The 72,089-nt window shown below is 35.0% G+C and overlaps 2 protein-coding genes across 2 annotated transcripts; one reads left to right on the top strand and one right to left on the bottom strand.

Annotated features, from left to right (window-relative positions):
- Window positions 1–30,767: 30,767 nt before the first annotated feature.
- LOC139864481 (lysine-specific demethylase JMJ28-like) lies at window positions 30,768–41,905 on the top strand. The gene is made up of 16 exons (XM_071853066.1): window positions 30,768–31,197; window positions 32,003–32,157; window positions 32,379–32,481; window positions 32,628–32,928; window positions 33,192–33,252; window positions 33,345–34,290; window positions 34,403–34,687; window positions 34,786–34,858; window positions 34,970–35,055; window positions 35,429–35,548; window positions 35,631–35,675; window positions 36,647–36,742; window positions 36,907–36,964; window positions 38,480–38,543; window positions 39,005–39,076; window positions 41,803–41,905. Exons 1-16 carry the CDS (start codon window positions 30,811–30,813, stop codon window positions 41,903–41,905), a joined length of 2,955 nt encoding a protein of 984 aa, XP_071709167.1. The 5' UTR covers window positions 30,768–30,810.
- A 2,915-nt stretch (window positions 41,906–44,820) lies between these two features.
- On the bottom strand, window positions 44,821–55,649 carry LOC139864480 (uncharacterized). Its single transcript, XM_071853065.1, has 10 exons — window positions 55,450–55,649; window positions 54,514–54,699; window positions 53,430–53,576; window positions 52,961–53,332; window positions 50,546–52,558; window positions 50,249–50,421; window positions 46,233–46,388; window positions 45,921–46,155; window positions 45,514–45,821; window positions 44,821–45,193 (listed from the first exon to the last, which is right to left on the bottom strand). The coding sequence occupies exons 1-10, from the start codon at window positions 55,621–55,623 to the stop codon at window positions 44,896–44,898; spliced, it is 4,062 nt and encodes a 1,353-aa protein (XP_071709166.1). The 5' UTR covers window positions 55,624–55,649; the 3' UTR covers window positions 44,821–44,895.
- Window positions 55,650–72,089: the final 16,440 nt, after the last annotated feature.

The following is a 72,089-nucleotide window of genomic DNA, read 5'->3' as shown; positions in this document are numbered from 1 at the left end:
CAATTTGCATCTATTTGTTTAACCTAACAATCTTCCCTTTAGATGTAATCCCGCTGCCCCCGCAATGCAATGTGCGAAAGGCAACCTTAGATGGATTTCAAGGTCAGAGGATAACCTTTCGTGCAATTTGTAGTCCACAAGAGTCGAACTCCTGACCTCTAACAAAGAGTGTCAGACAACTACCACTTGAACTACAATACAAGGTTGTGTCGCTATGAATTGAGTACCAAATACCTTTCTAAGACAAACCATATGGTCTAATTTATAAATGTCACGATGCTACGTCTTTTAAAACATACTCCGTACATGAGAAGTATAACAACTATATATAAATTTCATCGTTGGTCCCCCAAATTTTATACACAAAATCATATTGAGATCTAAAGTTTAAATCGATTATGGTTGGTCCCAGATTTAACTGAGTTTTGAAACCATCTAGTTAACTTTAACATGTTATATTTATAAACTATCATAAAAAGCCAATAAAGCCCTCATGAAAAAAAAAACTCGAGATTGGATGGACAAAACTAAATTTCGACCGACCATGCAAATGGGAAACGGGTAAAGCAAGCATATGGGGAGTCATAAGAGACCATAGCGTTGATTTATTATTAGGTTATGTTAAACCCATTGAGACAACGAGAAGTACTATCGCTGAATTTGAAGCACATAAACGAGGCCTTGAGTTGGTTCTTGAAAATGGGTACACTGATTGTTTATGGCTCAAAGGAGATAATAAGAGGTTGGTAGAGATAGTAGCCCATAATAAGGATGTTAAACGTGTTGAACTACAAAAAGTTGTTAGTTCTTTGAGTTTGATAATCCATAGTTCATAAAATGTCTCGTAACACGTGTTTATAGACAAGGTAATAGACTCGCGGATAAATTTATAAAAATCGGACATGAGTTGAAAGAGTCTCAAATTTGGGTTGATCCTCCTAGTGAAGAAGTTATGAAAATTTTGAATGAAGATTCAAATGGTAAGGTTGTTATTCTTAAGAGATAGATAATTTATTATTGTACAATTTATAGTAAGTGACAAAATTTTATCACAACTTATTAACATTCATTATGCTAAAAGTTAGTGAAAGGTATATTCTAGCTCAGATTCACGTATGTGTTTGTGTATCAATTGTAACCGTGAGGCGTGTATGTATATAAATGTGTATGTATGTATTTTTTGATGGTGATGCATGTAGGTTCTGATAAGAAATAGTGATTATCATTCAATATAGTGTCAAGATTACATGAAGGATGAATGTGATTACAAAGGTAAGGTCGAGAGCAATTGTTAAGTGTGTGAAAGTTAAAGTGTGGGTTAAAGTGAATTATGAAGGCTTAGTTCTAACTGTGAAGGAATGATGTCTATTTATACCCCATAAACATCATGTACATAAATGGGCTTAAATGACACAATTTGCATCTATTTTTTTAACCTAACAATCTTCCCTTTAGATGTGATTTGTTCTTCTATCTCTGTCTTTGAACTTCTGATGAAGACTTGTTAGAAAGCTTGTTGTTGGTGCTTTCATATTGAAAACTTGAAATGTAGAGATTTCTTTTGAAAATCTCATAATCTTTGATACTTTGATGATGTGTTATTGAGAAATCGTTGAATTTGTAGTATTTATTGAGAAATTTCTTCTTTTGAAAAATTCTTTGTTGTTGGCTATTGATGTAGTTGATGGCTATGTCTTGATCACAAAGCACACTGATCGGTGTCGAAGGGCCAATAAAAAATGATCTAATTACTCTAACTTAGCTAGGGTAAATAGGATTCGTTCCTCGGGAAATAGTGGTTAAAAGCAAGCAATTTTCAGGATTTGGTTGTTTGTTTAACTAAAGCACGTTTACTAATTAAGAAGATTAAACAAGAAAACTTAAGCTTTAATGAGTTGAAGCAAAAAGCATAAGTAAAATATTAAAAATGCAAAGTTGTTATCAATGGATTAAAAACCTTTATCCCTTCCAAATCCCAATTAAGTATCATTCATTCATACAAACATGTGTGCGTTCAAGTTATTATCTAAATCACATAGAAATGAACTCTTGGATTCGTCAAAGTAATTATTTTGGGCACGACTATGTAACCTAAGCACTTGTCTTTATCCCTAATCTAAATTAACACTAAGTGGATCAAGCACAATTATTAAATCACAATAATACGTCTTGCAATAATCAAAATCAACCAACTTGCATTAAACAATCTCTTGAATGGTTTGCAAAATCATAAATCAAAGGAGTTTATCATTGTAATATTACAAACCACAAACATAATTGAATGAATAAACAATACATTTCGTTTACTTTCCGTAAATTAATTTTTAAGTCCGTTATATAATTATAACATCTTCCGTTAATACGCGTTTTTAAAATATCTCGTTTAGGTAATTCACGCACCCGCTTTTAAACTTGAGGGACTAATGTTGCCAAGAGGGCAAAGTGGTGACTAGTGAACTAGTCAAACCCACCTCCCACCATTCATTCACCTCCCATCTTCATCTTAATTCTTCCACTTTTCTCTCAAACCCCAACTACAAAGATTCATCATCCATTTTCGATCTAGCAAGACAACATCAAAACAAATTACATATTTGGAATCCGTGCAACTTCCTCTTCGATTCCATACCAATTTCATCTCGTTTGGGTAACTTTCTAAAAATACTAAATTTCTTGTTCTTGATACTTAAAATTGTGTTAATTAGTGTCTATGGCTCAAGTCTAACATGAATATGTGAATCATATGCTTGATCTTGTTATTTTGAGTAACTAGCATGAACTTGAAATGGGTGTGCTTGATTTTGAGTTTTGGATGCTTATATGTTGTTAGATGTTAAAAGTGCATGTATTAAATGTGTTACTAGCATCACCAGCTTCAATTTGGTATGTAGGTTGACATGGAAAAGCTTTATAAACATAATTGTTAAATTTGTGATTTTGAGTTAGGGATTGATAGAAGTAAAATGAACTTTTGATGCATTTAATGCTTTGAAATGTTGTTTGTAAGTGTTTAGTTGTATTTTATGTGTAATTACCTAAGAAACAGCGTATCACATATGTGCATTTATTTCTCGAATCATCAAAGTGCATTTATGAACTTGCAAGCATTTATGGTGAACATTTAATGAACTTTCAATTTGGATTTGATTATTATAAATGATGATTTTTGATTGATGAAATGTGTTTTGTTGTATTCCTCGTCAAATTACCTTTCCAACGATATAAGATACATGTCTTGAATGTTTACGGTTCGTTATTTGTGCTTGAATGAAATTTGGTTTGGGACTTAGACTTTTGAAATTAGCCAGGCACCAGCTCCAGTTGATTACCGCGGCGCGGCCATCCTATGTGTAGCGACCCGACCAAATCATGTTTGACGGCGCCGACTACTTAGGTCCCGTTACGTGGTCATAAGTCTTTAACATGACGTTTGACCAAAATATGTCGCATTCATTTCATAAGTAAAAGAATGTTTCAAGTTTACAAATGTAGTTCAAAAGACTAGTTACATTACAATGTTTAACGTACGAATGAAACCTATGCGACACAATTTAAAGTAGTCAAAAGACGCTCCAACTATGCATGTATACACGACATCCAAGCAAGTATCAAAAAGAGTGCAGAAGCATGTATCAAGTAGCGCTCAAGGACATGAGAAAACATATAGAAAACTGTCAACGAAAACGTTGGTGAAATCATAGGTGTTTTAGTAAACGTTGCATTTAAACCACAAGATTTAATATAATATGATTATCAAAATCATTTGCATTCCAAAGTTGTTATTTGTTTCGCGAGCACCCAATTATCAAACTTAACTGCTTTGCACCCTTTGCGTAGTGTTAGAACATACACTAGACCCGAAAATATATTTCATCCGCTAACGGTAGCGAACCGTCCGAATGAGGCTCGTCAAGCCCATGTGTTCACATAATATAAGTTCACGTTTACACCCTGAAAGTGTAACTAATGATAATTGAATTGAGGATTTTTGATCAAACCTGTACGTGGAATGTTCGTTTCCGTACTTGTGTTCAAAGTGTAAAAGTATGATACGTATATGTTTCTCATCCCATAGTTTAAAGCATAAAAGTTGTTTGAAAGATGGGACTATGATCTCACCTTGTGTACACGAGTAATAAGTACTTCAACAAGTAACGTGGGCAAAGAACAATGCTAGTCTTGACCTAAACAAATAGGTCGTATCAATAACGGTAAACGCGATAGGTCAAAGATGTTCAATTAGTCCTATGGCTCGTTACGACTCGATTATGTAGCATGTGAATCAAATTGTCTAAGTTTCATGTAAGATACAAGTATAGAAACAAGTTAGAAAGATTGCATAATCATTTGGTTAAGTTTGACAAAAAGTCAAACTTTGGTCGGGTCAAAGTCAACGAACAAGTCAACACGTTCGGGTCGGGTCCCGAACTATTTTTCTGTGTTAGTTATTCATATATAAGCATGTTAGAACAAGTTTCATGTGAATCGGAGGTCCATAGCATGCCACACATTTTTTGTATATTGGACAAGGTGGTCAGAAGCTGGACATGCCTTATGTCGCGCCGCGACAAAGGCTGGCCGCGCCGCGGCATTACACGCGAGCTCGTACCTGGCCAGTTTCAGTTTTCTAAGTCTCAAATCAAAACTCTTTCAAGCATAAATCACAAACCGCAAACACTTAGAACTCGTATCTTATATCGTTAGAAAGGTAATTTGACAAAGAACACAACTAAATATATTTCACCAACCAAAAACATTATTTACAATAACCGACTTTTCAAATCAAATGATCAATCAATGCACACATTTAATCCTTCAAATTTTACAAGTGCACATTTATGATTCAGGCATTTAATACATACATAAAACACGCCGTTTTGTAGATAATCAAGCATACAATACAACTAACTACTTACTAACAATAATTCATGGCATTCAATACATCAAAAGTTCATTTCAAGTTCATCAAACCCTAACCCAAATTCACCAAAATCACTAATCAAGTTTATGAAGTTTTCTAAAACAACCTACACATCAAATTGAAGCTAGTGATGTTAGGAACACATTTAATACATGCATTTATAACATTTAACAACATTTAAGCAACCAAATCATCAATCAAACACACCAAACTTTCAAGTTCATGCTAGTTATCAAAAATAACAAGATCGAACATATAAATCATATATTCATGTTAGACTTGAGCCATAGACACTAATTAACAACTTTATAAGTTAAAAACATCAAGAACACAAAATCTAGTGATTTTAGAAAGTTACCCAAATGAGATGTAATCGGTATGGAATCGAAGAGGAAGTTGCAAGGAGTTCAAATATGTAATTTGTTTTGATTGAAGCTTTCTTGAACGAATTTAGATGATGATTCTTGGAGATGGAGTTTTAGAGATAGTTTGAAAGTGTTAAAAGAAAAGAAAAAAGAAATTGATAAAGTGAATGGAGGAGATGGAGTGTTGACCTTTGACCTAGTCAAAGGTTTGGCACTTTGGCAAGTTTGGTCCCTCTAGTTTCATTCGGGTGCGGGAATTACCTAAACGAGATATTTTTAAAACGCGTATTAACGAGGGATGTCATAAACATATAACGGAATTTAAATAGTTAAACGGAAAAGTAAACGGAAAAAGGTGGGATGTTACATTACCTAATCCTTAAAAGAAATTTCGTCCCGAAATTTAAGTAGGCGTAGTAGTCGTTGTTTCTTGCTCGGAATCTTGCATTTCCGGAACCGGGAAAAGATGAGGGTATTTCTTTTGCATTTGATCTTATCTTTCCCAAGTAAACTCGGGTCCCCTTTTGGCGTTCCAATGGACTTTGACAATCAGGATTCGGCTTTTTTTCAACGTCTTGACGGAGGTGTCCACGATTTCAACCGGTTCCTCCACAAAATGAAGTTTGTCATTAATAGTAAGTTCTTCGAGAGGAATGACGATATCGGGTTCGGCAAGGCACTTTTTCAAGTTAGATACATGGAAGGTAGGATGTACGGAGCTCAATTGAGGTGGAAGATCTAAACGATAAGCAACGGTTCCAATACGCTCCAAGATTTCGAAAGGACCAATATACCACGGATTTAGCTTCCCGCGTTTCCCAAAACGGATTACACCTTTCCAAGGTGCGACTTTTAACATTACTCGATCACCGACTTGAAATTCGAGGTCGTTGCGTCTTTTGTCGGTGTAGCAATTTTGACGACTCCGGGTCGTCCGAAGCCTATCTCGGATTTATACGATCTTCTCGGTGGTTTCATGAATGAGTTCGGGTCTGGTGATTTGCACGTCGCCCACCTCGGCCCAACAAAGAGGTGAACGACATTTTCGACCATATAAAGCTTCAAAAGGTGCGGCTTTTATACTCGCGTGATAACTATTGTTGTAAGAGAACTCGCGAGAGGCAAGTGCTTGTCCCAAGCTTTTCCAAAATCAACAACGCAAGCTCGTAACATGTCCTCCAAGGTTTGAATTGTTCGTTTGCTTTGCCCATCGGTTTGGGGATGATATGCGATGCTCATGTCTAAACGCGTTCCCAACGCTTCTTGCAAGGTACGCCAAAATCTAGAAACAAAACAGCCATCTCGGTCAGAGATAATCGATAAAGGTACACCGTGTCGGGCTACGATCTCCTTGATGTAAAGTTGTGCAAGTTTCTCCATTTTGTCGGTCTCCTTCATGGCGAGAAAGTGTGCGGATTTGGTGAGACGGTCAACAATAACCCAAATGGTATCATAACCGCCCCTTATCTTTCGTAGCTTGGTGATGAAGTCCATCGTTATTCTTTCCCACTTTCATTGCGGGATTTCTGGTTGTTGAAGTAACCCGGACGGTCTTTGTTGTTCAGCTTTGACTTTGGAACATGTCAAACACTTGGCAACATAAGTAGCTACGTCCCTTTTGATGTTCGGCCACCAATATTGTTCTTTAAGGTCGTGGTACATCTTATTGGCACCGGGGTGAATCGAGTATCGTGACTTATGGGCTTCATCTAAAATAAGGTTTCGTAGGTCCCCATATCTAGGCACCCAAATCCTTTCGGCGTAATATCGGAGTCCGGTCTCCCTAATTTCGAATCGAGAGACGAGAATGTTCAAGAGCTCGTGTGAAACGTTTTCATCCTTGAGAGCCTCATCTTGGGCTACCCAAATTTGGCTATTAAGGTTGGTGTGGATGGTGATGTTTAAGGCTCGGACACGAAGAGGCACCGCTCTTTCTTTTCGACTTAATTCATCGGCTACTACATTTGCCTTTCCGGGATGGTAACGAAGCTCGCAATCGTAATCGTTTAAGGTTTCAATCCACCTTCGTTGTCTCATGTTTAGTTGCTTTTGATCGAAGATGTGTTGGAGACTTTTGTGATCGGTAAAGATAGTACTCTTGGTTCCATAAAGATAGTGTCTCCACATTTTAAGTGCAAAGACAACGACTCCGAGTTCGAGATCATGTGTCATGTAGTTTCGTTCATGAATTTTGAGTTGTCGAGAAGCATAAGAAATGACTTTCGTTTGTTGCATCAACACACACCCAAAACCATGTTTCGAGGCATCGCAATACATAACAAAATCATCGTTGCCTTCGGAAAGTGACAAGATAGGAGCGATGGTTAGCTTTGTTTTCAAGATTTGAAATGCGGATTCTTGTTCGGTTGCCCAAACGAATTTTCTTCCCTTATGAGTTAATGCAGTTAGAGGACGAGCGATCAAAGAGAAATCTTTGATGAATCTACGATAGTATCCAGCGAGACCCAAGAATTGACGAATGTGAGTAGGAGTAGTAGGAGTCTCCCATTTACTAATGGCTTCGATTTTTGATGGATCGACTTTAATACCTTGGTCACTTACAACATGACCAAGAAATTGAACTTCCTTCAACCAAAATTCACACTTGGAGAATTTGGCATAGAGTCGTTCTTGTCTTAAAAGTTCAAGCACAAGTCGGAGGTGTTCCTCGTGTTCTTCTTCGCTTTTAGAATAAACCAAAATATCATCGATGAACACGATAACGAATTTGTCAAGATACGGTTTGCACACGCGGTTCATAAGATCCATGAACACCGCCGGTGTGTTAGTGAGACCAAACGGCATGACAAGGAATTCATAACTACCATAACGAGTTCGGAAAGTGGTTTTGGAGACATCTTCCCCCTTAACCCTTAATTGATGATAACCCGAGCGGAGATCGATTTTCGAATATACACAAGACCCTTGTAGTTGATCAAAGAGGTCATCGATGCGAGGAAGAGGATATCGGTTCTTAACCGTCAATTTGTTTAGTTCCCAATAATCAATGCACATTCGTAGGGATCCGTCTTTCTTTTTAACAAACAAAATTGGAGCGCCCCAAGGTGAATGGCTAGGTTGGATAAAACCACGATCAAGTAGTTCTTGGATTTGACTTTGCGATTCTTGCATCTCGGATGGAGCGAGTCTATATGGTGCACGTGCTACGGGTGCGGCTCCCGGAATAAGATCGATTTGGAATTCAACCGGTCGATGAGGTGGAAGACCCGGCAATTCATCGAGAAATACATCGGAATAGTCACTAACAATTGGCACATCATCGATGTGCTTCTCATCGGACTCGACTTTCTTAACATGAGCAAGGATCGCAAAACAACCCTTACGGAGTAGTTTTCTAACTTTAATGCATGAAACGAGGTTGAGTCCGGTGCAACTCTTATCGCCATAGACGATCAAAGGTTCGCCGTTCTCGATAGGAATCTAGATTGCGTTAAGATCACAAAGGATGTGAGATTTCATTTTGGCTAGCCAATTCATACCGATTATTACATCGAAGCTTCCTAGTTCCATGGGTATCAAGTCAATTTCAAACTCATTACCCAAAATGTTTAACGTACACCCCCGGTAATATGTGTCGGCACTCAATAGTTCCCGTTGGCCACTTCAATGGTATAAGTGGTATCTAGTGGAAGTGGTGGAGTGCTAAAAGAATGAGTCAAAGTCTTGGATACAAAACTCTTATCGGCACCTGAATCGAATAAACAAGTAACATAAGTGTTGTTGAGGAGAAACGTACCCGTGACTAATTCATTGTCATCTCGAGCTTCCTCGGTGTTGATGTTGAAAGCTCGGTCGCGTGTGTTGGGGTTGGCTTTCTTCTTCGGACATGCATTTCTAAAATGACCCATTTGGCCACATTCATAACAAGTACCCGGTTTTGGTGCATTGGGCACTTTTTGAGCAACGGGGGCGGCACTTCTACAATCGTTGGCCACATGACCACCCCTTTGACACTGGTGATAAAAGAGATTGCTACATTCACCATAGTGGTGTTTGTGGCATTTGTTGCAAAAGGGTTTATTTTCGCCATAGCTTTTCTTGGCATCAGAGGTGAAGGGCTTTTTGGTGAAGTTGTTGTTGTAGTTGTTACTTGATTGGGGGGCTTCCCATTTTCTTTTGTTTCCTCCCTCCTCAGCCTTAGGTGCCAGAACTACAATTTCGTCAACCGTTTCGATCAATTGGCAGGCCATGTTTAAGGCTTGTTGTAGGTTAGCGGGTTTGGATGACATCACTCCTTGTTTGATGCTCTTTGGAAGACCATCCATACAGATTTCAACCCTTTGAGATTCGGGGTTTACGAGGTTGGGACACATCAAGGATAGCTCGGCGAATCGTTGATTGTAGGCCTTGAGATCGTTTCCGACCGCCTTTAAAGTTCTTAGCTCTTGTTCGAGGTTTCGGGTTTCTTCACGAGGGAAAAATTCGACGATCAACATTTCCCTTAAATCGGCCCAAGAGAGGGCGTGAGCTTCATCGGTACCCACCGATTGTACATACGTGTTCCACCACGTGAGGGCGATACCGGCAAAGGTGTAGGTGGAATATTTGACTTTATCTTGATCCCGACAACCGCTTATGCTAAAAACGGCTTCCGTTTGCTCAAACCATCGGGTGAGCATAACCGGTCCCCCGGTCCCATCAAAAGTATGAGGTTTGCACCCCATGAAAGCTTTATAGGAGCACCCTTCGCTTGAGTTACCGGCCCCCTGATTGTTGTTGTTGTGGTTGTTGTTATTGTTGTTGTTGGAGGAGTGACCGGCCATGGCCGCATCCACGCCGGTGGCTATCATTCGTTGTAGAGCTTGTTCAGGAGTCTCATGGCATGGCACACGACGAGGAGGCATTGTTCCTTCAATTCTTTATGCCATAATGTCGGAACGTTCATATGAGTCACCGTAATATAATCCCGGAAATTATATCACCCTAATTCACATGTGCATTCGACTTATTTCACTAAGGCAAGGTGGCGTGTCAATTAAATTAAACAACGTGAGGTTAAGATGAAATAAGAGTAGATATGAGTAGAAACGTTCGAGTATAAATGCACAAGTAGTTAAGTAATTCCTACTTCAAGTCCATATGCCGATTGTAGTCTAGATTCACTAATGTACCCTACGACTCGGGGTTGACACCAATGAACTCTAATTCCCTACAACCAACACTCTGATACCATCTATAGCGACCCGACTAAATCATGTTTGACGGCGCCGACTACTTAGGTCCCGTTACGTGGTCATAAGTCTTTAACATGACGTTTGACCAAAATATGTCGCATTCATTTCATAAGTAAAAGGATGTTTCAAGTTTACAAATGTAGTTCAAAAGACTAGTTACATTACAATGTTTAACGTACGAATGAAACCTATGCGACACAATTCAAAGTAGTCAAAAGACGCTCCAACTATGCATGTATACACGACATCCAAGCAAGTATCAAAAAGAGTGCGGAAGCATGTATCAAGTAGCGCTCAAGGACCTGAGAAAACATATAGAAAACTGTCAACGAAAACGTTGGTGAAATCATAGGTGTTTTAGTAAACGTTGCATTTGAATCACAAGATTTAATATAATATGATTATCAAAATCATTTTCATTCCAAAGTTGTTATTTGTTTCGCGGGCACCCAATTATCAAACTTAACTGTTTTGCACCCTTTGCGTAGTGTTAGAACATACACTAGACCCGAAAATATATTTCATCCGCTAACGGTAGCGAACCGTCTGAATGAGGCTCGTCAAGCCCATGTGATCACATAATATAAGTTCACGTTTACACCCTGTAAGTGTAACTAATGATAATTGAATTGAGGATTTTTGTTCAAACCCGTACGTGGAATGTTCGTTTCCGTACTTGTGTTCAAAGTGTAAAAGTATGATACGTATATGTTTCTCATCCCATAGTTTAAAGCATAAAAGTTATTTGAAAGATGGGACTATGATCTCACCTTGTGTACACGAGTAATAAGTACTTCAACAAGTAACGTGTGCAAAGAACAATGCTAGTCTTGACCTAAACAAATAGGTCGTATCAATAATGGTAAACGCGATAGGTCAAAGATGTTCAATTAGTCCTATGGCTCGTTACGACTCGATTATGTAGCATGTGAATCAAATTGTCCAAGTTTCATGCAAGATACAAGTATAGAAACAAGTTAGAAAGATTGCATAATCATTTGGTTAAGTTTGACAAAAAGTCAAACTTTGGTCGGGTCAAAGTCAACGAAAAAGTCAACACATTCGGGTCGGGTCCCGAACTATTTTTCTGTGTTAGTTATTCATATATAAGCATGTTAGAACAAGTTTCATGTGAATCGGAGGTCCATAGCATGCCACACATTTTTCGTATATTGGACAAGGTGGTCAGAAGCTGGACACGCCTTATGTCGCGCCGCAACAAAGGCTGGTCGCGCCGCGGCATTACACGCGAGCTCGTACCTGGCTAGTTTCAGTTTTCTAAGTCTCAAATCAAAACTCTTTCAAGCATAAATCACAAACCGCAAACACTTAGAACTCGTATCTTATATCGTTAGAAAGGTAATTTGACAAAGAACACAACTAAATACATTTCACCAACCAAAAATATTATTTGCAATAACCGACTTTTCAAATCAAATGATCAATCAATGCATACATTTAATGCTTCAAATTTTACAAGTGCACATTTATGATTCGGGCATTTAATGCATACATAAAACACGCCATTTTGTAGATAATCAAGCATACAATACAACTAACTACTTACTAACAATAATTCATGGCATTCAATACATCAAAAGTTTATTTCAAGTTCATCAAACCCTAACCCAGTTTCACCAAAATCACTAATCAAGTTTATGAAGTTTTCTAAAACAACCTACACATCAAATTGAAGCTAGTTGTAATGACCCGGAATTTTCTGACCAAATTATACTTATGAGATTAATATTTACATAAATTAAACCATACCAACATGATAAGCAATCCAAATTGTTGAGACTTGTGTTTTTGAAAAGAGTTTTACACAACGTTTGACCGTCCAATATGACCGATGATATCACGAACTATATAACATACGATAATTATACGTTTGTGTATATATATGTATTTATATATATTTAACATGATCTAAGGATGGTTTAACATCTCATTATGTACTAATGACAATGAGTTATAAGTATATTTTGAAACTACTAACTTAAGTTTTCAAAACGATAACTATACGTAACATTCTTTGATATATATACTTATAATCTATAATGCTTATACATGTATCGTATATATAATGTATTTAATCACTTTTTAAGGACTTAAATACATAAAACAATATAAGTATATTCACAAAAGATAGCTATATTTGAATTCTCGTTCCGTTTCTTCAAGATTTCTATACGTATATCTAGGGTATATGTACCCGTATCATATCCAGCTTCTATACGTATTTACTATTGGCATATACACATCAAATCAACATCCTAATCAACATTATTACTGCCCTAGATATGAGGTAACTAGAATTTGTCAAGTAGTATGAATTATTAGTAAGAAAACAAAATTAGGAATCCTTTTCTTTCTTTATAAACTAAAAACGTTTTTATAAATGAACACCATTTCTTCACTCCATTTTCTCATACCTACACCCTCATTTCTCTCTCAAAATACTCCTAACTTCATACTTGATCATCTCCAAGTATTTTCCCCATCATTTAGCTTCAATTACAAGCCTTAAACACCATAAGAAAACTCTTTCAAGAACATATCAAAATAACCACCCATTTGAAGAAGTTTACTTCCAACCTTTTGATCTAACTCCACCACTCTCTGATTCCAAGATTATTTCTTATCTTTTGCAGTAACTTTGTCCAAGTAACTTGAGGTAGTAACCTTGTTCATAATCTTATTCAATTCATATTCATATAGCTATCTTATTTTGTGGTATAAAATTTTAACAACAAGAACATAGTTTGAATGATTTCAAACTTGTTCGCAAACTAAATAGATCCTTCTAACTTGACTTTTAAAACACTTCAAGACCTGTAATATATCATAATGATATGCTAACCTAACAAGATATAACTTGGTTTTACAAAGAACATCTTAAAAACTCAATCTACGTCGTCGGAGTGCAACCGGGGGCTGTTTTTGGTTGGATAATTAAAAACCATCTTGAACTTTGAATTGGAAGTTCATGTTCAGGAAAAATGATATTTCTTATGAATATGTTAACACATAAAAATTTCATGGCTTAACTCAAAGTGTAAGTATTTTTAGAAAAATGATCATTAAATGTTATTTTTATGATGAAAAATGATCACTTTCATAAGTTTCATCAAAGTTTGACCTATAACCTATGATTTTGAATACAAACTAAGGTAGTTTCAGTTCATATTCTTAAAATTTGACTCGATCCAAGGAAGTGACAAGTTGAACCAACAAAAACGGAGTTGTAATGAAGAAACTACGACTAAAATAAGATTGGGTATCCGAAGCTAGTTTAGCTACGAAAATATTTGGAGAAAAAGTAAATTAATCATATCTTTTCTAATTAATATGATATTTTATATATAATTACTTATGATTTAATTTTATATATTTTAGGACCACCCGTAAACAACACGAGAAGATTAATCATAAGACCTCATGATTGTACGCAACACGTCATTTGACAACACGGTACTTTATGTACGCAACACGTCATTTGACAACATGGTACCATGGGTCGAGATTAATTCTGATCAATACGAATACGATGGGGTCTTTATTTATTTTATTTAAGCAACTAATTGTGGACCACTAACATCGGACTGCTAACTACGGACTAAGAAAATATTAAAAGTATTAAAAGTATATATATATATATATATGTAACGATTACTTAAAAAGAAAATATGTTGATATATTATATATATGGTTAGGTTCGTGATATCTATCGGGGACCAAGTCGAATTAAATACCTTCAAGGCAAAAGTGAGTTTCATTTGCTCCCTTTTTAATTGCTTTTGCAATATATATTTTTGGGCTGAGAATACATGTGCTGCTTTTATAAATGTTTACAAAATAGACACAAGTACTTAAAAATATATTCTACGTTGAGTTGTACCACTGGCATATTTCCCTGTAGCTTGGTAACTACTATTTACATGGGTATTGTAAACGCGAATCCTGTTGATAGATCTATCGGGCCTGACAACCCCAACCGGACTGGACGACCAGTATTCAACGGTTGCACAGTACTTCGTTTTAGTGACTACACTTGGTACGGTGTAGTGAGATTTCATAATAAAGGGAATATGCGACGTTGATTAAATGTTAAGTATGGTTACCAAGTGCTCAACCACTTAGAATGCTTTACATACACTTGCGAGTGTATTATGTTTATGATTATGAAATCTTGTGGTCTATTAACATATTGAAATGATTGTTATGATAAACCTATGAACTCACCAACCTTTTGGTTGACACTTTAAAGCATGTTTATTCTCAGGTACGAATTAAGTCTTCCGCTGTGCATTTGCTCAATATAAGGACATTACTTGGAGCCGATCATCGCAATGGGACCAAATGTTGATGACTTCGTCCAGGTGGATTAGGACGGGTCCTTTCACTAGTGATGTTAGGAACACATTTAATACATGTATTTATAACATTTAACAACATTTAAGCAACCAAATCATCAATTAAATACACCAAACTTTCAAGTTCATGCTAGTTATCAATAATAACAAGATCGAACATATAAATCATATATTCATGTTAGACTTGAGCCATAGACACTAATTAACAACTTTATAAGTTAAAAACATCAAGAACACAAAATCTAGTAATTTTAGAAAGTTACCCAAATGAGATGTAATCGGTATGGAATCAAAGAGGAAGTTGCAAGGAGTTCAAATATGTAATTTGTTTTGATTGAAGCTTTCTTGAACGAATTTAGATGATGATTCTTGGATATGGAGTTTTAGAGATAGTTTGAAAGTGTTAAAAGAAAAGAGAAAAGAAATTGATAAAGTGAATGGAGGAGATGGAGTGTTGACCTTTGACCTAGTCAAAGGTTTGACACTTTGGCAAGTTTGGTCCCTCTAGTTTCATTCGGTTGCGGGAATTACCTAAACGAGATATTTTTAAAACGCGTATTAACGAGGGATGTCATAAACATATAACGGAATTTAAATAGTTAAACAGAAAAGTAAACAGAAAAAGGTGGGATGTTACATATGTCGCGGCGTAACATAAGCCGTGTTCAGCGGCTGTTCACCTTGGCACTTTTACGAAAAATTCTAACTATGCTACGCACCTCCGATTACCATATAACTTGTTTTAACATGCTTATATATGATTAAAAACCTCAGAAAAATAGTTCGAGACCCGACCCGAACGTGTTGACTTTTTCATTGACTTTGACTTGACCAAAGTTGACTTTTGTTCAAACTTAACCAATACTTGTTTAAACCGTTCTAATCTTCTTGTATACTTGATTCTTGCATGAAACTTGACAACTTGATTCACATGCTATAAAATCGAGTCATAACGAGCCATAGGACTAATTGAACAACTTTGACCGATCGTGTTTACCGATATTGATACAACCTAATTGTTTAGGTCAAGACTAGCATTCGTTCTTGCACACGTTACTTTGTGAAGTACATTTATATCTGTGCAATCAAGGTGAGATCATAGTCCCACCCTTTTCAACAATTATTACTCTTTAAACTATGGGATGAGAAACATATACGTATCATACTTTTATGCTTTGAACACAAGTACAAAAACAAACATTCCACGTGCGAGTTAGAACAAAAAGGCCTCAATTCAATTATCATTAGTTACACTTGCAGGGTGTAAATGTAAACTTATGTTATGTGATCACATGGGCTTGACAAGCCCTCATTCTGACGGTTCGCTACCGTTAGTAGATGAAATATATTTTCGAGTATATAGTGTAGGTTCTAACACTATGATAACGAGGTTAGTGAATAGTTAAGTCTTGATAATTGGGTGCTTCACAAACGTATAACAACTTTGGAATGAAAACGATTTAGATAATCAGCGTTACGGCAATACAAAATCTTGTGGTTCAAAAACAACGTTTACTATTACACCTATGATTTCACCAACATTTTTCGTTGACAGTTTTCTATATGTTTTCTCAGGTCCTTGAATGCTAAGTGATACATGCTTCCGCACTCTATTTTGATACTTTCTTGGATGTCGAGTATACATGCATACGTGAAGCGTCTTTTGACTTTACTAAATCATGTCGCATAGGTTTCATTTGTACGTTAACATTGTAATGTAACTAGTCATTGAACTACTTTTGTAAACCTTGAAACACCTTTACTTATGAAATGAATGCGACATACCTTTGGTCAAACGTTATTTAAAGACTTATGACCACGTAACGGGACCTAAGTAGACGGCGCCGTCAATGAAGATTTTGTCGGGTTGCTACAGAAGGATGAATCATGATGAACACGCCTTTGATCTTGACTTGAATCCTTGATTGATGATGATGAATGATGTTTTTGGGAGTGTTTTTGGCTCTCAAACTGATGGAAAAGGTATTCAATTTGTAGCCTAGGGTTTCCTTATATAGGGATGAAGTAGGGTATTCCCCAAGCATGAAATCACTCAAATCCATCTCTAAATTCTATCCAAAAATACGTCCAGCCGCAATTTATGCTCACCAGCTGCAAAAACCCAAGCGCCTCCTTATGCCTGTTTCTGACCTGAACAAACTTTTTATTTCATGCCAGCCGCAATTTATGCTCACCAGACGCAATTTGCGGTTGGGCACTTTTTCGCGCCTTTTTCTCGTTTTAATCCTCGTTTTATCGTTTCGTCTTGACTCGTTACCCATTATGAAAACCTTATAAAATAGCCTTTTAAACCTCAAATGCACACATAAAATTCATCCTTTAATATCAAACACAATCGGCATTTATGAACCGATCAACTCCCCCACATTTATCATTGTTTGTCCTCAAACAATCTTAAACTCAAATCTTCAACTCAAATCTCTAGCAAACTCAAATCTTCAAAGGCATGAATAAAACCGCAAAGTCTTGAACTCAATGTAAAACATAAATTCCTCCGGCATGGCTCCCACTTGAAGTTAACCAACTTTAAATTCCCAAATTGAATCATGATTATATCAACATCTTGTCTTGAACGAATACTTCATAGCAAAGTGTAATAAAACCTCAAACTTTTTAATCTTCAAATGAACCATGAGTCAAGTGGGAGCCATCCGCCATATGAACTAGATAAAAGAACCATGTACCGTCAATTCCATATTTGTTTTAATGGTTGGTGTGCCAGAGTGTCCGAAGACACCCTTTTTGATTCTCTCGGTGTTTTAGGATCACGACACTCATCTCATGCCCCAACAACTCCTCCGGTGACTCTCGGAGCAGGGTGGACAATCGACGAAGGGTCATGGAATTTAAGTCCCACGTGACTTATAATGAGAAATAGATTTTTGTGGATTTAGCCCCATCTAGCTATATTTTTAGCGGTATTATACGCCCCAACAAGGCTCGCGTGTAGGAATATTTATCCAGCCCCTATACTGGCTGTTTTATGGATTTGGCTCCATCGAGCTCTCGTTTTGTGGTTTTAGCCCCAAGCAAGGCTCTCGTTTAGGAATATTTATCCAGCCCCTAAACTGGATGTTTTGCAGCGAACTGCGGGTATAGCTAGTGTCATCCATAGCTAATCCTGATTTTGGATAGCGACACAAAACAAGTCCAAGCACTAGCATTTGTTTCCGGTATCGAACCAAGATGTGAATGAACAGCAAACGACATTTTGTACTTTTCAATTCGTCAATTCGTGGGTTATAACTGCAAAGACTAAGCTTTGCGCGGGGCAATCCTGTTCCAGCTTTACATTGTAATCAATCATACACTGGACAACGCACGGGATTTAACCTACCCGAGTTATTTTCAGTTGTAACACATTTCGGAATACTTTCTTTGAAATCACAATTTAATCACCAAAGAGTTTTTACTATGATGTTTCACAAAGTCAATTTCCATGTTAATACCCATAATATTCATTATTGCTATATGCCATTCATGTTTATCATTTCACAATCTTTTTAACAATCTTACACTGGGGTTGTGATGAAATTATGATAAAAAAAATTTTGTTCAATCACAATAATCATAATGTTTTACTCATTTTAAGCTTCAAACCCAAATAATGTATCCCAAAAGAAAATTTTAATTTTCCCCTCTCCCCCACACTTGAACCATGCTACGCCCTCGTACACATGTTTAAAGAATTACAATACTTATGTGAAAAGAAAAAGGGGAAATTGAACATATTACCGAGATACTCGCACGTTCACCATTCAATAGTAACCAATGCACACCATTTTGATTCATCATCACACATTCCATTTGATTACATTTATCCTTCCATTACAACTTAGAAAAGAAAAACAAAAGAAAATGTAAAATCCTAACTAGCCACTTCCGTAGGACTCACGGCTGCACTTAGCGTGTGCAACAAGCCTTTAAACCACCCGATTCCTTCGGGTGGACGAGTTTTGTCTCGTGAGGGCTTGTAGTGAACATACCCACAAAGTTCATTTAACTAAAAATAAATAAAATAAAATAGAAACAAAGTAAAAATAAAATAAAGAAGACTTACAAACTCCACACATAGTTTGTGCAGTTTTTATATCTGAGTCGTGCACACGACTCTTTCTTCACTTCAGCTAATTCCAGGACTGTAAAAGATTCCTCCTTTCCTCACTTTATGAGAACCTTCACTATCTCTAACTTTCCTCAACTTAGAATCCAACCACAAATCATTCTCCTTAGCCACATGCATTAACTCAAACAATTTAACTTTTTCTTTAGGAGACAAGTTACACACAAGGCGGTTGGTTAAACTTTCATCCCCCCTACTCCTAGCATCATGGACCTGTCTATGTAATTTCCTCATGGAATGATCAAGCACCGGGTTATCCACATATTCCTTACACTCACTATCATGTCTCAAAGAACTATGTGGCGGGTTTTCACTATCTCCCCCACACTTAGGCACTTCAAGATCCTCTAAATTGGAAATCACCTCATAATCAACTCGAGAATTCACCTTTTCATTCTTATTCATTTTTATCTTATGACCTCCAAACCTTTCAACAAGTTTTTCTACGATTCCCCCAATTACTTTGACTACTTTTCCATCGGATTCTTTTTCAAATGTATCAACTGTGACGACCCGGAAATTTTTGACCAAATTTAAACTTAATCTTTATATAATTCCGATACGATAAGCAAAGTCTGTAATGTTGAGTCTCGAAAATTCTGAACTGTTTCATTTATTTCGTTGGACCTTCGAATACTCCTGACGATTCACGAACAGTTGTTTATGATTAGATGTGAATAGATATATATATATATATATATATATATATATATATATATATATATATATATATATATATATATAATAACATAAATAAAGTATTAAATGATATATTCTGAGTTTAATTATTTCAATATATAATTAATATATTAAGAATTTTAAAATGTAATATTATATATGGTAGTTTGAATATATAAATATAAATATAAATGTATATTATAAATTGAAATAATAAAAATAAAATTTAATTATTTGGATTTAAAAAGTAAAATAATAATTAGAATAAATAAGCTATTATTAAATATATATATATAAATATATATGTATATATATATATGATTTTTTTATATAGTATGATATATATATTTATATATTAAATATTCAATAAATGTTATTATATAATATAATGTAAAGTTTATATATTATATGTGGTTACAAATTAAAAACATAAATGTTATACTAATATTATTATCACTATTTTCATTATTATTAATAAGTGTATTATTAATATTATTATAATATTATTAATAATATTGTTGTTACCACTATTATTAAACTTATTAAAAATATTAATTTAATTAATATCATTTTTTTTATTATATCATTGTTATTAACATATTATTATTAGAAGTATTAATATTACTATTAATATTATAAATTATTATTATTATTTATGTAATTATTAATAGTATTAATATAATATCAAAATTATGATTATAGATATACAAATAATCAGATATACATTATACAGATATATATAGATTACATATATACATATAAATAAATATATAAATACATTATATACATATGGATATACAGCACAAAACGTATTCTGTTTCAATCGTTATTAGGCTGTAATAATTTTTGCTTTATGTTCCCAATCTAGTACAAATCATGACTTTGATCACAGATAAAATCAAATTCAGTTAGCAATTCATATCTCGTTCATTTGTTTTTATTATTTTTTTTTCTTCCTGAGCAAATAAAGTCTTGTACTTCCTGTCAGCAGATTGTTAAATGTCGACTTCACAAAACAAATAGAATCAAATTTAACTGTTTAATCATGTACTCAATCGCATTATATAATTTACCTACTGCTATTTGTAAATCGGGAGAGAAAATAAAGAAAACTAAAACGAAACCTCTGTTCTTGAGTATTTTAGGCCAAGTTTCGAAATCGAATTTTATTTAAAAATCTATAAATATAGAGTTATTTGAAATCTCCTACTCAATCTATCTGGAAAGTTTCAATCTTCAATTCACTAAATTGAGATCGAATTTTGAGGTCAAAGTTTTAAAATCAAAAAGTCAAAATTTGTTCTTCAGCCAAATTCGATTTTTCTGTTTAGATATAAATTAAATTGATGGTTCCTATAGTTTCTAGGAGGGATTTGAAATATATTTCATGTTGTAGTCGTGGTCTAAAACACCCTAGATTTCGAAATTGGGTGTTGAGTCATCGTGTTCTTCAGAAAATCTGTTACAGCAAATTTTTTTGGTCTTAATTAATTTCAAACACAGACAAATGATTTCTGATCTAGTTAGTATTTTAAAAACAATACGTTAATTGTTATTAGATTTGGTTGATGGTTCTGGTTGAAATAAATTAGTGAAGAAGAAGAAGAATATGGGACATGAATATTACGGGTTATATATTAATAGGTTTAACAAAATTTTGGATAATGGGCAACAGCCCAGTTGGTTTGATGTGTTGTCGGGTGTGCGAGAGGTCGAGGGTTCGAGTTCGGGCAATGGCAATCTATTCATTTTGAAGCCTATTTTATGTGAGGTAGTAATTTTGTTATCTTATTATTATTATTATTATTATTATTATTATTATTATTATTATTATTATTATTATTATTATTATTATTATTATTATTATTATTATTATTATTATTATTGATTTGTTATTGTTATTGTTATTATTGTTATTGTTATTATTATTATTGTTATTATTATTATTATTATTATTATTATTATTATTATTATTATTATTATTATTATTATTGTTATTATTAAAGTTATAATTATCATTATTATTATCATAAGTATTATAATCATTATAAGTATTAATAATATTATTATCATTAATAATCTTATCATTTTAAGTATTATGATTGTTATCATTAGTATTATTAATAACATTATTAGTATCATTAGTATTAAAAACTATTATTATCATTTTTATTATTAGTTTTATCATAATTAATAAAGTTATTATTATTATTGTTAATAAATCATTATTATCAAAACTATCATTTTAACAAATAGATATCTTGTATGTATATTACATATACTAAGATTATATTAATATTTCATATAATTATATAACAAAAATATTAACATTACTTATATAAATACTTACATATAACAAACAAATGATATTTTAAATATAATACTAATCATATATATATATATATATATATATATATATATATATATATTAACATAACTAAATGTATAGATATTAATCATTCTAAATATATATATATATATATATAAAATAAATATATATATATATATATATATATATATATATATATATATATATATAATATATAATTTAAGATATAAAATAAACATACATTTTTAAATGGAAGTTAATATAAAATTCTATAAAACTAATAAAATATAAATATTATATATTAATAAATGAAATTATGTGATTCTACGATTATACGTTTTAATATATATATATATATATATATATATATATATATATATATATATATATATATATATATATATAGGTTCGTGAATCCGAGGTCAACCCTGCATTGTTCAGTTTCGTTGTATGAATATTTTTACTACAAAATATTGAATGGTGAGTTCATTTGCTCCCTTTTTACTCATTACATTTTTGGACTGTGAATTCATGCATAGTTTTAATAATCGTTTTACAATATTTATATGCGTGAGTTCATTTGATTCCCTTTTACTCTTTACATTTCTGGGACTGAGAATACATGCGCTGTTTTTGTAAATGTTTTATTAAATGCTTTTGAGATATATTTTGAACTGAGAATACATGAACTGTTTTTATAAATGATTGACGAAATAGACACAAGTATTCAAAACTACATTCTATGATAGAATTATTTGGATTCAGAGGTTCGATTTCTATAAGATTGTATTATCGACCATCGGTGAGATGATTTTGCTTTGCACGACGCATTAGCTACCGAAATGGTTCAATTTAGTAGTTAATAACGGTGAGATGATTTTGCATTGCACGACGCATTAGCTACCGTTTTAGCTACCCTCAGTGAGATGATTTTGCATTGCACGACGCATTAGCTACCATTGTAATATTGTTTAGTAGTTAGTAACGGTGAGATGATTTTGCATTGCACGACGCACTAGCTACCGTTTTAGCTACCCTCGGTGAGATGATTTTGCATTGCACGACGCATTAGCTACCGTTGTAAAATTATTTACGGTGAGATGATTTTGCATTGCACGACGCATTAGCTACCGTTATTGAAATTATATTGTATTAACTACCACGGTGAGATGATTTTGCATTGCACGACGCATTAGCTACCGTTGGTGAGTTGTTTTGAAAGGTTTCAGTGTTCTTCATATGAATGATTTTATAGCAGGAGTAGACCTGCACAGATTGTTTTCTAAAAATGAGTATCTTGTGGTCTATTATATTATTGGAAATGATTGTTTATGATAAACTAATGAACTCACCAACCTTTTGGTTGATACTTTAAAGCATGTTTATTCTCAGGTATGAAAGAAATCTTCCGCTGTGCATTTGCTCATTTTAGAGATATTACTTGGAGTCATTCATGGCATATTTCAAAAGACGTTGCATTCGAGTCATTGAGTTCATCAAGATTATTATTAAGTCAATTATAGTTGGATGTATTAGGAAATAGTATGCATGCCGTCAACTTTCGATGTAAAGAAAGTTTGTCTTTTAAAAACGAATGCAATGTTTGTAAAATGTATCATATAGAGGTCAAATACCTCGCAATGAAATCAACTATTGTGAATCGTTTATAATCGGTATGAACGGGGCATTTCATCAACAAGCCCATTCGGAACACAAAAATTATCCATTTTGTTATCACTAGATACATGTACATTTGATTTTCTTATATATGGTGGCCGGTAAGGCTCAATCATCTTCGGAGTTACCAAATGTTCCATTTTATCATCTTTCTCAATAAATGTGGACACTGCCATCACGGTTTCTTTCATCGGTATTGAACAAGAGGTGCTAATAGATGAACTCAACTTGGTTTCAAGAACTTGACTCAGATTTTTCAATTCTCGCTCAAGATTTTGTATCGAATCTTGTTGACTCATCAGAATTTCTGCATTAGTTCTTATCTGAGATTCCATTAATTCACTCGTCATACCCTCTTCACTAAATTTCCTTACCTCCTCTTCCTCTTTCACATCCGGTGCATACTTTTGAACCTGTTCATGGTTAGTATCCAACAAAAAAAAATCCTGGACATCCGGTGTATGTAATGAATTAAAAATATTAATCTGTGATCTCTTATTACCAAAAGAAATATCCATAACCCCGGTTCTACAATTAATAAGAGCATCAATTGTGGCCAAAAATGGATGACCAAGAATGATCGTCAGTTGGGTCTCCTTAAAGGTGGTCTCAATGTCCATGACTATAAAATATATGGGGTAATAAAAATCTTCAACTTTTACAATCACATTCCCCAACATACCCCGTGGAGTTCTTATTGACCGGTCCACAAGTTAGATGAGAATATTTGTTTGTTTTAAAGTTCCCAACTCGTACCGTTCAACTAGACTCGATAGAAGTATGTTAATAATGGACCCTAAGTCCAATAAAGCCTTTCTGACATTAACATTACCCACCGTAACCGAAATTAATGGTGTCCCCGGGTCCTTAAACTTAGGTGGAAGTGAACCCGAAATTACAGCACTCACTTTTTCAGTTAATTTTACCTTTTTGGGTAATGATGCGTTGAGTTTACGCGTTTGAACACACAAATCTTTTAAAAACTTAGCATGTGCAGGAATTTGTTTGATTGCTTCAATAAGTGGAATATTTATTTTTACTTGTTTAAATGTTTCCCACATATCATCCGTTTTCTGTCCCTTTTTCCCATAAGGGAATTGGTTCGGGGACTCCAAAGCCTTGGGGAATGGAATGGTATTAGCTTCCATGTCTGGTTCCCCAAACTTTTCAACTACCGGTTTTTCAACATTTAACCCAACCCCATTACCATCTTTAACACCACTTTTATCGTTTTCAACAATGTCATCATCCTCATCAAAAACAATAGAAGACTTACATGAACCACGCTTAGTCTCTAATTTCTCGGTTGCCTCAACTTGGTTGTTATAAGTCTTTCCACTTCACAAGGTTCCTACCATGTTTACACCACGACCTTTACCATTTTCTTTGTGATTAGGATTTAAAACTGTGTAACTTGGAATGGTACCCGGTTCCCTTGTTCCCTTGCTTTCATCTACATTACCAATTTCTTTAGCCAACGCACCAATAGATTTATTTTGAACCTCCACTATCTTTCGCATCTCTGAAATAAACGCATCCATATTTGCATCCGAGCTCGATGGTTGATTTGGTGGAGCAGTGCTTTGGTTTTGATCTTGGTTTTGGTAATGGTTTCGGTGTTGGTTTGGTGTATTCAATGTGTTATTGTTCCAACTGAAGTTTGGATGATTCCTCCACCCTGGATTGCAGGTGTTAGAATATGGATCATATTTTCGCCCTTGAACCTCGTTCACTTGCTCTTTCATTATTGGTAGGTTCCATTGCTTACATCCATTTGCATAATGTGAAGCATCCCCGCATAGTGAACACACTTCCTCAACCTGCACATAATTAAAACTACCACCCTGCTTCGGGTTGTTAAACATTGGCATTAACATCTTTATCTCATCTAATTCCTTTTCTAAATTTCTAAACGACCCTCCCGAAGTGGACACTTGGTTAACTTAGGAAGAATTGTGAGTATTCCGTTCAATCGAAGCTTGGGTTTTTGAACCCTTGCTCAATTGCTCGAAAAATGCCCACTCATCCTCACTACTTCTAGTCATAAACATACCACCACTAGCCGCTAATAGGAACTGTATATTTTGTGAGTCAAGACCATCATAAAAAACTTAGACAAGTTCCCATTTCGGTATTTCATGGTGGGGACAAGATCTAAGTAATTCCTTCAGACGTTCGTATGCTTCATGAAAAAGTTCACCTGGCAATTGCCTAAAAGATTTAATTTGCATACGCATATCTGAAGTTTTACTTATCGGGTAGAATTCCTCAAGGAAATTCTTTTTCATCACCGTCCAAGTAGTAATATTTCGGGCGGGCAAGGACAAAAACCATCTCTTAGCTTTATCTTTTAATGAATAAGGAAAAAGACTAAGACGTACCTCTTCATCAGTGAAGTCGTTTACCTGATTTGTAGCGCACATTTCATTGAACTCTATTATATGCTCATATGGTTCTTCATTAGCTGTACCTCGGTAGGTAGGCAAAATAGCAATGAGTTGAGGTTGGACCTCAAATCTCCAGTTATTTCCCCCTGCTTGAGCGGGAAAAACAATAGGCGAGTGATCCTCGTAATCACCCGGTTGGTAATATGAGTCCACTCCTCTTTCTTGTTCTTCCATTTTGGTTTGTTGAACAAAAAATTCCTCCTCGACGTCGGAGTCTAATTTAGGAGAGTTTGGTGGGACAATAGGATGTGACTCAGGTGGTGATTGTGTTGATGCTGAAGCCACCGTCGAGCTTTTCAAAATCCTTGTAGCTTTTCGATTAGATTTTGCAGATTTCTCGATTTTCGAATTTAAAGGCTCAAGATTCTGATCTCCCGAGCTTCGAGTTTGCATACACTAACCTGCACTTCAACAAAAACAAGAATATCGAGCGTAAAACTGACAAAAACAAAATAAAAGAAGAAAATATTTTTGGATTTTCTTATGATTTTATGATTTTTATGGTTTTTCTAATTTAACAAGAAAGCAAATAAAATAAGAGCTTGCAATCAAGCGCACACTTCCCCGACAGCGGCGCCAAAATTTGATCGTGTCAAAGGGCCAATCAAAAATGATCTAATTACTCTAACTTAGCGAGGGTAAATAGGATTCGTTCCTCGGGAAATAGTGGTTAAAAGCAAGCAATTTTCAGGATTTGGTTGTATGTTTAACTAAAGCACGTTTACTAATTAAGAAGATTAAACAAGAAAACTTAAGCTTTAATGAGTTGAAGCAAAAAGCATAAGTAAAATATTAAAAATGCAAAGTTGTTATCAATGGATTAAAAATCTTTATCCCTTCCAAATCCCAATTAAGTATCATTCATTCATACAAACATGTGTGCTTTTAAGTTATTATCTAAATCACATAGACATGAACTCTTGAATTCGTCAAAGTAATTATTTTGGGCACGATTATGTAACCTAAGCACTTGTCTTTATCCCTAATCTAAATTAACACTAAGTGGATCAAGCACAATTGTTAAATCACAATAATACGTCTTGCAATAATCAAAATCAACCAACTTGCATTAAACAATCTCTTGAATGGTTTGCAAAATTATAAATCAAAGGAGTTTATCATTGTAATATTACAAACCACACACATAATTGAATGAATAAACAATACATTAAAAGTTCATTGGAAGGAATAGAGTAAGGAGATTAGCCTTGCATGTTGATGATGATGAACACAATGATAGAAGGATGAATCATGATGAACACGCCTTTGATCTTGACTTGAATCCTTGATTGATGATGATGAGTGATGTTTTTGGGAGTGTTTTTGGCTCTCAAACTGATGGAAAAGGTATTCAATTTGTAGCCTAGGGTTTTCCTTATACAGGGATGAAGTAGGGTATTCCCCAAGCATGAAATCCCTCAAATTCGGCTCTAAATTCTATCCAAAATACGTCCAGCCGCAATTTATGCTCACCAGCCGCAATTTGCGGCTGGGCACTTTTTTCGCGCCTTTTTCTCGTTTTAATCCTCTTTTCCGCGTTTCGTCTTGACTTGTTACCCATTATGAAAACCTTATAAAATAGCCTTTTAAACCTCAAATGCACACATAAAATTTATCCTTTAATATCAAACACAATCGGCATTTATGAACCGATCACACACCACATTTTGGATCTAACAGTTTCTTCCCCTTGATGTGTGTTGTTCAGAAATATGTCATTATTGAATTGAGAAGGATGAAGAAAAGAACTTGTTTGAGAATTAAGAGGGTTGTGAAGGCTTGTTGTTGAAGATTTGATGCAGAAGTTTGAGTTGTAGACATCTAAACAATCGCAATATACGTTATCATGGCTTTGGTTTTATGGTACATATGGAGATATCACAACAATCTCTTGTTTGTTTCTCGTTCGATGAAGAGAGATTTTTTGTGTGATTAGAATCGAAATATATCCTTTAATTGACTTTATTTTGGTAAAGCTTTAATTGATTTTGTAAGAGATAAAAATGTAATATTGGATGGAGGAATTAGCTAATAAAGTCATTGTAATTATTTGTTTTACTCTCTATCTCCTTATTAGGGAGGTTTTTAAAGACAAAATTGCTGAAATAGTCCCTGTGGTTTGTATCAAAATGCTGATTTAGTCCTTGAGGTGTTTTTTTGATGGATTTCGTCCCTGTGGTATGCAAATCGAACTGAAATAGTCCCTCACGCTAACGATCGTTAATTTTTTTGTTAAATCAGGTCACATGCTATGCACATGAGGGTATTTTAGGCATATTAATTAATCCTTTTATTTTATCCTTTAATTCATCACCTATCTTCATCTTCCCCAAATCAACAACATCTAAAACCCTAAAAGCTAAAATCAAATTAAAATCACTAGATCCATCACTAAATTCAAATCACACATCTATGTCACGAAGCAATCGAAGCTTCTTTGGACATGAAACTGATGTATAGCAGCAATCTTTATGATCTGAATCGTGAATTAATAAGTCACCTACTCTTCTTCCCCAAATCACACACCCTAATTAATACCAAATCATTTCCATTCTCAAATTTAAATCTAAACCCAAAATCCAAATTTAACTTTAAAAACAATTGTTGTAAAGCACCCTGTTACGTCAAATTTGCAGAAACGTGAATCAAAATACCCATTCATATTCATTTATATCTAAAATTTATTTCTTTTTATTTAAAATAAAAGAAAAAATATTAAGTGTTGTTTCAGATCTAGAATTTTAGCACAAACATCACTTCTCCATGATATTAAATAGCACCTGCACATCCTTCCAATTCAAAAGGTCTCCTTCAGATCGAATTTGAAGACCCCTTAAATTAACCGGAATTTACTCATTTTCATCGTTAAATCACCAGAAATTTTTAAAAGAAGGGATTAAACAGATGATAACAAAGCCTAAACCTTTGAATTTGATTTCCTTGATAACGAATCTGGCACTAAATTTGGTGGCGGTTTGCGATTGAAGGTGAAGATGACGGGTTGCAGGTGGTGGTTATAGGTTTTGAAGATGACGGGTTCAAGATGACCCCCGACGGTTTTGAAGATGATTTTTGTTGCTTGATCTTGGGTACTGAGATGTGGATAGATGAAAGAAAAGAGGGTAAGGAAATGAGATCTGAATAAAATGGATGAATTTGGGTGTACGGGTTTTTAAAAGAGAAAAAAATGTTTTATAAGGAAAAAGGGTTTTAAAAGCATAACATGAAAGAAAAGGTGAAATGAATCTAAAATGACAAAAATACCCATCACGTGCTTCTCACATGCTTTCATTTAACGGCTAATTTAGACGGCCGTCAGAGATAGGGACGAAATCAGCAACATTGACATATCATGAGGACGAAGTCCGTCCAAAAAAATCACAGGGACGAAATCAGCATTTTGGTACAAACCACAGGGACTATTTTAGCGATTTAGTCTTAATAAAAACTCATATTTTGCTGGTAAAAAAATCAAATATATTAATTTATCGTAATCAAATATTTTTTGTGTATATGTGAAAATTTCATATAATTTAGACTTTAACATATTATTTGTAGTTTTTAACTTTTGTTTGCCAATGATATGAGCATTAAATAACAATAATATGTAAATTGTTGAATTTAATTACATAAAATCTTATAATTAAAAAGTTTTCGTTGTTTTGGATCTTTTTTTAGTTCTCTCGTTTATTGATTCAAGTTTCTAGAATATCGTAATATAACATATATTATATTATTAAAATTAAAATAAACAAAAACAATAACCAAGAACAAACTAAAACCATCTATATCTTTGTCATATATATATTTTTTCAATAAAAAGTGTAGTAAAGAAAGTTGTCGAAAATTTTATTGATTCAACATACATACACACATATATCGACTTGAAAATGAAAGTCGACTTAAAATTGTGAAAGTAATAAATACGGAGAGAATAGAACTATTAAAACAATATGAAATTACAGATTCAAATAAGATTTTAAATTCTAGTAAACATAATATGACTTATAAAGTTACCTACTTAAATCATTTTTTTTTGTATATGTATACAATAATATTAATAACTTAACGTATTGTATACATTGAATTAAGTTTTATATTCGGCTAAACAAATTTAGAATTTTTAAAATAAAACTGAAAAATTGAATTCAAATTTAGTTTCGATTTTGCTCGATTCAGAAACCATTTTTTCAAATTTGATTTAGTGTTTTTTTGATTTGATTTCAGTTCGATAATCGATTTAACGGTTTCAAACCCTTTTGAACACCCCTACAATACTACAATCAATATAAATCTCAAAATATACATTAATCTTCTTTTAGTAAAACAATAATATAATAATAAATTCACTACAAATATGTTGGGCAAACTTTATTTTATAAAAATAGAAGGAACTTTAAAGCTAAATACCAAAAATAGTAAATAGTAAATAAGATAATATATACACATTCACATGATTCATACTACCATTACTCACAATCCAATTATATATTTCCCCAATCCAACCTAATAAAATTAAATTGATGTAATTAATATTATCACATCATCAACAAAATAAAAAGGGGGTCCCTCACTGTCACATTTTCTCACCGATTCATTCACAAAGTTTTAAACTTTCTTCAAAACCCACATCATTTTCACTGTTATCCTCCTTCAAATCCTTCAATTAGTGACAACAATGTCAGAACTTAGCAACGATGAAAGGTGCAGACGAAACGACGGAAGAGGGTGGAGGTGTAAGTTGTCTGTTGTTGAAGGAAGAGGGTATTGTGAAAGACATTTAACACAAGGGATTTTGAGGAAGAAAAGGCAGCCTGTGCCTGATCATTTGAAATTTGAGAGAGCTAGAAGAAGTATTACCCCTAAAGTTGAACCACAAGAGCTTGAACCAGGGTCTAATGTGGGTGAAATTACCGATTTACCCTTGCCAAGAACAAGGGCTGCTGGTAATAAGAGAATGAGGAGTGAAGAAGAAGCATCTGATGATGTTGTTGTTGCAAAAGAACCTAAAATTGATGATAATTTTGGGTGTGGTTCAAGTTCAATTCCTGAAAGCCCAGTGAAGGTTGTTTTTTTTCTTTTTCTTTTTCTTTCATAGCTAATTAATACTTTATTATTATTATTAATTTTTTTTTATATATGTGATATGATACGAAATATGATATATGATTTTATTATATTTAATGCTCATTTTTTTTTTTTATGTGGGAAATTGTTTTAGTGGAGAAACTTCAGTTTTGCCCAATTTAATTTGCTTTAGGTTGAATTTCATAAACCAAATTTGGTGGTGGGCAAAATTGTTTAATTTTTAGGGTTTGCCAAAAGGGGTAATTTTTATGGGGCTGGTCAAGAAAGGGGGGAAGGGGGGTTGGGCAACGGGTCGGTTGGGTAATGGGGACGGTTGGGTCACAGTTCAGATTGGGTGGGTTGGGTTGGGTAACAATTTGGGCGGGTTGGTTGGGTAACTATGTTGGCCAGGTCGGTTGGGGTAACGTGTCAAAGTGGGTTCACTTGAGGGGTGGGTTGAATCATAGGACTGGACTTTTTGTCTCTTTACAAAATTCTTGTTATCCTTCATGAACAAGTATTAAATTTGCATGCAAATTGTTTCATGTGCTTATATTCAACACAATATGATGTTTTTTTTATGTGAATTCATGATTCATGATATGATGCTTTTTTTTCATGTAACTTAATCATTGATGTGGTGTCTTTTTGGTAAAAAAATTTATATATCTCGAAAGCTCGTTGTATTCTACATCACACAAGTTGTTAAAACTTGGTTGTACATATTCACATTGTTGTTTTTTGCTCATATAAATTTTTTAGTTTAGTGTTTTTTTATTACTGTTTTTTGTTTATGCGTGTAGAGGTTACCAAGTAATAACAAGCAAAATGTAAAAGCAACTGTGAAGAAGAAGATCAACAACAAGTGCCATTGGTGCCGTCTTAGTAGCTATCGAGTTCTTGTCAAGTGTTCAACATGCAAAAAACAGTATTTTTGTGAAGATTGTATCGACAGAAGGTAGTTTTTTTACCCTTGTATGATTTTAAAAAATTACGACTAATGCTTAGATTATATGAATCTCAGCTCATATGTTGATCTTAGAGTTAAAGATTCGGGCATAACTTATTAATCCGTTGTATGACTAGATGCAATAATTAAAGTTGAATTTTACCATTTTGAGTTTATTTGATTATATAATTTAAAGTTTTTTTTATTTTTTTTTTAATTTTTTAATTTAGGTTTCATTGTAAGAACACAATCATGAGAGAGTGTCCAGTATGCCTAGGTGAATGCACCTGCCAAGCTTGCACCAAAGCAAAACCTAAAAATGCCAAAACAAAGGTTATTATTATTATTATATTATTATTATATAAATTTAAATTTATATTATATTATTATTATTATTATATATGTTGGTTTATTTTTAAAAAAAATATATGCGTTAATTTAGGTTTCATTAAAATAATCTATTTATGTTCTTGATTCAGGAGCCAGTTATTAATGAAGTTGACGAGGATGTGAGTCTTTGCGATCCTGAAATGGAGATCAATATTTGCAATCGCGAAAACGAGGAAAAAAGTCAACGAATTCACATAATGGGGGAGCCAGTTATTTATGAAGTTAACGAGGATGTGACTCGTGATTCAGAAAATGAGATGAACGTTTGCAATCGCGAAAACAAGCTCTACAAAAGTCAACGACTTCACATAATCGGGGAGCTTCTTCCAGTTATCGAAAAGATGCATCATGAAATTATGAATGAGTTGGATACTGAAGCTAACGATAGAGGTAAGTTGCCCTTTTTATTTAAAGGGTGGTAAAATGGCCGGGTCAGGATGGTTAAAATAAGTTGCTTTGGGTTGAGCTGGAAACACTTTTATCTTTCAATTTCAATTTCATAAACCAATAATGTGTTATATATTAATATTAAATATGATTATTGAAACCAGATTATTACCTTATTAATTAACTTTAATTATTGAATAAGACTGGATTTTTCTTGTCGTTCTTCTGTATTTACAATCATACGGTTACAGCTTTTTTTAATGCAGGAAAAAGTTATAACCAGATAAAAGTTCAATATCCGAAATACCCTCGGAATAAGGAATGCAGGTATGTTTACAACTAATCTTTAAGTTACTCTTGTTTTTTTTTTTTTTTTTTTAAATTTTTAAATCATGACTTATATCTATTTGTTTATACAGTTTTTGCAAAGGTTGTATTACAGTTGTTCAAAGAAGCTGCGATCGTTGCGGTTACATTTTCTGTTTAAGTTGCTGTGAAGACTATCGAAACGGATACATACATACGCGTCTTAAAAACTTGAAAACTACAAGATGCGTACGAACCAAAAAATCAATAAACGTATCTTGGAATTTAGGTTCGGACGGTAGTATAACGTGCCCGCCAAAGAATTTAGGCGGTTGCGGTGACGGTATTTTAAATTTATCGTCTTTTTCTCCACTCGGTTTCGCTAAAATTGTTGGAGACAATGCAAAACTTATAACGGAACGTGATAATACGTTTAAAAAAGACGGTTACGCGTTAACTACATCGTCTACTTGTTCATTATGTGATGATGATAATATTTCGGGTCTAAGATTTTGTACTAAAAAAGAGTTTATGGATATGAATCTTGAGCATTTTGTTAGTCATTGGGGAAAAGGAAAGCCCGTTATTATTCTGAATGTGGTTTTCAAAGATTTAAATTGGGATTTCGGTTTCTTGTTATGCGAATATCTTAAAAAGAGCGCAAAGTTTAGTGAAGTGGGCCCCGTAAAAGGCGTAGGTGACTGGTTGGATGTAAATTTTGGAAGTAAACGAATAATTTCGAGGGGTAAATCTGAGAGTCTTTTGAAAGAGTTTGTAAAATTCAAGAATGTTTTGAAAGAGTTTGTAAAATTCGAACTTAGGTTACCTGGCGGGTTTCTTCAAGACAATTTCCCGAGTTATTATGATGTTATCATGAAAAATCTTCCGATTCAGGAGTATTTTAATCCGATAACGGGGTCATATAATCTTGCTGCGAATAATCGAGATGAAGATAACAAATCTATTTTGGGATTTTATGTTCACATCTCGCATGGTGGATTTGAAGACTCAATCGATGCGGATGTCGTGTCGAATTTACGTTTGCATGCTCATGATGTGGTAAGTTTCTCAATTACTTATTTTGTCATCAATTTAAAAAAAAAAAAAAAAAATTCTATTATCATATGTTGAAAAATTTATTAAAGTAATAAACTTTCTTGATGAACTTCAGGTTAATGTTCTTGTAAATGCGACTGCGCATCCATTACCGGAGACGGTACTTAATGATGTGAATATTTTGATGAATGAATACAATTCAAAAGATAAACTTAAAACTTCGAAAAAGTTTGATGAAAAAAGTGATGAAGAATCAGATGATGAAGATTTATCTCAAAGTATGAATACGGGTGGGGCCCGATGGGATATTTACCGAAGAGAAGATGTACCAAAGATTGTAGAGTATCTTACAAAGTATTCCGATGAGCTTATTAGCACCCGTTATGCCTCGCCCAAAAAGGTATAGATAACTTTGTTTATTTTTAAATTATAATTATAATTAACTTATAATCTATATAGTATTATTGTAATAGGTACTTATTTTTTATTGTCATACAGGTTGTTCATCCACTTTTTGATGAAATTTTCTATTTAAATGATTTTGCAAAGAGGAGACTTAAAGAGGAATATGGTAAGTCTTTTATCTCTTTACAAGTTAGTACGGAGTATAAAATAAATTTAGTTCATGTACGGGTTATAATTAATCATAATATATTTTCTTTTTTCTTTATTTATTAATTAGACGTGGAAGCATGGAGCGTTGAGCAACAAATTGGTGAATCTGTAATCGTACCTACTGGTTGTCCGTATCAGATGAAGAAAATTAAGGTAAACTACTACGTATATGTGTTTACTATTGGTGTTGTTTGTTTTTAAGATGTTTTTGTCTGAAGATCTGTGAACCATGTTTGTAAAGAAGATATGGCCTAAAGATCTGTATGTTCAATAGTGAAGACTGTTTTTTTTATGTCTCCAAAATAACTTAATCATGTCTGCAGTTAGAAGCATATTTTTAAGTCCGCGAGATTGCGGACAGAAGACATTAATTTATCTTATGTCTTTAGAAAAACAAACAGTCTGTAGTGAAAACGTCTGCAGGTGCGCAGACATAAGATATAATAAGCTGTAAAACAAACAACACCTTAGATTCTCATATTAAGTGCCTAATATTTTGAACTAAGATGTTTTTACTCCAATGCAGTCGTGTGTTAATGTGGTCGTTGAGTTCATTTCGCCCGAAAGTGCTTCGGAGTGCATTAAAGTTTGTGATGAAATTCGACTACTACCTGTAAACCATCAAGCCAAATGGCATAGGGTTCAGGTAGAATCATTATGACACATTATTCTTTATTGAACTGTGTTTTGTGATGAGTATTTCTAATTTAAGTAAGTTGTTTTTTCAGGTTAAGAATATGGTGATTAAACGAATGAAGGCGGTAGTTGATGAAGTAATTACGTGAGGTTTCTGAAACGTAGTAAGTTGTTTCTTTTGTTTGAAGATTGGTTGGCTTGTGCATAGTTGCTTTGGACCCTTAAAAACTCTGAATGTAATATGTTTTTTTTCTTTCTCTGGTAGTTTATAAAGTTTAAACTGTTTGTGGTAGTTTTATAGCCTCTTGCTGTCTCATGCTTATTACATTTGCATTTTAAGTTGTTTTGAAGTTATGAATCAAAATCGTTCAAAATATTGTCATAATGCTATCAATGATTGGCGCGTTTGCTACTATAATGAATATAACACGCTGGGGTAATGTTGGCGATCAATTGATTGAATTTTATAAAACTGAAACGTATAAATATGGATATATAGGACAATTAACTATGTAAATATGAAGAAAATGAATCAAATTTTTTAACATTGAGTTGTAGCTCAACTGTAGTGGCCTGCCTCTCTTAGCGAGAGGTTGAGAGGTCAGGAGTTCGACTCCGCTGGGCTGCAACATTGCACTCAATGTTATACTTGACGTGAAGTATCCACTATCCACCCAGATCGCCTTTCGCTTAGTGCGGGGGCTGGGGGGGGGGGGGGGGAGGGGGGTGTTTACCGGCCATGCCCTTGGATTGGTCCGGGTTTCCTCTAGGGCAGTAGTTGGGAGCGGGTTATGCACCTGCGGGAGATGAACGCGTGGGTAGTTTAGTTCCCCTGAGTGACCCCAAACTGATGTCCAAAATAATGAATAAATTTTTATTTTGGTTAGAAATCTTGTTCGTCTGATGTAAGATATCTATTTATGGGTTATGAATATTGAAAATAAATTCTATGTGAGTGTTTGGTTAATAATTGTTGTCATAAAAGTCATTTCAAACCATTAATGAATGGAAGTACAATTTTACACGTACAAACATATATAAATATTGCACTAAAAATCCGGTAAAATTCTCTACTGATTGTATCTTTAGTAATTAGTTTTTTTCACAGGTACTTACGTCTATTATTGGCAAACCGCATTCTCTGCTTCAGTGCTCTAATAAGGTTCTTAGTGTCTGCCGAATCTACCCAAGACCTGGATGTTATGTAAGCAGTATTATGTGAATCGATTTGGAGATTGTCTAATGTTAGTTATTGTTTTGAAGCTTGATGAATATGGATTATATCTTTAGAATTAAATTGAAAGAATTTAAAGTGACTGTGAATAAATTTAGAGTACTTTAAACTCTGGGTTTTTATTGTTTATGTAGCTTAATGTTTCTTGTTATGCGTCATGTTTATATCAAATGAGCATTGTGAACTTTGATTGTGAGTTCTGCTATGATTAAACAAGATGTACTTGGACAATAGTATGAACCAATTACATCCTAAGTATTGCATTAGTGCATGATAAGTTTGTCACCGTGTCTTTTTACTCCGTATTATATTTTGTAATAATAGGATAATACATACTATACTATTACTAATAGTATAAAATATAAATATAATATAGTTGCTGTTATAGAAATATAACAGACATGTCTGACTGTACCATTTATCTGTGCTCTTATAGAACATTCAAATAGATTGTTGCCGACAGTGTATTATGTATATACGCTGCGTATGTCCTGAAGTAGCGATATAGTTACATTACATTTTATTTATGATTATATGACAAGATATATAGCTAAATATGCTATTTTCCTTTTTTAGCCGGTGATTGCTAGGCTTACTCTCCAAGTGTAAAATGTTTAATGATGCTGATGTGGAATACAGAGGATATTAGTTGGATTTTAGGAATTTTACGTTTGAACGAGTGTTACTCTTGCTTTTGTGCATGACTCCTCTTATATAAGGACAAACTTTTTTACATCTGTGCATTAACATATTTATTGCCCTGTGGAAATTTGGATAGTAATAGTGACATCAGCGATGACAATATTTTTGTAATATGTATGCCTTTCTCCAGTTTAATGTATTGTTAGTTATTGTCTTTACGTTTGTTCTTTTTTTAATCTAATAAGTATAAGTTTCATGTTATAGGTTTTCTTGTTCCATTGACAAAGCCTCCACCAAAGTGTTCCGGAAAGCATAAGAGGTACATTAGAAGATGTTCACAAGTCATGAGTTAACCTGAACCAAACATAGCGAATCCTAGTTTACGGAATTAATGCATTTAATTTTTTCCCAAAATGATATAATGAAATGAACATTTATTGAGTTAGCATTAATTACTTATCCTTGTCTTTTTTTTCCCCAGGTTTGTAGTTGATTTTGAACTAAATTTATGATTAGGTTAAATTTATGCATTCATTGATGCTACTTGCTCGCACTTATCTTTACTTTTTATGGGTTTGTTGCATGATATATAAAAATCAAGGTTGTAAAAGTCGCTAGTCGGGGACTACTTGGCATGGACCTTTTAGGGATAACCGTTGACCAACTTTGACTTTGACCAATTTTGACCAAACAAATCCAACCTGGACATTTACCGTCTGACTTGCACCTAATAGGGTCAGCCTAGTCTCCAAATCCGACTAGTTTAGGACTAGTCGGCTGACTTATACAACACTGATAAGAATGTGCTGATAGCACATGTAGATTACCAAAACTAGTGTTTATATCCTAATTTATGTAACTGCATAAATTGATATCCCTTTTGATCCCTTTACTATAATGATTAGATGTAACTCATTATTGAATAGTCCATCCGTCAAAAAATAATTGTCCAATAGAGAAACCGGCACACAATTTTAGGAATGTGCAACTATGATGATTTTGATTATTAAATTTCTATGTTACCATTAATTTTACTCAACGTTGTAACTTTGATAACGTGTGAAGTTTCAGCAACAAGTAGAAGACCTTTTACGTCCTTGAAAAAGCTTGATTATTGCACTGGTGCAAGGTAAGTTTTGCAATGATAATATTATTACTTACGGATTCTGAACCATAATGTTCATGTATTTTAATTAAACTCGTGACAAAATTCTTAGGAACAGTTTATATGTAACATATAAAGTTCATGATTTTAGTTTTTATACTACCATTTGTTTTGATTAAACAAATAATCTGGTTATTGTCAATCAACCTCGTTTTCTACTTCCAGTGTTGACCTTTCGGCCTACTTATAGTTTCAAAATGATAAAGTAATGTGGCTGATGTTCACAGCAAGTCAGAAATTTGTGAATTTTAGTTAAATGGTTAACGTATTAACGTATTTGGATAGTAAGTACTTTATAGGGGACCAAAGTGTGTATATGGTATCAGTTGTATTTATTCCCGCCAAAAACATCGATGGAGAAAATGTGTTTATTTTTTATATTTTATTTTATTTTTATATACACAAAAGTTAACCTGAATACTTAGGTGGCCTCTGTGTCTCTTACTTTCCCCAACTTTTCTTTCAGGTGTTGCGGGTGATTCTGCATGGAACATAAGGTAATAAAAACTAAATAAGAACGTGTATGTTGAATATATTTTAGTCACTTACCATCATGTTACCTTCTTAACTATGTTTCATTTTGCACACATTTATTATATGCTTAAAATAACACATACTGTGATTAAGTTGAGGTGAAGTGCCTTTTTTGACCGTTTGAGTATTCAGTACCGCTCACTTACCTTCCGTTTCCTTTTCAGGTGTTGGTTTGACTTCACAGAGATACGGTTAGAACTTTGTGCTGTTGATAATATATATATATATATATATATATATATATATATATATATATATATATATATATATAGGGTCAGGATCAATGGGGAAGTAACCAAGCGGGGGGAAGCAAAATTTTTTGTTTTTTTTTTTTTTTGGAATTTTTTTTTTCCGGCATCAAGATCACACGAAAATATGAACATTTAGAAAAGACACTTCGTGATGAATGTTATTATTTAGGCGGGAAAACGATCGACAAAAATAACATTCAAGATAATATTGTTCTTACAAGATAATATTGTTCGTGAAGAATGTGAACGTTTTTTTTCTTCATGTTTTGTGAAGTAAAATTTAGCCCGATTTAGAGTTTAGGGTTTAGGGTTTGGTGTTTTGGGTTTATCCCTAAACTCTAAACCGTTCGTGTTAAAAACTCAATCTAAATCCTAAATCTAAACTCTAAATCTAAACCCTAAACCCTAAATTTCTAAACCATAATATTTAAACCCTATAAACCCTAATATCTAAACCCTAATAGCTAAAACCTCAACATACGCTCGAAAAATACGATAATTGTTATATATTACTTCTTCGAGCGTTTTCCCGCCAAAATAAAAACATTTATCACAAAGTGTCTTTATTAAATGTTCACATTTTCATCCCATCTATAATGTTCGTGAACAAAGTTTTTTCAAAAAACGAAAAAACAAAAAAGTTTTTGCTTCCCCCCGCTTCCCCCGATTGGTTACTTCCCTCTTGATCCTACCACTAAGTGGGTATAAGTGGGATAAGGGGATAAGTGATTTTGTGATTTTTATATCTCGAGTTCTACAGCTCCGATTTAAAAAAAAAAAAAAATTGCTGGTATCTATTTTCAGTGTGCAGATTCAGAATTTTTTTTATTTTTTTTTCTTCAACTGGAGCGTTAAGATGCATCTGATGCATGTTATCCGCTGTTTTGATGCATGTTAACTGCCTTTCATGCAGCAGATGCATCTTAACAAAAAAACAAAGAAAAAATGACTTGATAAAAAAAAAACAGTGTTTATGGTTTAGTAATTAGGGTTTAGTAATTAGGGTTTAGAAATTAGGGTTTAGGGTTTAGAAATTAGGGTTTTAGAACGAATTTTTAAACGAACGGTTTAGAGTTTAGGGTTTAGGGGTTAGGGTTTAGGGTTGTAATTAGGGTTTAGAAATTAGGGTTTAGGGTTTAGAAATTAGGGTTTTAGAACGAGTTTTTAAACGAACGGTTTAGAGTTTAGGGTTTAGGGGTTAGGGTTTAGGGTTGAGGGTTTACGGAACCCTAAACCCTAACCCCTAACCCCTAAACCCTAAACTCTAAATCGAGCTAAATCCTAAAAAAAACTCAAAAAACGTTAACATGCATTAGGTGCATTTTAAGCTCCTGTTGAAAAAAAAAAAAAAAAAAAAAAATTTATGAATCTACACAATGTCAGTAGATTACGGAATTTTTATTTTTTTTTTAAATTGGAGCTCTAATGTAAAAGATATAAAAATCTCATTTTACTTATCCCCTTATATATATATATATATATATATATATATATATATATATATATATATATATATATATATATATATATATATGGTTTAGTGACTTGCCTTTTGTATTCAAATACTGAAAGCTCCCTTTAAAAAGCATTAAATAAGGTTTTTTCAGTTTAAGCTACCCGGGGAAGGGGAATATATTTTACTCAGATGTAGGCGGGTAGACAACCTTGAAAACAAAACGTAGTTTTGATTGTCTTTTTCATTGTTTGATGCACATGTCAACTATTTCGTAGGAAGGAGAAATTTTTTGTGTGAATTTCTAAAAGTCTAAACTAAATGGAACTCGCTTTAAAGTCAAAAGTTAAAAATAAACTCTTGTAAGATGTGAGCGGTATCTCCCATTCCTTTTTCTTTATGTTCCATGAAAATGAGGTCATTGGCGGCACAGGATTGGGCGATTAGAATTGGCCAATATTCGATTATGCAAATAGACAAGTCATTATAACCCTTTGACTCTAAGGCAAAATAAATAGACGAGGCTAAATATAATAAGCAAAAGGCTTTTACAGCTGGGATATATTGGTTTGTCTTTCTTTTATTTAGATTTTCGATTGATTTTGTTATGGATTAAGTGCTTCAAAATGTATCGAACTACACACTATGATGGTCAGACCTATTTCGATACATTCTGGTGCACTTAACCAATGCATCTCAGTTTTTGATAACTTGAATTTCAGCATTTCCACTCAATTAATAACTGCATATGCACAAATTCTATATGCTTAGTTGGTGTCGAATTTTTCGTTTTTTTTTTTTTCCAGTTAAGTTTCTACAACGGTTTTGATATGGCTCTGTCTTTTGATGAAGTGAACTTCCAACAAGGCTGCCTAAAAACTGTATACCCGAAGAATGTTAACAACAATACAAAATCTTGCAAATGAGTTCCCGGATGTGAATGAAGGAAACAGGTTTTTTTTGCGGCTTTGGTTTCTTGGTACAGATGTGTTACTGGACTGAATCTGAGTCCATCTTTGAGCAACTTTAATGAAGAAATCGTGGCCAAACAAGAAATTGAAAAGATAAAACAAAGCCTTCTCGGCTGAAAATAAGACTTCGCGTCTTCTTTTTTTATTATTTATCAAAACTCAACTCTAACATAATCCTCTACATCGATATAGCTATATATAGCTAAAATAATAGGACAACTAAGAGAGAAAACAAACTAGACTTTTTAAACTAATAAAAGATATCAAAAGATACGAAGGATAAACTTAAAATAATAAAAGATTAACTAAATGGATAAACACAAATAAAAGAATCCTTATTTGTTATTTTCTATCCTTGCTTTCTTTGACTAATTAATCAACCAATTCCCATCCGTATTCTTTGTGGCTTCAGCTTCATGATACTCCAAGCAGGCCTATAACAATGATCCATATGCTCTTGTACATAACATGCAAGCCCAAGTTTAGAAAGCCCAATTCCTACATCATTCTCCCCTTCTTCGAGAAGACTCGTCCTTGAGTCTATAACGTTAATCACCGAAACATATAACCGATCCTCGAGAACCACACGAGTGTTTTCCAAATCACTTTTCATAAAAACATTAGCATCTTCATGGAAGAAAATTGTAACGTCTTCATTTGACATATTTGTGTCTTTATTAATAATTGGAGTGTTGAAGACCGCAACCTCAGACTCATAACCTTCCTCTTCCTTCTCGCCATCTGTATCATAGATGGGTTCCGAATCATAAACGGATTTTCCATCTTCACCATCTGTATCATAGATGGGTTCTGAATCATAAATGGATTCTGAATCGATTCTATCCGAATCGTAGTGCGCAGGGAATCGTTGTTGGTTCAGTTCCAACTCGGCGATTCGCATATATAATCGTTCAATTTCTACGTCTCGAGGGTCTTCGTTTCGTTGCCTCTTTCGGCGTGTCTACGATTATCTCCATCGCTGCCTCGATCGGCGATTCTGCAATAGCTTCCTCGATAACTTTCACGAAACATTGTTTGGCCAAAACCTGAGCTCTGATACCAAATAATGAAGAAATCATGGCCAAACAAGAAATTGAAAAGATAAAACAAAGCCTTCTCGGCTGAAAATAAAACTTCGCGTCTTCTTTTTTTATTATTTATCAAAACTCAACTCTAACATAATCCTCTACATCGATATAGCTATATATAGCTAAAATAATAGGACAACTAAGAGATAAAACAAACTAGACTTTTTAAACTAATAAAAGATATCAAAAGATATGAAGGATAAACTTAAAATAATAAAAGATTAACTAAATGGATAAACACAAATAAAAGAATCCTTATTTGTTATTTTCTATCCTTGCTTTCTTTGACTAATTAATCAACCAATTCCCATCCGTATTCTTTGTGGCTTCGGCTTCATGATACTCCAAGCAGGCCTATAACAATGATCCATATGCTCTTGTACATAACATGCAAGCCCAAGTTTAGAAAGCCCAATTCCTACATCAAACTTGAAATATTGAATGTAATTTAGTAACACGATAATTTCACTCTTTTTGATAATGATTTAGCCAGTTGACTACTTGACTTAAAAAAATTTTACATGATGCTACAAATTTTAATCTGTTTTGGTGTGTTTTCATGTTCATATAAGAACCCATGAATTCAACAAGGAACCAAATATCTAACCTAATTTGGTTATGGATTACATTGTTCAGTGTCAAATTGGGCTTTATCTAACGCAGTTTGTCTTGCATTTTAAACTACAGAAGCTAATAATTCATTGCTTATCTTTCATTTAAATTGATTGGAATCAATCTTTCTACTAAAAATACGAAATTGGCAACCAATAACCTTGCCGCATACACATGATTAAAATTACTTTTCCTCCCTGGCAGGTTAAACAGATTTAGTTGGATCCATTTACCATATTGTTCATCGTTAAAACCATTTGTAGCATAACTGAAGCCGGTTTGAGCTTATATTTGCAGCACAACTTAAACAATAGTTAAAAGTTTGGCTTGCCTCAAGAGTCACCGCAACATCAAATTCTCAGATTCCGTGAACCAAACGGGGCTAAGTATTTAAACAATTGAACATGCATGTTTATATATCTTAAAGTTCATATTTGTTTATGGTCATTGTTGTCATCTATATTTATGCAATGTTGAATTTTGTTATTTATATGTATAGAGTACAATTATCATTAATCTTCAATTTGGCCAATTAATCCCTATAAGATTCTAGCATATTAATCCTCAATTATAGATTATTGCAACCTCGTAGGCAAGAGATGTAGGAGGATACATACTTTCTACAACTTTCAAAAGAGATTTATAAACATGCATGACCTCCGTGCTAACTAAAGAGAGATCAATAAAAGTAAGATTTGGTGGCACAACTTCCTCGCGGACGTTTTTACTGTAGACCATTTGTCTTTCTAAAGACATAAGATAAAACGATGTCTTATTCTGTTTGAATTGCAGACCTAGAAATATGCTTCTAAGTGTTGCAGACATAATTAAGTTATTTCGCAGACATGAAAACAAACCGTCTTCACTATTCAGCATACAAATCTTTAGGTCACATCTTTGGTCCCCAGATTTTCAGACCAAAATACCTTAGAAAACAAACAACACCTAACAGTCTTCAATTTGGCAAGATAATTGTAAAAAAATAAAAAATTAAAAGGCACTGCTCGCTCATGATCCATGAAGTAGCAGATACAAACATTTGATCAACAGACTTACTCCTCTGCCCTGTGATGTCCATGCCAAATAATGTAAAAAAAGAGGCTCAACGACAACACAGGTTTATCGACATGACTAACCACTATACAAAATGGTTTTACACTTTTAACACGTATATATATTGATGCACTTGTGTATAACAAAATAGTGATTTACAATTTACATATACAGCATCAACATGTATGACTATTAAAATGGTCATATCGATCTACATGTACGTATACTGCTCTGACAAGCAGGTCCAGTCCAAAAAACTCGATTTAAACATGCATACATACAGGCTTCTTTTTACAGTATAATAACAAAAAAAAAACTGTTCTTCCACCCAAAATTACACCAACCATGTTACACTCAATTTGTGGTAATCTTGGTGTTTTCTTGATGCTTTCTTGGATAAAGATTGATTGCCCATAATAAAGCCACAGCGAGACCAACAATGCCATTAAAAGGCTGAAACGGGTCACCACCAGTTACCCATAAAGGATAAGTCGGTTGATAAATTAAAAAACCGCCTTCTTTTATGAAAAAACTAGAAGCCATAATCCCTGTACGCAACCCAATTGGAACGGAGAGGCTACCTTGTAATCTATGCTTGATACCAGTCAGGCCCAATGATAATAACCAAAGTCCTGGTATTGCCTTCGGTGACCTTGTATTCAAATCAAACCATAAACGTATTATAAACGATGCACTATATCTATTCGTTTGAAAAAGTAAATAAATAAATAAAACCTGACTTAATCACTTGAATTTAAGTAATACAAAATTGTAAAAGCAAAGGTATATCATCTTTTTGTATCCAACATTTGTTTAGCTACATCATTTACCCGAGATTTAATTATATGCAACTTATGAAACATTAACTATAAGTTACTACAACTTCAAATTTATGCATTGGAGTAAAATATTTACTTTGGTATAAACAGAAGCTTTTAAAGTGTAAATTACTTAAAAAGATAGCAATAATACCATTGAGATAACGAAAACGCAAGTCCTGAAAGTATTATTCCTTGATTATAGCCAAGATCAGTCGCGATTTCTTCAGCCAACCACGACCTAAAGAGTAACTCTTCAACAAGAGCAACCGAAAGTGTCATTATAAACCCTTGACCCGCATATCTAAACAACTCCCCGAACATCTTGCGAACTGTAATGGCATCCGTAAAAGATGGAACGGTATGCCATGATACGCACGCAAAACCAAATAACACATTTGTAAACTGTATCAACATAACAAGCACCACTCCTCCAATCAAGCCGTATACAACATTTTGAATCTGCAACACACAACCACACACCATAAAAGAACCAAAGTTAACAAAAATGTATTTATGGTTTCTATTTTTCTAATTTTATAATAAGTAAAAAGATGATACCTGAGTTGCTGATGTCAATTTCAGCCCATATGTCTCAAGTGGATCCTCATAACCCCTAATTCTTTTGCCCCATAACACAACCAGTACCGTAATTGAAGTATAAAGACCAATTATGCAAGCAAGCTCTGTAAATTTTGAGGAGCTATGTGATGCCCAATTTTGTACGAGTGTTGGAAGCAACGGAACAACAACTGGGGTCCACAATACTAGCACCAACGAGACAAACCCCAAAATCCTAATGCGAAGAAATAAAATCAAAAGAATTATAATTGCATATAATCAAAAAATAATACTTCCAGAGTTACTATATACCTTTGAAGCAAAGGACGCTCAGAAAGGCGTAGAAAGGTAAAGAGCTTCCCGATCAAACTCATGGCACCACGTATTCCGCCCCAAAGTAACGCTACTTTACCCACCAGTTTCAAAATGCCACCTCGTTGACCCAAGTCTGTCAGCAGTGCAACCAGCCTAGCCAAACAAGGATAAAATTTGGTTAAAACATACACACACACACACACACACACACACACACACACACACATATATATATATATATATATATATATATATATATTTTTTTTTTTTTGGGTAAAGGGTTATACCCGGTGAATTTTATAAAAGAATAAAGAATGAAACAAAATAAGTTAGAGGTTAAGAGACAAGCCTCAAAACCACCATAAAAGACCAGCAAACGCAAAACCAAAACAACAAGCACGCAGGCTCGAGCAAACCAAACAAACAACCAGACACGGCCTAATAAACAGCTAGAACACTAGCAAGCACAAACAAGCGCAGCTTATGGGATCTTCCATGTATCCTTTAAAAGCTGCGATTGAGGAGAATCTTTAAACTTGATCGAAAGCAACTTTAAACGAACAGTGGAAAAAATGACATCAAAGACTTGATCACTTGAACGTTTGGGTCTTTTGAAAATCCGATTGTTTCGCTCTTGCCACAGAAAATATATAGCAGCAGCATACAAAAGCTTGGAAACGACAACACGGGCCACTTTTTTGTGAGCAACTGGCGATAACACATCACGAGCCAACTTCCAGCTAGAAGAATTAATAGGAATCGGAATTAAAGGCTGCACTTTGGACCAAACCTGCGACGAGAAAGCACACTCAAAAAATAAATGATCATGAGAATCCATAACCATGTTGCATAACGAGCACACCACAGCCCCCCTATGATGTTGTAAATCCCACGAGCGAAGCCTATCCTGAGTTTTCAGTTTCTGACCCATGACAAGCCATAACAGAAACGCGTGACGGGGAATGCAATGAGGGGACCAAACAAGATTAAACCATGGGACAACAGGAGCTTTTGGCCTAATCGAATGCCAGACAGATCCAACCGAAAACTGATGAGCAACACCATCCGAATCGATCCACTTCATAAAATCATGATCATGAGACAATGAGATAGAAGTATCGAAAGGAATAATCTGACCCCATTCCGATGGCCATGTCCACCCTGTGTCATTAACCAAACTGCACACTCGAGTATTGTGATCAAAACCCGCGTTAAAAATTTGGCGTCTAGAAATCTTAAGATCCAACGGGCCATGTTCGCACCACCAATCGAACCAAGCAGAAGTTGATTGGCCATTCCCGATAATATGTCTAATAAACGGCCGAATGATACCTCGAATGCTAAGAAGTTTTCGCCAGCTCCAACAAGAGGTAGATTTAACATCAACCTCCCAAAAATGGCGCCCCACTAAATGGTAAGAATGCACCCACTTAACCCAAAGGGATTGCTTATTTGCAATAAGACTCCAAATATGGTAAGACATGAGAGCAACATTCCACATTTTAAGGCTCTTAAACCCAAGACCTCCTTCAGATTTCGGAAGACACAAATCAGACCATTTTACCTTGGCCTTCCCTTTTTTCATATCCCCTTGGCACCACAAGAAACCCCTTAACAGTTTTTCGATGTCTTTGATCACGGATGCAGGCAAAATAAAAACACCCGACCAATAAACCTGCATAGAATAAAGCACTGAGATGATAAGTTGCACACGCCCAGCAAAAGATAAAGATTTATTTTTCCAATCATCTATCTTGTGCTTCACTCTCTCAATAAGAACTTTACAGTCTCGATGTAATAAGCGAGAAGAAACAAGAGGAACCCCAAGGTAACGAACCGGGAGAGATCCCTCTTCAAAAGGGAGTAAATCCAGAATCTGATGCTTTACAACCTGGCTAACGTTAGCAAAAAATGCGGTGCTCTTAGGAAGACTAGGCACCAACCCCGAACAAGATTTAAATTCCTCAAGGGCATCGGAAATAATACGAACAGAGTCGATATCAGCATGCGAGAATAAGAACAAGTCATCAGCAAAGCATAGATTTACAATGTGTTGCTTACTACATTTAGGATGGTACTGAAAGTCACCTGCCCGGCTAATATTCCGTTTTAGCATCAACGAGAGCACCTCCATAACAAGAGTAAAAAGATAAGGAGAAATCGGGTCTCCTTGTCTCAAACCCCGTTTACTTTTGAAAAAACCGTGGAGCTCCCCATTGATATTAATAGAGAAGGAAGTCGTCGACACACACTTCATGATCCATTTCACCATAGTATTATGAAATCCGAAGCAATGCAGAATCGACTCTAAGAAATTCCAGTCGACAGTATCATATGCTTTCTGAATGTCAACTTTAAAGGCACAACGCGGAATACCTCTATCAAGATGATAATTCTTCATGAGCTCTTGGGTAAGCAAAATATTATCTGATATTCGCCGACCCGGAATAAAAGCTGACTGGTTATCACTTATCAACATATCTAGACTCGATTTAATGCGGTTAGTGATAATTTTACTGATACATTTATAAATAACGTTACAGCAGGAGATCGGCCTGTAATCTGTAACCTTCGCCGGGGTTGCAACTTTCGGCAATAAGGCAATAATAGTATGATTTAATTCAGTAAGTAGCTGACCATTATTAAAGAAGTCCGCAACCGCAGCAACCACATCAGAACCAACAATCTCCCACGAGTTCTTAAAGAAAGCAGAAGTGTAGCCATCAGGACCCGGGGATTTAATTTCTCCAATATCAAATATCGCATCCTTGATCTCAGTAGCCGTTACTGAACGAACCATATGGTTAGCCACATCAGCAGATAACCGATTGGTAAATAGGGAAGCAGGTTGTGATATAGGAGAGCAAACATTAGCCGTACCAAGAAAATTCTCAAAGTGAGCAACAATTTTATTCGGGACAGCTAGACCCTCAATGATACAACCGTCACCATCTATCAGCGCCTGAATTCGACTACGGTGTGTTCTACCTTTGATCACCTTGTGAAAGTAACCAGAGTTACAGTCACCGACTCTTAGCCATTCAATCTTAGATTTTTGTTTTAAAAACCTCTCTTCCTCTAAGCTTGCTTCTGTAAAATGTTTAAGAGCACGACTAGCATTCTCACGAGAAACCACATCCGCAGGATTGGCATCCAGGGCAATCTGAGCTTCATCAAGCTCCTTTCTACAACGAATAACATTATCGTGCAAATCACCTTTTGACCACATGAGTTTTCTAAGGGGCTTCTTTAAACTTCTTAACTTTTTGACCACCTTGAACATATTGTGACCATCAATAGTCGCTCCCCAACCATCAGTCACGATTTGCTTGAATTCCTCTTTAAACACTAAATAGTTGCTGAAGCGAAAAGGTTTTGGACGATTAGAAATCACACTAGGAAACTTCAACACCGATGGGCAGTGATCAGAGATCCTGTACGGTTGAAAAATGGCATAGGCGTTGGTAAACTCGGTCATGAAAGCTTCGTTCGCCATTATACGATCAATCTTTTTAAGAATGCCCGAGTTGGAATTAGGCCTCTGATTCCATGTAAAATGCAATCCAGTGGGATTGACATCAGTCACACAAATATCATCGACGCACTCTTTGAATTCCCTCATAGCAATTGTCATTCGAGAAGAACCAGAAGAAGAGTCATCAATATATAAGGAAGCATTAAAATCCCCCAAGAGAACCCATGGATAAGGACCAACGAATCGATTATGCATTGACAGATCCCGCCAAAGACTCCTACGATGCATGTGATTATTTGAAGCATAGATAACAGAAACAAACATATCTCTGTTATCTTGTAACATCCTGACTTGGCAATGAATAACCTGATCAGAAGAAGCAAGAATCATCACTTGAACAATATCAGGATCCCACCCCAAGATTATCCTAGTGCCTCGCTCACAATATATATATATATATATATATATATATATATATATATATATATATATATATGCGTCTCTATAAATGAGCACTCGTCTGTAACTGTAAACAAACCTGTCTTGATCGACTTGACCACCTTCCTTCATGGGTACTACAGGAGCAGCAACCGACATGGCTTTCTCTGCAAGACTCGTTACTATATTATTACCCTCACCATTTTTTGACGTTTCATCATTATCCTCATGACGATTCTCGAAAGAACTTTTTAGTCCATCATTAAATGAATCCTACAGGCAAGTATACACTTAATTGAGCATCAATGAAACTAATCTCTTATTAAAAATAAGTTTATACATTCACCACAATTTCATAAACTCTGTATGAATACAGAACCAGAAACAGAATCCTTACTTGCTGATGTATGAATAGAGAAGATGCTCCTATGGCTGCCGTAACTGCTCCAGCCATGACAGTGTCCCTTCCTAGGGTACTCGACGCATGATTATCCTCATATTCATCATCTTCACTGTACAAATCATCGTTCTGGTTTACATTATCAAGCGGCATTTTATCAGACGCATTCAAACGCGCTTGTAATTTATTTCCCCTCTGCGTGTCCATACATACATCGGTGGTTACTATAGAATCTGCTGCAGATTTGTTGAACATTTTTCTCATAGAAGCTAGGATAGAACATACAACGACGTCAACTGGAATCACTTCTTTCATAAATTCAGTGCCGTTAACAGCTGAAGACACAACATCTAATATATCCTCAGCCTGCAAATTACCAGGTCCCACCACTTTTTCACCGTCCAAATATATTATTTGCTGTTTTCCATGTACTAAAGCCAGCGAAATCGTATTTGCAACTACTTCTAGTTCCTTTCTCAGCACGGGTGTCATATCTTCCATGTCAGTTGCTTGTAGTTTTCGGAAAACTTCAACCGATAACGTTTTTAATATATTCTCTTTGACTGCTAATGCAGTATCACCAATTTTATCTTCGGTTCTGATCTTCTCGTGTTCTCTAACTGAGCCACAATCACCTTCTTCATCTAATATTACATAAGCTGGTTCAATCATGTTACACTCAACAGGACTTTTAACGTTTATGGAGGCATTACTATTTCTACCGTTTCCTGATTGCTCTAGCTCTAGAAGCTTCCATTGACCTTCTTCTGGAACATAATCGAGAGATAATTCAGATGCATCATCCGGATCAACAGTGTTTCTATACGGACGCTTACGAGTGTTGTTAAAACCTAGAGTTTCATCTTCATTATTTACAGATAGTTTGCTACTTGAAGCGTTACGCAACTTTTTAGGGTCAATCATCAGCTTACATTCTCCATCTTCGTTCTGTTGCAGACCAGATACGGTCTTCGGGTCTGTATCTGTGTCGTCAACTTTATCCTTATCACCAATTTCAGATTCATCGTCTTTGTTCTCTTCCATTTGAGTAATCACATCTTCAATTACACTAAAAACACTGTTAACCGCTACTTGGGTCGAATCGTCCATCCCTGTTAACGCATCCAATGCTTGAGTAACACTAAAAGACGAAGAATTTGAACTTCCGTTAACTGGAACAGCCGGTGAAGAACTTGATTCGTCCCTTTTCACATTTTCACCATCTTTTTTTACCATCAACTGATTCTCTGAAGACGATGAACTCTCTTCGATCTTTTCGGTTGATATTTGTGCGTCATTATCAACACTAAAAGATGAAGAATTAGAACTGCCGTTAACTGGAACAGCCGGTGAACTGGATTCGTCTTTTTTCATATTTTCACCATCTTTTTTTACCATCGACTGACCCTCTTCAATCTTTTCGGTTGATATTTGTGCGTCATTATCAACACTAAAAGACGAAGAATTAGAACTGCCGTTAATCGGAACAGCCGGTGAAGAACTTGATTCGTCCTTTTTCACATTTTCACCATCTTTTTTTACCATCAACTGACTCTCTTCAATCTTTTCGGGTGATATGTGTGCATCATTATCTTCTTTCTTTCTTTTATCCTCGTCCACTTTCGTTTCATCTTCATGTCCCGATTTAACCTGTGCACTTGTATCAGCATCTTGATTGTTGTTAGCCGATGTTTCATGATGACTTGCTGATTGTGACTGACTGCTATCATCGGTCCCCGGAGTATGAGCTTGAATTTCAGAAGCAACATTATTAGTAGCAGCGGTATTGGCGTCATTTGAGATAGCAGTATCTTTCTTAGTAACCTCGGGAGCTTTCGGCTTTTTTCCTTGGTTTGATAATAATGATTTTACATCAGGGGCATTTACGGTATTCTTTTGTTTTTCCAGGATTGCGGTTACAGCAGTGGTGAGCTTTCCACGAACATCGTCAGGGACAGCGTCTTGCAAAGCGTTCATTAGGGTTTCTCCTCGAGCAACAGCAGTTTTTACCTGGCCGAACTCGGCACATTAATTAATCAATAAAAAATATATCCATACGGGATACGAGTCACCAGTGTTGCATAACTAGGAATTACTAGGGGAGTCTCGGTTTATGCAACTCGGGGAGTACTCGGCAAGTACTCGGTCAAAACTCTGTAAAACTCGGCCAAAACTTGAAATTACTCTCAAAATCGGTCAAAACTCGGTCAAAATTGGCCAAAACTCAAGATTACTTGGAGAATCGGTCAAAACAAAGTTAAAACCAGTCAAAGTCAAACTTAGTCAACATCCAAGTACTCCCTAAAAAGCCCCGGCCGAGTACGCCCTGAGTTGCGATTTTTGCAACCTTGGGATTCATAGACAATTTAATTATATTCAGGTAAAAAAAAAAAAAACAATCACAGGCGTTACCTTTAATTTCTGCTCTTCAGATAAAGCTTCGGGCATCGTTACATCAAGCATATTCATCACTACTTCGGCAGCCGGTACCACTTTCTCTGTTTCACTATTTACAGGCTCGACATCTATTTCTTTCACTACCGTTGAATCTACAACGTTAGTTTGTGCCACCGATCCATTGATATTTTTATCTACGCTCGTAGGCATTTGTGACGTATTCTCGTATAACTGGGGAAGGTTCGATAGATGATTACTTTTGTTATTTACATCGGATGCTTTACTTGCAATCAGTTTTAATCGTTTTGAAGGATTGATTGATTCTTCGGAATCCTCCGTAAGAGGATGTCGGCCTTTCAAAATCCCAAGTTCAACAGCCGTAAGCCACTAAATGTAGACAAGTAAAAATGTATTATAATAATTTGTAATATAACCGACAACCAAATAGGAAGTTCGGTAAAGTAGAATATTTATTAGTAATTACCTCAGTAACAAGTTGTTGACACCATGAAACAGAAGACGTTACGGTAGTGCGTTTGTCATCAGACAGGAATTTGCAGATAAGCCAGCTTGTTAATGGATTTTTCGCTATTAAGCTGCGCGGGACGGAAAAAGATGGTGCTGCGTTGTTCTGTTACAAATTATCAGGTTGTCAAATATATTATATTTGCAAATTAGCAATTTGCATATGCAATATTGTCTTCACAAGCAAATAAATTCAAGGAATGAAAAGTTTTAATCTTGTAATTACAAACATATCTGATAGATGATAATGTTTCCAGTTTTCCAGCATTCCAAATTGGAGTTACAAAGGTCTTGATTAATAGATGTAATAAACATGGCTTACATGGTAATTAAAATACCATTACAAGTTAGTTTTCCCTCATGTTTTCAAAACAAATTCTAGAAATCAAACTTATCAGTAGCAACATCATACGTTAATATATTAGGTAGCAGGACTATTGTTAAAGTCGGCCAACGCGCCGGTTTGGGGACTAGCCCGACCTGATTCGCCCGAAAACGCCTTAAATTCGGTCAACGCTAAAAATTCGGGTCAAAGTCGGGCCGTCGGGTCTGAGTCGGTCAAAGTTAAAGTTAGGTAAAATCAGACCTTGTGACCATATATCTATGTTTGAAATATTTATGTTTTATGTTTGATATATTTATGTGTAATGTATATATGTTCAATTTATTTATTACTAAAAGTCAACGTTGGTCAATGCCCGACTCGTCCTCGACTTGACTGACTCAGACCCGACGGCTTCCTGACCGAACTTGTCCCCGACTCGCGACTTTTACGACCTTGGGTAGCATCAACTCGATGATGAAGCTATTCCCACAAATCGAAAAAAAAATGGTATCAAGTACTTAAGAACGTTAGACATAATATAAAGCCAAATGCATGTGGAAGTACATACTCTTCAACCTTCTCTTATTTACACACATGTTTCATATATTTCTGCAGTATCAATATGTAGCAACGTCCGCATGCACGGTTCAGGTCATAAGGTGGTCATGTACTCATAAGCGTTAATAAAAAAGACCAATAAAATATTATACATTATTACCTGAACAAAGAGAACTGGAATCTTTACATTGCCAATCATATCTGTTGTACTGGAACTCGCATAGAACTCGTCAATGGAATCAAATCCATATGATACCATAGATATTGCTTCATCAAAATCTTTAAGTGATTTAGCCTGTAAAGCTTTCTCGACATCAAACCCTTTAAATCGACCCTGAAATAGCTCCTGGAAGAAAAGAAAAATACATCAAGGAGCTGTTATGAAGTGATACAACATCGGGAACAGCTGATATTTATTACGTTAGAGAAGTCTGATAAAAAATCATAAATATATCTTGCATTTCTATAGATATTAATAAGTAATTTTGTTTATCATTTCAATCGCACAGTTCATTAACCTTTCACATATTCACTATATGATCCACACTGTTGTAAAAATCCTGATTAATCCCTGATTATTCCATTTTTAAAAGCAGGTCGATTTGATTTTGCAAAATCCCTCTAACTAATCGGTCAATTGATCATAATAGGATTTAGTTTGTCAAAGTTGAATATAGTCGGTCAAAATTGGTCAAATAGAATTTTGGAATATTTGAACAACTGAACGATCATTGATCGCTTAAGTTTAGTGGCTGATAATCGAAGCAACGCAAGGTGTGGGAGGGTGTTATATGTGTGTATGTGTTTTAACACGAGTCTAAAACCAAAGCTATAACAAATAAGAAGCTATCTTGCAGTTAATACATTAAATAAAAGTAATCACATACTTAAACTTAAGTGATGTAATGCTAAATTCTTTAACTTGGTGCCTTATATGTTCGTGTATACAAGTCGAGACAAAACATTCATGATGCATATGTTTGTTCTGGATGAGAGTAAAGAGTATGATGCATTCCATTAGAAAACATTCCTTTAGAAAACATTCCTTATGCATTTGTGAAAAAATAAAGAATGAAAGAAATAATAAACATGTAACCTTGTTATATTGCAAGATTTTAATCAAGCCTTGAGTCAGATGAGATGATTGGTCAGCGGCTTTTAAATCGAAAAAATTGTCTAGGCACGCAGCAGCTATAAGAGGTGTGTTCTGACCCACTTGAGCTAGATACCTTGTCAACATATTAGCACCATATCCTAAGCCAGCAGCCATAAAAGTTGTCCAGGGTCTAGTCTTGTTTATGAAGTGTACGCTTGTGGATATATCATCGCTGTCAGCAGCTGTAAATAACCTACACATAACCTATTATATGATATTTATAAATATATATAAATATTAACCAATAATTGAATGTTTCTTTAAGAGATTACCTAGGTGTAGTAACGGGCGAACGAGCACAACCCCTCGGATTCATGACAATCGGAAAACAGCCTCTGTTAAGAAAGCATTCAAAAACTAAGTACTTGACGTTATCTTCCATACTCCCGAGTGTGTTGACTCCCGGAATAATCAAAATAGTGGTATCGAGAACATCGTTAGTCAATTCCAAATTGACGGGCCAATCCAACGACAACACCCCACCATCTTCGGTGTTGATACATAATCTCTGATACGAATACACGTCTTCATTTACTACTTTTTGCTGTTGTTGTTGTTGTTGATAAATTAGTCCTTTGTCATCATAATCATCATTGGATTTAAGAGATGGACACCGAAACTTGAGAAAACGATTAAAAGGTGTGGGAGATGTATACAGAGTCCACTCTCCTATCTTTATCCGATCATCATTATCATTATCATTATCGCTATCATTATCATTCGTTTCATCGGAGTAACTAAATATATGGTCCTCGTGTGAATACGAATATGATATAAATTGATGATTGCTTCTTCTTCTTCTTAATACTAGTGCATTATGACTTATAAGGCTCCATCGTCGAAACGTTGCACCAAATCCAAATGTTTTCGACGATTTGTAGTAATAGTAGTATTTCACTCGAGGTTGAGTTAGTACACCTAAATCTATTCCTCCAATTACAGTCAGACTCATTTTTTAATTCACTATTTTAATTTTTATTTATATTCTTTTTATTGAACTGAATTTCAATTATCATCATCATCATCATCATGAATGTCAAAAACCATAACCCTAAACTTCATTTCAAACATGAAAGTTCGGACCTCCATTGCAGGATTACAGTCGGATCAATAACACTAAACTAAAACAGTAAATCACCTTTAGTCAATACAAACACTTGCTGATTTATGATGAATTAGGGTTATACAGACGAAAATATCGTATTTCTGCGAATTTATTGCAGACAAATATGCGAAAGATCCGTTTCAAGATCCGAAAAATCCGGTTAAAATTTACAGTGACAAGCCTAACAGAAGAATGGTCTAAAAATTGACTTACTTGATGCTTTGAATTGATAATCTGGAGTCGTGTATAAGTTTAGTAGTGTGTTAAAGTTTTGATTTTGAGCACTCGGGAACAAAATCGAAATGAGGGTTTATGTGGTTTATGAATTATTATGGCAAATAAAAATTTAAGAGAGATAAAAGGAGTGGCTTTGGGGGGTTTAGAGAGACGACACGGAGGCAGATGATGGTCATGAATTTGCTTTTGTTTCATCTTATGGCGACACGTGGTAGCTTAGCTTTCATAATCATAATTCTCTTACAAAAAGCGGAAATTTAATTTAAATTAAATGATTACGAAAATCAAATTTAGCTACATCTTATTGAAGATCCCAAGATCTTCTAAAAAATACTCTAACCGTTTCATTACAAGTGTTCACTACTTTTTGCTCATAGTTTTAAAAAGTACACTAACTCGGTTCTCCACCAATAAAAATTCTTATTTATCCAGAATAACCTCTTCTGATTTGTTGAAATACAAAGTAGACACTTAATATGAAACGTTCTAAAAAAAATATGAACACTTTAAGTGGAACGAAAGGAGTATACTTAATGAATCTAAGCCTTATTTCACAACTAAAAATACTCGCTCTCTCTTAAATCTATTATAATATATTACTAGTTAAAGACCCGCGATTTCGCGGGATTTTTGAAAAGGTCTAATCATTTAAGCTATAAAATTAAATATATAAATTAAAAAGCTATTATTATGTCTAGATGAATATTAAACCAAATGTTTTACATGAGCTTGAAGTTTTTAAAGTTTCAAAATGTACTAACGAACTACGTAGTATTAATAAGTCTATTTATGAACGTTAAATCAAATATTTTATAGGGGATTCAAATTTTTAAAGTTTTAAAATGTACTAACGAATAAATAAAAAAACAAAATTTTTATTCAATTAAGATAAATCATCTCCGATAATCGTGATGTAGTTCTAGGCGATTGAATTAAGAATTGTGAATCGTTATCTCAGATTTTCGTTGTATTTTTCCACCTATTCGACAATGTAGTTATTCTTGTTAGATGATCATGAATTGTGAATAATGTCATAACTCTTTGTCTTGTTGTTAGTACTTTGTGCATCCCTGAGAAAGTCTTCTGTCGTAATTCGTCAGCATATAATGAGTTGAAACATTATATTTGTAATAAAATGCATAATATTGTAAATTCTTTTTAATTATTTAGAAGATGTATGAAGTTTATGATTTAGTATACCTCATCCATAAAGTTGTGTATAATAGCAAGTTTTCCAACTAAAAATGACATAGAATTGTAATAACTTGACATTGCAACTTCGTCTCCTTTATTCACAAAATATTTCCCTGTTAAAGTATTTGATAGTGTGACTTCTAAATTTTGTAGTAAGTGCAATCTCTTCGTTCGTAATTTCTTATGTTAAAGATTTCATTTTTTTCAAGTTGAGGTCCAAAAACTTCAATATGATTGTTGAATAACTGTCAATCAAGATTAAATTAATGTATGTTAATCTCGAAATTGAAATATAAAAAAGTAGTTAATATAAAACCAATAATAATAAATAAGGTAAATAAATAGTTTCGTGTCCTTTCCTGTAGCATATCAGTTGGACGTAATCCATCAATCCACATTATACACCGCTGAGTAGGACACATCCAAGTACCATAAGTAACACTAAAGACATCAAATTTAGTAGCAAAATTTTTCATATTAAATAAGCTATAGAAATGTGATAATATGTTTTCGATAATCGGTAGAATGTCGTCTTCAATGAATTCTCCAATCAATTTTCTACGTAGTTGTATTATACGTTGGTTATGTTTAGCAAACCAATCACTATACTTTTTGCTAAAGTAAATCAGGTCTTCAGAAAATATTTAAACAAAAACTTATAAGATATACATAGTATTATTTTATAAAAGATCGAAGTATATAAATTATATTAAATTAAGATGTATTACGATTGAGGTCTTGGTTCCTCACAATCTGTAAATGTTAGTTAGAATAAATTATTTAAACTTTTGTAATCTCATACTCGTACTTTATAACCTAAACCCTAAACCATATTCAGTAAACTCTAAACCCTATATCTAAACCCCAAACCCTAAACCAAACCCTAAAGCTTAAACCACCAACCCTTTACCCTACACACTAAACCCTAAACCACCAACCCTTTACCCTACACACTAAACTCTAAACCCTAAACTCTTAACCGCAAACCCTAAACACTAAACCGTAAACCCTATACACTAAACCCTAAACCATAAAGCATAAATTCTTAAATCTTAACCCTAAATCCTAAACTGTAAACCATAAACCGTACTCCCTATGTAGCAATTCCTAAACTTTAAACCATTAACTCTCAACGTTAATTCTTTTTATCCATTAAGCTTAAATCATATACATTAAACTCTAAACCCAAAACTGAAACAACCCAACCCGTATTTCATACGATAATTTTTTTTTTAAAAATAATACACATTTACGCGCCAATTAAATATGTAAGCCATTCCACAAGTTCCATTTAAACGTACAACAATTTAAATGTTTACAAAAGGCACGAAGGCCATTAATTAAGTTTAATACAAGTTTGACCCACTACAAATGATAGTTTATAATCCAAACGACACTCGAGCATGGTTTGGGGCTAAACTACCCAAAACGTTAGGCCAACTTCAAAAGCTAACTCAAAAGCACCCCCTGTCAAAATAAGCGGGAGACAACTAATCCAACCGTATGCCCTTACCCTTGTCCAAGCCGGAACCTATAAAATGGTAAACAACGAGAGGGTAAGCAAGGCTTAGTGAGTGCAACAATTATACATACACATATATAACTTACTTACATGCAAACACTTACCAAATCTGCATACATACTAGTTACATAATTAGCATACTTTTCACATGTATAACGCTAAGTACCACGATAACAAGGCTAGTATAACAATAGCATATAACACAACAATACAATATGCTACAACACAAGTATAACGATGACGTTCACAACATCCATAGTACTCAAGATCTCAAGGCTAGCCCAACGAATGGTATCGTCAACATCGAACTTAAATCCCATTCGCCTATATTAATGTGATATCGTCAACACCGAATTTTAAACCCACATATGTGGTATCGTCAACAACGAACTTTAAACCCTCATCAACGTCACTACAATAATCGTATGGCATCGTCAACATCGAACTTTAATTCCATACGTATGAGGTATCGTCAACAACGAACTTTAACCCATACCTCACAAGTAAATAAATTATATACATGCATATATAATTATTCCACTCACCTTAACACTTCGGTGGTGATTTAAATGCTTCCGTATACTTCGAGCAAAGTACCTAGTACATAGGTACACATTCAATACACAACTAATGGCATTTACCACATTACTTACACTTTGAGCATTTAATGACCCATTAGCATTTATTAGCTCACTTACACCCAAAACCGCCCATAAAGGCCAAGACTCATATTAAATCGCCAAAGCTAGTGATTTAAAGTCTACTAACTTTAACTAGCACAACCTAGGGTAATTCATACCCATTTCCTCCAAACTAGGTCAACATCACCCCTTTTGACCCATTTTAACACTTACACTTCCAACTTTGTCAAACATGACCTAATTACAATTTCATCCACATTTTAACAAGTGTTTTAATGCTTACAACACCATTAACACTTACAAACCCCATTTCATTAGACCAAACCCTAGATTATGGTTGTTAGGGTTTTCTTTCAACAATCTAACCCAAAATCCACCCATTTAACCCTCAAATGGGTCATACAAGTTTCAAATGAACAAACCCTAGCATAAACCAATTAAAATTCAAAACATAGAGTTGAGACTTACCAAAACTATCCACTTGTAGCTAATAACAAGGAGAACAACTTTAATTCTTGCTCCTAGGATTGATTCACAAATCTTCACCTCCAAATCTAAAGTTTAATCTAAGTGGGTTTTATGTTTTGGGAGGAAATTGTGAAAGAAAAAGGAAAAGAAATGAGTAATAGAGGATAAGTGGTTGGTATTAAAGGCTTCCATCAGATCTACATGCAAAAAGACCAAACTACCCCTAAAACCCTTTTTAAATAGAGCAGAAAAAGGAGTCAGGCCAGCAGATCTGCCACGGCGCGGCTCGTTTGTCGCAGCGCGACGTATCGAAGGAAAAACGACCCCTCTTAACATACTTTCTAATCCAGGTTCGCTTTATTTGTCGCGGCGCGGTCCCGCCTATCACGGCGTGGCGTTTGCCTAGGCCTGGTCACTTCGACAATTTAACACAAATCGATGGTTCAAACAACTAGCACACCTCATTCACTCTTCCTATGCACGACTAAGCTTCAACCTTAAATCTCACATGACTCAACGCCATCGCGACACATACATATACACGCTCACGCACACATTCATAAATATATATACATATATATACACACACACATATATGCACTAACTCATAAACTAACACTTTGGCTCATTTAATCACATAAACGAACACGTTATAAGCGTACTAATAATTAAGTTTGTACCTTTAAACGCGCACGGGAAAACGGGGTGTTACAACTCTCCCCCACTTGAATCGGAGCGCGTCCTCGCGATCCAAGCCGCATGACAAGAGGGAAGATAAACCAACACAAACTCTTCGGGCTCCCAAGTAAACTCGGAACCCTTACTATGATGCCATTGAACTTTAAAAGTCCTAACCTCTTTATGTCTCAACCTTTTGACCTTCTCATCAAGTATGGCAATCGGTTCCTCGATATACTCTAACTTATTATTTAGCTCAATCTCGTCTAATGGCACCCAAGATGAATTATTCGCAAGACACTTACGGAGATGAGAAACATGAAATGTACTATGGATCCCCGCAAGCTCTTCAGGTAATTCCAAACGATACGTAACTTCACCAACACGAGCTAAAACTTTAAATGGTCCAATAAACCGAAGAGCTAACTTTCCTCGTTTTCGAAATCGAATAATACCCTTCCATGGCGAAACCTTAAGCATCACCATGTCACCTTCTTGAAATTCGATCGTTCGTCTACGCTTGTCGGCATACGACTTTTGCCTATCTTGAGCCTTTTTCAAATGTTCTCGAATCATATCAATTTTGCTATTCGTCTCTAAGACCAAATCGGTACTCCCGATTTCCTTTTGTCCTACTTCACCCCAACAAATCGGGGTTCGACACCTACGCCCATAAAGCATCTCATAAGGTGGCATCCCAATACTAGTATGATAACTATTATTGTACGAGAATTCCACCAAAGGTAAGTGCTCGTCCCAACTACCACCAAAATCGATAATACATGCCCGTAACATATCCTCCAATGTTTGATTCGTACGTTCGGTTTGACCGTCCGTTTGAGGATGATACGTCGTGCTCAACTTCAATTGCGTACCCATATCTTCATGAAACTTTTCCCAAAACCGAGATGTAAAGCGAGTATCTAGATCCGAAATAATAGATATAGGAACACCGTGTCGAGAGATGACTTCCTTGATAAACAACTTAGCCAAGGTCTCCGACGATATCGCTTCCTTAATGGGAAGAAACAAAGCACTCTTCGTCAGTCGATCAACTATAACCCAAATCGAATCAAACTGGGTTCTCGCCGTTTTAGGTAACTTTGTGATGAAATCCATGGTAATGTGCTCCCATTTCCATTTCGGGATTTCCAACGGTTGTAACTTACCATACGGCTTTTGGTGCTCGGCCTTAACTTGCAAACACGTGACGCATTGCTCAACATACTTCACAACATCACGTTTCATGCCCAGCCACCAATAATCTTTCCTTAAATCAAGATACATTTTCGTCGCGCCCGGATGAATGGAATACTTTGACTTATGTGCTTCATCGAGTAGCACTTGTCGGTAATCACCCATCTTAGGCACCCACACTCTTCCTTGAAAAGACAACAAACCACGCGAGCCCATAGTAATGAACTTCGATTGTCTCATAATTCGCTCCGCATGCTTGTTGTGAACGTAAGCCTCTATTTGAATCACACCGAGTTTTTCAAGAAAATCGTTAGTAATAATCATACGTAACAATCCCAATCGTAACGCCGGGTGATGACTCTTTCAACTTAACGCATCCGCGACCACATTCGCCTTGCCCGGATGATAAAGTATTTCACAATCATAATATTTCACCACATCCATCCACCTACATTGATGGTAATTCAAATCTCGTTGATTAAAGAGATGTTTCAAACTCTTATGATCCGAATAAATCGTACTCTTGACACCATACAAGTAGTGGCGCCAAATTTTCAACGCACGTACCACCGCCGCCAACTCAAGATCATGAGTCGGATATCTCGTTTCGTGTTCCTTTAATTGTCGAGAGGCATAAGCGATGAATTTACCTCTTTGCATTAGAACACACCCGAGCCCATTTAACGAAGCATCACAATAGACCGTCATGTCTTCCACTCCTTCCGGCAACACTAACACCGGAGCTTGACACAACTTCTCTTTTAACAGTTTAAAAGCAATTTCTTGCTCGTTCTCCCAATTAAACCTCGCGTTCTTCCTCGTTAATTTTGTCAACGAAGAAGCGATCTTAGAAAAGTCTTGGATAAACCGACGATAATAACCGGCCAATCCGAGAAAACTTCGGATTTCTGTAGGCGTAGTCGGTTGTCTCCAACTCTTCACCGTCTCTATCTTCCCCGGATCTACTTGAATACCGTCTTTGTTCACAATATGGCCAAGGAATTGAACCTCCCTTAGCCAAAATTCACATTTGGAGAATTTAGCATACAACTTCTCCCTTCGTAACGTCTTCAATACTTCCCGCAAATGACGTTCATGTTCGTTCATACTCTTTGAGTAGACTAGTATGTCATCAATGAACACAATCACCGACTTGTCCAACATAGGTTGGCACATTCGGTTCATAAGATCCATGAATGCCGCCGATGCATTCGTAAGACCAAAAGGCATTACTACAAACTCAAAATGCCCATAACGCGTTCGAAAAGCCGTTTTCTCAATATCTTCCTCACGGACCCGCATTTGGTGATAGTCGGACCGTAGGTCAATCTTTGATAAATACGTCGCACCTTGGAGTTGATCAAACAAATCATCAATCCAAGGCAATGGATAACGATTCTTGATTGTCACCTTATTCAACTCCCAATAATCGATGCACATCCGCATACTACCATCCTTCTTTTTCACGAAAAAAACCGGAGCGCCCCATGGCGAAGCACTCGGCCGAATAAAACCCTTCTCAAGCAACTCTTGGGTTTGATTTAACAACTCTTGCATTTCCGTTGGTGCTAAACGATAAGGAGTTTTAGCAATGGGAGTAGCTCCCGGAACCAACTCAATGCGAAATTCAACTTGTCTTTCCGCCGGAACACCCGGTAACTCGTCCGGAAAAATGTCTTCGAATTCACTAACCACCGGAATTTCACGAATGGGTGGTGGCTCATCACGAGTATCAACAACATGGGCAAGAAAAGCCATGCCACCACTAACAAGAAAACGACGTGCCCGTGCAAAAGAACATATCGGCACAAGTCTTCTTCGTTTATCGCCGTGAATAATTAACTCTCCCCCACTTGGGGTCTTCACACGGATAAATTTCTCATGGCATGCAATATCGGCTCTATTTCGATCGAGCCAATCCATACCAACAACGATATCAAAGTCGCCCAAAGTCATCGGGATAAGATCAATTTTAAAGTTCTCGACACCAAACACAACATCACAATTTTTACACACATCAACCACTAGCACCGTCTTGCCGTCCGCTATTTCGACTTCTACCGGACGACTTAACTTAGCTAACGGTCTATCAAGTTTAGGCACAAATTTTGGAGACACAAACGACAAATTTGCACCGCTATCAAAAAGAATCCTTGCTGGATTGGAATTAACCAAGAAAGTACCTGAGACAACTTCGTTGGATTGCTTGGCTCCGTCGTTAGTCATCAAATAGTTTCACCCTCGAGCCGTACCCGCCGCCTTCTCTAGCCTTTTAACATTATCGTTATTCAAATCGGGACAATCTGACTTTCGGTGTCCTTCTTTGTTGCAATTAAAACAAGTGAGCTTATTTGTTGAAGATGGCTTCGGACAATCTCGAGCCATATGTCCACGTACCCCACAATTGTAGCAAGTAGGGACAAAGTTCTCAAAACCACCGGTAGCGCCCTTCTTCACACTATTGACACTTTCGGAACCCTTCTTGTTCTTGTTCTTCTTGTTTGAAAATTAGAATGACTAGAACCTTCAAAATTTCTTTTGGAAAAAATGAAATCACTCTTTCTTGGAACCTCCGGCTCAAAACCCCGAGCCAATTCAAATAACTCCTCAAAAGACTTAGCTATACCCCAACTAATCTTACCCTTGAACTCATCATTCAAAGTGCGGTAGAAATCCTTCATTAGCTTGTGATCATCACCCACATATTTCGGGCAAAAACGGGTCTTTGCTAAGAAGGTAGACTTGAGAGTAACCAAGTCCATTGACCCTTGTTGCAAATTGTGCAACTCGTCTCGGATTCTATCAAGATCGGAAGAAGTTCGGTATTCTTGGAAAAATTCCTTCTTAAACTCATCCCATGTCAAGCTCATGCATTGCTCTTCACCATATAAATTGATTTTATCGTCCCACCACAATTTGCCTTCTTCACGTAACATGCTAGACCCATACCTCGTCTTCTTCTCGGGAGGACACTCCGCGGTACGGAACGCCCCCTCGATATCGGAAATCCAACAAGTGCTTTTCAATGGATCCCTCACCCCATTAAACATCGGAGGTTGAGTATCCTTGAAGTTTTTGTAGTGGAAGTCCCGCCTTCCTTCACCTCCTTCATGTAGTGACCCGAACTTTTCCATGTTTATATATATTAATTGAGATTGATATTTACATGATTAAATGTTTCCAACATGTTAAGCAATCAAACTTGTTAAGACTTGATTAATTGAAATATGTTTCATATAGACAATTGACCACCCAAGTTGATCGGTGAATCACGAACGTTAAAACTTGTAAAAACTATATGATGGCATATATATGGATATATATATATATAGTTAACATGATACTATGATAAGAAAACATATCATAAAGTATATTAACAATGAACTACATATGTAAAAACAAGACTACTAACTTAATGATTTTTAAACGAGACATATATGTAACGATTATCGTTGTAAAGACATTTAATGTATATATATCATATTAAGAGATATTCATACATGATAATATCATGATAATATAATAATTTAAAATCTCATTTGATATTATAAACATTGGGTTAACAACATTTAACAAGATCGTTAACCTAAAGGTTTCAAAACAACACTTACATGTAACGACTAACGATGACTTAACGACTCAGTTAAAATGTATATACATGTAGTGTTTTAATATGTATTTATACACTTTTGAAAGACTTCAATACACTTATCAAAATACTTCTACTTAACAAAAATGCTTACAATTACATCCTCGTTCAGTTTCATCAACAATTCTACTCGTATGCACCCGTATTCGTACTCGTACAATACACAGCTTTTAGATGTATGTACTATTGGTATATACACTCCAATGATCAGCTCTTAGCAGCCCATGTGAGTCACCTAACACATGTGGGAACCATCATTTGGCAACTAGCATGAAATATCTCATAAAATTACAAAAATATGAGTAATCATTCATGACTTATTTACATGAAAACAAAATTACATATCCTTTATATCTAATCCATACACCAACGACCAAAAACACCTACAAACACTTTCATTCTTCAATTTTCTTCATCTAATTGATCTCTCTCAAGTTCTATCTTCAAGTTCTAAGTGTTCTTCATAAATTCCAAAAGTTCTAGTTTCATAAAATCAAGAATACTTTCAAGTTTGCTAGCTCACTTCCAATCTTGTAAGGTGATCATCCAACCTCAAGAAATATTTGTTTCTTACAGTAGGTTATCATTCTAATACAAGTTAATAATCTTATTCAAACTTTGGTTCAATTTCTATAACTATAACAATCTTATTTCAAGTGATGATCTTACTTGAACTTATTTTCGTGTCATGATTCTGCTTCAAGAACTTCGAGCCATCCAAGGATCCATTGAAGCTAGATCCATTTTTCTCTTTTCCAGTAGGTTTATCCAAGGAAATTAAGGTAGTAATGATGTTCATAACATCATTCGATTCATACATATAAAGCTATCTTATTCGAAGGTTTAAACTTGTAATCACTAGAACATAGTTTAGTTAATTCTAAACTTGTTCGCAAACAAAAGTTAATCCTTCTAACTTGACTTTTAAAATCAACTAAACACATGTTCTATATCTATATGATATGCTAACTTAATGATTTAAAACCTGGAAACACGAAAAACACCGTAAAACCGGATTTACGCCGTCGTAGTAACACCGCGGGCTGTTTTGGGTTAGTTAATTAAAAACTATGATAAACTTTGATTTAAAAGTTGTTATTCTTAGAAAATGATTTTTATTATGAACATGAAACTATATCCAAAAATTATGGTTAAACTCAAAGTGGAAGTATGTTTTCTAAAATGGTCATCTAGACGTCGTTCTTTCGACTGAAATGACTACCTTTACAAAAATGACTTGTAACTTATTTTTCCGACTATAAACCTATACTTTTTCTGTTTAGATTCATAAAATAGAGTTCAATATAAAACCATAGCAATTTGATTCACTCAAAACGGATTTAAAATGAAGAAGTTATGGGTAAAACAAGATTGGATAATTTTTCTCATTTTAGCTACGTGAAAATTGGTAACAAATCTATTCCAACCATAACTTAATCAACTTGTATTGTATATTATGTAATCTTGAGATACCATAGACACGTATACAATGTTTCGACCTATCATGTCGACACATCTATATATATTTCGGAACAACCATAGACACTCTATATGTGAATGTTGGAGTTAGCTATACAGGGTTGAGGTTGATTCCAAAATATATATAGTTTGAGTTGTGATCAATACTGAGATACGTATACACTGGGTCGTGGATTGATTCAAGATAATATTTATCGATTTATTTCTGTACATCTAACTGTGGACAACTAGTTATAGGTTACTAACGAGGACAGCTGACTTAATAAACTTAAAACATCAAAATATATTAAAAGTGTTGTAAATATATTTTGAACATACTTTAATATATATGTATATATTGTTATAGGTTCGTGAATCAACAGTGGCCAAGTCTTACTTCCCGACGAAGTAAAAATCTGTGAAAGTGAGTTATAGTCCCACTTTTAAAATCTAATATTTTTGGGATGAGAATACATGCAGGTTTTATAAATGATTTACAAAATAGACACAAGTACGTGAAACTACATTCTATGGTTGAATTATCGAAATCGAATATGCCCCTTTTTATTAAGTCTGGTAATCTAAGAATTAGGGAACAGACACCCTAATTGACGCGAATCCTAAAGATAGATCTATTGGGCCTAACAAACCCCATCCAAAGTACCGGATGCTTTAGTACTTCGAAATTTATATCATATCCGAAGGGTGTCCCGGAATGATGGGGATATTCTTATATATGCATCTTGTTATTGTCGATTACCAGGTGTTCACCATATGAATGATTTTTATCTCTATGTATGGGATGTGTATTGAAATATGAAATCTTGTGGTCTATTGTTACGATTTGATATATATAGGTTAAACCTATAACTCACCAACATTTTTGTTGACGTTTAAAGCATGTTTATTCTCAGGTGAATATTAAGAGCTTCCGCTGTTGCATACTAAAATAAGGACAAGATTTGGAGTCCATGTTTGTATGATATTGTGTAAAAACTGCATTCAAGAAACTGATTTCGATGTAACATATTTGTATTGTAAACCATTATGTAATGGTCGTGTGTAAACAGGATATTTTAGATTATCATTATTTGATAATCTACGTAAAGCTTTTTAAACCTTTATTTATGAAATAAAGGCTATGGTTTGTTTTAAAAATGAATGCAGTCTTTGAAAAACGTCTCATATAGAGGTCAAAACCTCGCAACGAAATCAATTAATATGGAACGTTTTTAATCAATAAGAACGGGACATTTCAGTTGGTATCCGAGCGTTGGTCTTAGAGAACCAGAAAATTTGCATTAGTGTGTCTTATCGAGTTTGTTAGGATACATTAGTGAGTCTGGACTTCGACCGTGTTTACTTGAAAAATGATTGCTTAACAAATTTTGTTGGAAACTATATATTTTTAACATGTGAATATTATGTGATATATTAATCTCTTAACGCGTTTGATATTATGTGATAGATGTCTACCTCTAGAACAAGTCCCATTGACTCACCTAATAATAATGAAGAGTCAAATGTAAATTGGAATGATTCGTGGACTGATTCACAAGTTCCCGAAGAGGAACCGGAAGAAGAGTCGGAACCGGAAGAAGAATCGGAACCGGAAGAAGAATCGGAACCGGATGAAGAAATAGAACCGGTGGGGGAAATAATAAAACGGTTAAGTAAAAGAAAATCCTCAACCAACCGACCAAGGTTAATTATGGTCAATGGTGTTTCCGCCAAGGAAGTAAAATATTGGGAGGAATACCAATTCTCCGATGAATCGGATTCCGACGAGAATTCCGATGATGTTATAGAAATTACCCCAACTGAATTTAAAAAGGCAAAAGAAAATAATAAGGGAAAGGGCATAAAAATAGAGAAATCTAATTCCAACCCCGATGAACTTTATATGTATCGTCAACCCCCGAAGTCCTTAAGTTGTAACAATGACCCGGGAACCTCTAAACCACCAGGTTTTTCTAAACCAATGTGGAAAATTACGGCTCGTATTAGGGGAACATCATATATCCCTAGAAACTTGGCAAAACGAACCAAAACCAAAGAAGAAGAAACAATCGAGTCGGAATAAGATAGTTGTATTCGTGTGGTGTAATATATGTAATATAGTGTGCTTATGCTTTATGATATATGTAAAAATTGCTTGTATTAATAAGTATTTTTTTTTTATGAATCTAACTCTTGTCTATTTTACAGTATAAAAACATAAAATGGATAGACAACCCAATATTTTAAGAGATCTACCCGGAGACATGATTGATGAAATCTTGTCTAGAGTCGGTCAGAATTCTTCGGCACAACTATTTAAGGCGAGATCAGTTTGTAAGACATTCGAAGAACGTTCCAAGAATTTCTTGGTTTATAAGAGACTTTCGTTTGAAAGATGGGGGATATCACATTGGGAAACCCATAAGTTACGATGTGTTTACTTTGACGCATATATTGCGGGGAACCCAAATGCTATTTTACGCAACGGTTAAGAAATTATTTTGACTCAATATATCCGAATATTGGACTTCGTGATTTAGAAAAAGCGGCTAACATGCAACATAAAGAAGCATGTTATGCTTACGGATTAGTAATGTTCGCTTCTCACCAAAGTGAGAACAAGAACATCGGGCTACAACTATTAAACAAAACGTTTCCACAAGTGACGGAGTCGGTAATTGGGGTAAGAAATGAGGTTTTTAGATTATTACGGGACTGTTGGACATTACGTAACCCTCGTCCCTTTGATGACGTTACAACACGCTGTCTTATCAACGGCCATAACGGTTATGTTGCACAAGACCAAGGATGGGAAGTAGTCCTAGTAAAACCAGAATGCATGACTTGTTTCTGGACGTATGAATTACGTGTCTTTATTGCCTTTGCTGAACGACTTGTGTACTAGCTAGAATTGTCTTCACAACTATCTTGTATCAAAGTTATTGTGTGCTATATTTCATGCTTTATGTAAAATAAGCGGTATTGTAAGTTTGTAAAATATTGTATAAAAGTTTGAACGCGAAATATTATTATAATCAGTTTTTCATATAGAATTGTAGTAGTTGAATTGTATATTAGCTACTAAGTATGAACTTAACGGGTAGGTACTACCCGAATTTAAACTTATAAAATGCTAATATGAAGAAAAAGCTTTTATAAATGAGTTCATATTATGCTACGAAATACTATTAACTACTCTTAATATTCTGTATGATTAACTTGTTCCATTTAACTATTTTGAAGGAAATGGCACCGACTACTCGACACACCGTGAATATGAATGAAGAGGAATTCCGTACTTTTCTAGCTTCAAACATAGCCGCAGTACAGGCTGCGCTACATACCAACAATAACCTTGGATCTAGCAGTACAGGAAATCGTGTAGGATGCACCTACAAAGAATTCACTGCCTGCAAACCTTTGGAATTTGATGGAACCGAAGGACCGATCGGATTGAAACGGTGGACCGAGAAGGTTGAATCGGTGTTTGCCATAAGTAAGTGTACTGAAGAGGACAAAGTGAAGTACGCAACGCATACCTTCACAGGTTCTGCGTTAACATGGTGGAATACCTATCTAGAGCAAGTGGGACAAGATGATGCGTACGCACTACCATGGTCAGCATTCAAGCACTTGATGAACGAGAAGTACCGTCCCAGAACCGAGGTCAATAAGCTCAAGACAGAACTTAGAGGGTTACGAACCCAAGGATTTGATATTACCACGTACGAAAGACGATTCACAGAATTGTGCCTATTGTGTCCGGGAGCATTCGAAGATGAGGAAGAGAAGATCGACGCGTTTGTGAAAGGATTACCGGAAAGAATCCAAGAAGATATAAGTTCACACGAGCCCGCCTCCATACAACAGGCATGTAGAATGGCTCACAAACTAGTGAACCAGATTGAAGAAAGAATTAAAGAACAGACTGCTGAAGAGGCCAATGTGAAGCAAGTCAAAAGAAAGTGGGAAGAAAACGGTGATAAGAATCACCAATACAACAACAACAGCAATTACAACAATAATCGCAGCAATTATCCCAACAATCGCAACATCAATCGCAACTACAACAAACGGCCCAACAACAACAACAACAACAACAACAGCAACTACAACAATCATCCCAACAATAATAATAACCGCAATAACAACAACAATCAGAAGCAGCTATGCCAAAGGTGTGAAAAGTATCACTCGGGGTTCTGCACCAAATTTTGCAACAAGTGTAAAAGAAATGGTCATAGCGCGGCGAAGTGTGAGGTCTACGGACCAGGGGTTAATATAACGAAAGGAACAAATGGTGTCGGAACGAGTAATGGCGGAGCAAGTAGTGTCGGAGCAAGTTATGCCAATGTAGTTTGTTATAAATGTGGAAAACCGGGCCACATTATTAGAAATTGCCCGAACCAGGAGAACACGAATGGACAAGGC

Source organism: Rutidosis leptorrhynchoides, chromosome 8 (genome assembly GCF_046630445.1).
Source record: "Rutidosis leptorrhynchoides isolate AG116_Rl617_1_P2 chromosome 8, CSIRO_AGI_Rlap_v1, whole genome shotgun sequence".
NCBI lineage: Eukaryota > Viridiplantae > Streptophyta > Magnoliopsida > Asterales > Asteraceae > Rutidosis > Rutidosis leptorrhynchoides.
The sequence above is the reverse complement of the archived record's forward strand: the minus strand, read 5'-3'. Positions and strand labels throughout refer to the sequence as shown.

Bases quoted from the DNA above. Each gene is read 5' to 3' on its own strand.
- LOC139864481 (XM_071853066.1), top strand. From the start codon at position 30,811: ATGTCAGAACTTAGCAACGATGAAAGGTGCAGACGAAACGACGGAAGA. The intron at 35,676-36,646 runs GTAATTACGTGA...TTTTTTTCACAG, and splicing joins TGAAGGCGGTAGTTGATGAA to GTACTTACGTCTATTATTGG. The intron at 36,965-38,479 runs GTGAGTTCTGCT...TAACGTGTGAAG, and splicing joins GAGCATTGTGAACTTTGATT to TTTCAGCAACAAGTAGAAGA.
- LOC139864480 (XM_071853065.1), bottom strand. From the start codon at position 55,623: ATGGCTGCTGGCTTAGGATATGGTGCTAATATGTTGACAAGGTATCTA. The intron at 53,333-53,429 runs GTAATTACTAAT...GTCTACATTTAG, and splicing joins GTCAACAACTTGTTACTGAG to TGGCTTACGGCTGTTGAACT. The intron at 52,559-52,960 runs GTAACGCCTGTG...GAGTTCGGCCAG, and splicing joins CTGAAGAGCAGAAATTAAAG to GTAAAAACTGCTGTTGCTCG.